Genomic DNA, 72,089 nt, shown 5'->3' with positions numbered 1-72,089 from the left:
CCTCTGGCGAACTCGAAGTTCTATGACTTCAGCTCGGGAGGCAGCCAGCTGTTGTTGTAGAGTCTCATTGGTTCTCCTGGTCCTTTCCATATCTTCTTCAAGACGGCGGATGCGGACTGTGTTGACACCAGAGTTGGCATCAATTTCCACGATTTGGTCGATGGCTGCTCAACCTTGCTCGATATTCCGAGCAATCCTACAGACCATGATAGGCAGCACTCGGTCAGCTGAGCCACCCTCATTTATGTTGTAAAAGCTTCGATCCCCGTTGTAGGGTAAAGGTTGACCCTATTCATCGCTTCAACGATTTAAGTTTGTTGCCCACAAGGGTGTGGGACCTTGAAACGCGGGTCGTGGTTTGACATTTGGGGCTTGACCCTCTTGGGGTAGGTTGTTGACTTCAGGATGGAGTCAGAACCATCCGAGAAGCCTTCTGCGAGGTGATCATCCAAAGGAATTGGATGCTCATCTTCGGGCTCTTCTTCAAGCCATCCAACATTGTCGTGGTGTGGGAAGTACGGGTCGCCATGATGATGGAATCCAGCCATGATATCTATGCGAGAAAAGGGGTATAAGAATCTTATATAAATAAACGTACTACCTAAGATAATTATAAGATGATCTTTATCAATTATGTCAATACTTGTGTAGTGTATACCAGTTATACGAAATGAAAGCAGGATAGACCTTCGAATAAGTGACCCTAACTCCAAATCCACAACCAAACAAGGACAGGAAGTAAAGCAAAGATCACAGATTCTGAGTCTATAACACCTAAATTTCATATAACCTTAGCGTATCCACTTAACGACTATTGACCTACTTGATAGAGACATTTTTAGTTCTCAGATAAGTAATTATAGTAACACAAAATACTCCTATAGTATTTTAAACTTATGTTCTGTTCTAGTGCATTCATTGTAGTAGTGTTGGTAAGTTTTTAGACTTGTTGCCATATCACAACCATTCTAGGGCATATGCTAATCACTCCTCGGACCAGCATAGTTGATCAGGCTATGCTACTCCCAGGACTGACCATACATCCCCGAGCTTACTTGTGATATTCAACAATCGTAATACTTTGTATTTGTCGTTGTGACACCGATTTTAATATGAATGCAGGCTTGTATACTTAGTTAAATATTTTATTATTTAAAAGTATAGACTCTTGGTCAGAGTGTTTTAATCTCATTGTGTTTATAGTTAGTATATCTTTTATGGGTTGATATACTAGATTCACTATAAATGATGCTCTGATACCAATCTGTCACACCCCAAAACCAAGAACGGCGGAAACGTTCTAGGGCGGAGGACGTCATGTATAATATCACAACACAGTATAATAGCAAACAAGTAAACAACATCATCCATTGCATTAAATATATAATTTTAATACAAGTGTGTTCTGTAGTATATAAGACACCAAAACATAAATCAAAATATAAGATGAGTCTTGTATGTGCTCCATCTTCCAAAAAGTTGACATCGGTACCTGACTACTGATGACCTGGGAATACAAGTTATTTTGAAAGAGTTTGTCAGCATTAAAGCGGGTGAATACATAAGTATTTAGTGTCTATGTTTGTATCAAAATTTTTGAAATGGTGTTTGAAGCACGAGTTTGTAAACGTTTGTAGTAAAAGTACTGTAATGTTGTATTATAGGAACTACTGCTCTACTAACTACCTTAAACTACATTTATATCAAGGTATTATGTGATTAATTGTACCATACTATCGACTGGGAAACACGACAATGTAAGTCGTCAAAAGGTATTATGTGACAATGTGACATTTGGCACCCGAAGACCTGCCGGTCCCACTGTAGCTAGCAGTAAGGTGTAGGATAGTCAATCCAGTATAGACCTATACGCAAACTCACGTTCTCCCTCCAGGAGATTCTGGTTACAACTCGGGCCATGACAATGAAGGCGTGCTCCGATACAGTGGATCACATTTATGTTATAGTATACTTGTATATGTAATGTATGTACTTGTGTAATGAATGTATTGTTTCTCATCATAGTATAGTTGTATATGTTCTCATCATAGTATAGTTGTATAAGTTCTCATCATAGTATAGTTGTGTAAGTTCTCATCATAGTATAGTTGTATAAGTTCTCATCATAGTATCGTTGTATATGTTCTCATAGTAGTAAGTAATGGCTTATGAATGAACTGACTCTTGTATGCTTCATTGGACTAGAAGTAGTAAGTAGTATAACCCTAAACTATACCTATTATAGTTTAGGGTTTAGGTCATTTTTGGTCACTTAACTTTTAGTTTTGTGCTCATTTGGTCACTTAACTCTTTTTAAATTTTAGAAAGGTCATCAAACTTTTGACTGTGTGCTCATTTAGTCACTTAACTTTTGGTTTGGTCACTTAACTTTTAGATTTGTGCTGATTTAGTCACCTAACTTTTAAAATTCTGCTCATTTAGTCACTAAACTTTTGAAAAAAATTAAAAGTTTAGTGACCAAATGAGCACAATTTTAAAAGTTAGGTGACTAAATGTGACCAAACCAAAAGCTAAGTGACCAAATGAGAACAAAGCCAAAAGTTTGATGACCTTTTAAAACTTAAAAAGAGTTAAGTGACCAAATGAGCTCGAAACCAAAAGTTAAGTGACCAAAAATGACCTAAACCCTATAGTTTATTAGAAGACTTGTTTGTATGACTGAATGTACTGAACTAAGATAAAAGTCTTTATAGCTATACATATATACATAATATATAAGTAAGGATTCAACGACACTCAGACAAACAACCGGGTACTTTAATTCCACAACCAAACAAGGATAGGAAGTAAAGTGGGTTATCAGTTCTAAGTCCTTCAAACCTTATTTATATAACTATATATGTAGTAGACATGGTTTTAACAATATATAAGTTTGAAAACTGTATAAGAAAGGTTTGGTATACAAAAGTGAATTTGATAAAGAGTTTGACATGTAAAATAGTTTGATAAGTAGTTTGAAGTCATTTATTGGTAAAACAATTTAAAGTATGGAAAATCCATTAGTATGCTAGTTATTAATCACATGTGATTGATCTAATAACTAACATGGTTCAACTTGTATTCCCCCCCCCCCCATAAAAGTATTTAAAAACATTTCAAAGGTTAAGTAAGGGCTATGAACTCACCTGCAGTGAGTGGTTTGTACGGAAGTGTTGGACAAGGTGCTAGGTGTCAAGTGAAGACTTGAACACACACAATGATCCTAGTTAACATATAATAAACATATATGTATCTAATTAGTCATTTAACAACTAATTAATCAAGTTAAGACAACCCTAGGACATGGAAACACTTTGATTCAAGTGTTATAGGTACCAAAGGGTTGCATATAAGGGTTGTGTGGTATGGCATTGGAGTTTATGGCCCAAGAACCACTCCTTATGGAGTTTACGGCCCATGGTCATTTCCCCATGAGTTTATGGTTGTAAACTCATGGTACTAAGTGCCATATTGTGTTTTGAGGTATTATAAGTAATGATGGAGCATCCATTGATCAAGTCCAAGCCTTAGGAAAGCATTAGGGGCACAATAAGACTACTTTGTAGAGTTTACGGCCTAAGGACCATATCCTTATGTGTTTACAGTCGTAAACTCTTATGGGGACTTGTTTTGATTGTTTTTAGGGTCTTCAAAACTTCTAGGAAGGATCAAGGTTAACATCCAAGGCTTAGGAAGGGACTAGGGTCCATTTAACCCCCCTTAAGAAGGGTTTACGGCCCAAGAACATCCTTGGCCGTAAACTCCTTTGATCTTATGATTCTTGATGATTTTCAAGTGTTATCAAGTTCATATTAAGCACCCAAGAAGCTCGGGCAAGTGTACTTAAAAGATAGAAGCTTGATTGGGTCTTTAAGGTCCAAGAACACTAGTGTGTTTTCTTGGTGTTCTTGGTGTTTTGAAGAACACTTGAAGATCTAGTTGAAAAGCAATAATGAATGGATGAAATGATGTATAACAACTAAATTTTAGGTTATAACAAAAAATCAAGTCGAGAAACACTTACGTTTTCGGAAGATCAGGATGATAGTTGAGAGAGAATGGAGAGTGTTCTTGAGGGTGGAAGTGAGAAATGAAGGGTTTGGGGAGTAAACTCATGCCTAAGGCATGAGTTCATGGCCACATGGGATTTTACGGCCCAAACTCTAAAAGTTTGGCCGTGAACTCCTTATTAGGGTGGTATGTGTGGGTTTGCAACTACAAGACCCGAGACGGTACTTCCTTTCATTCGTTCGTTTGAAGAATAAATACTAAAAACACTCAAACGAACTTTAAATTGGCTAACAATTATCAGAAATGTAATTGACTTTTAATTGAAGTCATTGACTTTAGAGTTTGTACGAATGAAAATTTTGGGTTGTCACAGTGCAGTGGTTACACTGCAAGGGGTCTGAGTGGACGTGGGAGCCTGAGGAGGAGATGAGGGAGCATTATCCCGAGTTATTCGAGACAACAGACTTCGAGGACGAAGTCTGATCCAAGTAGGGGAGAATTGTAACGTCCGATGGTTCCAAGGTATAATTTAATTATATAATCATTTGTTTATTTGTCTAATTATGCAAGTTGTGTGGGCTTAGTGTGGGCTTTGCTGAGGTCGTACGCTGAGTGTAAGCCTGGTGTTACCAAGGCGTAAGTGGAACATTAAGGAACGAGGAGGAATGCATGTACGCTTAGTGTACGAAGTGGTACACGTAGTGTACATGGTTAGGACCAAAAACCCTAACTTTTAGGGTGCAAGCCCTATATAATGTCATTAAGTCCCAAGTGGTGGCCTCCTTATCAGCCTCTTATGTCCATAAACCCTAAACCGAGTCATATCTTACATTGTTGAGTGTGTGAGCTTTTGGAAAGCTTTTGGTGTTCATCTTTGTGCATTTTTAAGGAGTTGAAGAAGCTAGAAGTTGCTTATCCCGAAGAGGAGGCCTTGGATCCCGAAACTTTACCTTATTAGCCAAGCTTTTGTGTAACGACCCAAAATACGACCCACAATTTTTTGTTTTAATATTACTAAAAATCAAATCCTCGAATGTCATATATAATAAAATCATGGAATGAGTAACTCAATGTCATCGCAACTGTATCAAAACAACACTGTATCAATCATGACAGTATCCGAAATAAACTCCCAGGATAAAACTGAATTTGTGGTGTGTGCGATGCCATCATCCTGAGCTCTCTTCCCTCCGCTAGCGGAAGTACCTGAAACCAAAACTAAAACTATAAGCACGAAGCTTAGTGAGCTCCCCCAAACTACCACATACCATACAATAACATATAAATCACATATTGGGCCTTGCCCACTGCATCGGACCGAAATCCGGACTAACTGGTGCCTTGCCCCCGGCATCGGACCGAAGTCCGGACTAACTGGGGCCTTCCCCCCTGCATCGGACCGAAGTCCGAAAACTGCATCGGACCAAAGTCCGGACTAACTGGGGTCTTGCCCCCTGCATCAGACTGAAGTCCGGAAACTGCATCGGACCAAAGTCCGGACTAACTGGGGCCTTGCCCCCTACATCAGACCGAAGTCCGGCTAACTGCATTGGACCGAAGTCCGGACTAACTGGCTGAACACGGCATAGCATAATCATAACTACTAGCATAAACACACATATACTACATACTGTATTGGACCGAAGTCCGGAACACATAACACAAAAACATGCTTGAATCACAAAGACATCAAGCACACTGAACTACTGCATCGGACCGAAGTCTGGAAACTACTGCTAACTAGACGGGTTGACATTGTGGCCGTAGACCCGTTCCTACTGGAGGGAAAACTCACCTGAACTGCTGAACTCGGCCGATAACCCACCGGCTGCTAACCGAAAACTCTCCGAAATGCTGCTCCTCTAGCTCCCTAAGCAACCAATACCAATAACGACACTTAGACTAAACTGTCTTCCTGGGGTCAATTAAGTCAACTTTGGTCAAAGTCCTGGTCAAAGTCAACCTTCCTGATTGACCCTACTCGCCGAGTCAACCCGTCGACTCATCGAGTTCTTATACTCAGAAAACTCCCATAACACAACTTAACTCGCCGAGTCGCCACAGGACTCGTCGAGTTGAACGATCTCAGAATTCCGTCTTGACCAACTCACTGAGTTGCCAACCGACTCACAGATCCGAAGTTTAACCAAAAGAGGCTGGGGTTCTGCGACCTGACTCGCCGAGTCCAAGGCAATCTTCAACAGACTTTCCTAGTTGTTCTTCCAACTCGTCGAGTTCCTGCCCATCTTCATACAACTCGCCGAGTCCACCCATGTGACTCGCCGAGTCGCTTCAGATCTTAATCCATATAGTGGCTTTTCGAGCCATGTAGGGGCTCCAAACTGTAGATCCACTCTTCTAAGGCCCACCCTTCACGTAAAGTTGCAAACTTTACGTGAAACCAAGGAGCTATAGGCTTAAAACACTCTAGGGCTAGGTTTTAAGACAAACATGCTTCACCAACACACCAAGGCTGATACTTTACGGGTTTTTTTGGACCAAGACAAGCCTAGATCTGAAGTAGCAACCTCAGATTTGGACTACTTCTAACTCGAAATGGCTCCTTAACAGGCCAAAATGGCCCCAAAACATCATCCAAAAAAAGATCTAGAAGCAACAAAGGCAAAGTGACAGATTGTTACCTTCAAACTGATGCTCACAACCAAAGAGTTGAATCCTCCAGCACCTTAGTGGTCAAATCCTCCAAATCTTTCTCTTGTAAAAGCCCCAAGCTCACTTTCCTCCTCCTCTTACTCGAATTAGGGTTTGGAATTGCTTAAAGAAGCTTCTGGCCGACAAGGGGACTGAGGAGAGGACATAAGGTCCTTTAAATAAGGTGCAAACCCTAAGATTAGAGCTTTTCTCATCCAGACCAGACTCGCCGAGTCCACTCGCCGATTCGGTTACTTATTCTATAACCCGGATCCAGCTCTGACTCTGCGAGTAAGTATACCTACTCGTCGAGTGTGACAACCTGAAATTTATTCCGTCACGATATTCCATTTCCGTTAGTAAAACCGTTCGTATTTCAATTTTCCCGTTAACTTTCGATTTAAATTAATTAAAGTGGGACTTTTATTATGACCTCGTGAGTATCCAAACCCGTTAGAAACACATGAAAACATCCCAAATTATTATTTAGAAAATTTTTAGTTTCGACTACGTCGGGTTACAACAACTAAATCGGGTACGACCAAAAGCCTCGTTTAACGACAGTATCGGGTAGATTTCCACCGGGCCATAAACTCAAACCCTATATAAGGGATTGAGTGACCGCATTTTGAAGCTTTTTCACTCTCTTAACACACTTTCTCTCACTACTCTCTCTCTAAAAACTCGACTTTGATCCAAAATCATCCATTTCAAGCTCCAATTTGGTAAGAAATCCATCCTAGCTCATAGTATAACATGTTTGGCTTTCAAATTCGTGTTTAAATCATGAAATAGGACCAAGAACTTGTGTTTACGGTCTAGGAACCTCCCCAAACCGTGAACACCTATAAATGGGGTTTTGGAGCCCCAAAACCCTTCCAAATCACTTCTAGTGCTTAGTTAAGACCTTTGGACTTGCAGGAATGGACTTAGAGTACCAAAATCTTACCATTTGAGGATTAAACATGATTTTACGGCCCAAGAACATGCTTGGACCATAAACCCTCATTCATAGACCATAAACACCTTTTAAGGTGTTAGATTGCCCCTTAAACACCTCCAAAAGCTTCTATGAGCCTCCATGAGTGCATAGAACCTTATATTCCTTCATGAGATGCACCAAAACATATACAAATGAGTCACACTTGAGTTTACGGCCCAAGAACATTCTTGGACCATAAACACCCCTTCTTAGACCATAAACTCTTCCAAAGGGTGTTAAAGTGCCCTTAACACCTTGTATGGCTTAGAATTGGACCTAGAACTTTGTATGCTTAACCTACAACCTCCAAAACACATGATTCATGGACAAACATGAGTTTACTGCCATAAACTCATGTGTTTAAGGTAGTAAAATCACCAAGAACATCTTCATAAACCGTAAACTCCTTTCCAAGGTCAATTCAAGTTCCGATCACTTCCTAAGCCATGGAGTCAACCCTAGAACCTTCACTTGTGCATTCTAAGACCATTTAGCATCAAAAAACACACCACCCATGAGTTTACGGCTGTAAACTCATGGGGATATGGTCATTGGACCGTAAACTCCCCTAAGGGCTTACTCTTGAAGAGTAAACTCCTTATCTAGGCCCTACACACCCTTAGATGCAACCCGGATCATTCTAAGCACTTGATATAAAGTGTTTTCGCACCTCGGAGTGTATATTCTTAATTAATTAGTATTTCAAGGTCTAACTAGATACAAATGTGTATCTCTTCATATTACATAGGAACCCCGCGTGTTTTCAAGCCCCGAACTGACGTTTAGCACCCAAACCGACACATTCCTCGACTGGTGAGTTCATACCCCTACGCCTTTTTCCAAGTTTTTCAATGTTTTTAGGGGGGAATACAAGCAAATTATAAATGTTTTTGATAAACATAAAACTGATGTAATTCTAGAAATATCTGACAAACTTTTGGATATCTTTACCCATTTTGTGTTATGAGGAGCATAAGGGATGTTTTCTGAATATAACTACATAGATTTCAATTACAGTGTAGGAAACAATCAAAACAATCAAATTATTATGGGAATAATTTGGGATCTTCACTTCTTGTTTTACGAGTTCGGATGTCATGTAGAGTCAATAGATAAACTATGTCTGATTCAGTTTATCTAAGTTTAATTTAGAATATCATGCCAGATAAGTTTTTTGTATTCAATTGTTTATACTCTATTATGTTTCAAAACGATTACGATATTTGATAACGACCGAGTACACCGTGAATAATGTAATACTAGCTTGTGAGATTCGTCTTCATTAAACCCTTCGGGTTATCAGTAAATCCTCCCCGGAAGTATAACCAGAGTCTCCTGGAGGGAAAGCGTGGAATTTGTGAATAGATCTATTCGGGACTGACAATCCCACACCTTAACTGCTAGCTACAGTTAGGCGGGCACACCTGGGATGACAAATTCTGGATATCGTTCGATGCCTGAAGAACGTCAAGGAGGTCTCGGGTCAAATTAGCATGGTTATACGACTCACAATACGTATTAACTATAAATTTTGCTTACGGATTTTATTTCTCTAATCTATAGTGTTATGTATTAAAACTACCTACTAGTGTACTGGATGGTATTCCAGGGTTTTCAATCTATAGTTTCACGTATTAAACTACTTACTATGATACCGAACGGAATTCAGTAAATTTTAACTTATGTTTTATTAACATACTAGTAATAATCATGACTTATTTTATAGAAATCGACAAACGTGATAGAAAATATGGGATTTTCTTGGTTAACAATCTTTTTCAGAAAAGCAAAGGAAACTTGTTCTTTTTCATAAACAAACTGCTTATGAACTTACCAGCTTTATGTTGATTTTTAAAACTGCTTGTATTCTCAGGTTCTCCTTAGACAAGTATCCCGCGTTCTTTTGCAGAAGACGGAGCATATGGAATTCACGTCTTTACTTTTGTTTAAACTAATGTATCTATAAAACATGTATTACCTTACTTTCAAACAAATGTAATGATCCTATGTAATGTATTGTTTTGTGTTTACTATGCTTACTATGTACATTGGTTGTGATATTACATGACGTCCTCCGCCCCGGAACGTTTCCGCCATCGGTTTCGAGGTGTGACATCGAGTCCCTTCTTCAATCTACACTTTAAGCTCTTAACTCAAACTTCTGAAATTTGGGATGTTACATTTTGAGGTATCAAGTTATCATCTTGCTTGCTAGATGCTTAGATCTCTTTTTCAGTTAGATTGCATGTTTTTAGCCATGTTTTGGATGGATTTTGGGATTAGGATGTCCCAAATGCTTATTCCTTCGGATCTAAGGTCTTCATGGACTCCTTTGGCATAAAGGTGCCAACTTTATGGAGTTTAAGGGCTTCTTGGATTCATTAAGTCCTTCATTAAGTCCTTTTTTAGCTTTAGAGATTCTTAACGTCATGCATGGACGTAAATTTAGCAACTTTACGTGGTATTTCAGCTTAAAGGGGTCAGATCTGCATTCTGGAGCAAAGTCTTAACGGATTAGGAGCTTAATCCCGAAGTTGGCTGAATGGATTGAGTACGTTGGGCATACAAGCCTGTACACGCAACGTACAAGCCTTCGATGCAGTATGCTTAGCGTACCAGCTAAGTATGCCCAACGTACTCAATCTAATGGCATTTCGATTATGGACTTTCGGTTTGGGCCTTCTTTGGGCTTGGAAGGTTGGGGTTTAGTTGGGCCATCTGTTTTTGGTAGTTTTCGGGCCAAATATGTTATTAGGCCTTGGGCTAGGGCCCATATGGAAGGATTGGGTAGTAAGATGACGATGAAGGTAGTAGTTGGTGGTGAGGTTTAGAGTGGAGAGAATAGGGGGTGTGCGAGATATAGTGAGAAAAAAGAAACTTTATTAGGTTTAAAGTGAAGCGTAGGTTAGTTGGGGTGGTGAGAGCTTTTTTTTTTCAAGTTATAAATAATAATAAGTAATATTAATTTAAACAAAAAAATAAATATCCAAAGGCAATATGGTCATTTTAGATATAACACAGACTAAAAACGTAACCAAATCGTTTTTCAGGATGGAACGTGTAAGTTTAAAACAAATGGGAAATAGGGATGGTCCAAATTAATTTCTAAAAAAATAAACCATACATGCAATTTGACACTTGAATGAGTTGAAGTGTTGAACCATTAACCACTCATGTAATTATTTCTAAAAAAATATATTTAGGATGGTTAAACCATAAAATATGAACATACATTAATTTTTATATAATTCCAAATTTTGTAATTAAGCAAGTGAAATGTTGTATATCTCGTTAAGGTGACCATCGTTAAGGTGACAGTCTTTAAATAAAGACAAAACTTTCAAAATGGTCTTTGTGGTAGGGATGAGAATTTGGCGTGAAAATCCTAAGCGAACCGAAAACCAAACTAAACCGAACCGAACCGAATTAGGCCCGAATAAACAATTTGATTCAGTTTTCGGGAATCTATATTATGCTTATTTGGTTCTTGGGTTATTCAGTTTGGTTTACTCGAATAAGAGCTTATTCAGTTCTAAATACCCGACCCGAATAAGCATTCATCGTCCCCTTTTATTGATCGACAAAAATCAAAATCACGCTCATTCATAACAGAAAAAAAAACCCTACGCTCGTCCTCGTCATTTCAAAATCGACCAATCTTCTCATTTATTTCCAAACTCGAAATCACTTCTGTCGATCCTTCCTCTTGTTTCAGGCCTTCAAAAATCGACCCTTCCTATTACCTTTAAGGATTCACGAATTTCTACTTTTTCTAGTCATGGAAAATTGGTCTCAAACTCAAGAAACTCAAGTAAGCAATTAATTCTTATTATGTTAATCTATTGTGTAAATGTTATTCTTTCGATGTGCTACTGTGTTATGTTAGTATTTGTATGTTTTATGTTGATGTATAAAATTACATTGTTATTCTATTATTCAGGTTATAGAATCCTAATACGGTTTATTCGGTCTCTAATAATCTTGTACATGTTATTTGGGTAATAAACGAACCGAACCCATTAATGATGTTATTCGGGTTGGAACTAGATCGACCCGACCTGAACCCGAATAATCCGAAAACTGAAAAAGAGTAATTACATGAACCGAACCGAGCCCATATTGGTAAATCGGTTCGGTTTTCGGTTCATGCAATTACTCTTTTTCGATTTTCGGGTAATTCGGATTCAGTTCGGTTCGGTTCCGACTCGAAGAACATCCCTACTATATCTCTACCTGAAGGAACAGAAGACTTCGTTGTATATTGTGATGCATCCAATCAAGGACTGGGATGTGTACTTATGCAACGAGGAAAAGTTATCGCCTATGCTTCACGACAACTAAAAATGCACGAGGTCAACTACACTACTCATGACCTTGAGTTGGGAGCAGTAGTATTTTCTCTAAAGATCTGGAGACACTACCTTTACGACACAAAGTGCACCATCTTTACAGACGATAAAAGTCTTCAGCACATATTCGATCAGAAGGAGCTAAACATGAGACAACGACGATGGGTTGAACTACTTAATGATTACGAATGTGAAATTCGTTATCATCCAGGCAAAAGCCAGTGTGGTAGCAGATGCCCTTAGTCGGAAAGAATACTCGGGTTGTCGAGTAAAGTCTCTGACCATGACCATCCATTATCACTTATCCACACAAATCAAAGAGGCTCAACTGGATGCTTTGAAACCGGAGAACATAACAAATGAAACCTTAAGGGGAATGGAAAAGAAGTTAGAAATCAAGGATGACGGAGTTCATTATTTCATGGATCGAATCTGGACACCAAAGTTTGGTGGATTCAGAGAAGTTGTCATGAAAGAAGCATACAAGACTCGATACTTTGTTCATCCAGGTTCAGACAAGATGTATCTGGACCTTAAGAAATTATATTGGTGGCTGAACATGAAAGCTGAAATTGCTACCTACGTGGGCAAGTGCCTAACTTGCGCTAAGGTGAAGTGGAATATCAGAAGCCCTCATGTTTACTTTAACAGCCAGAAATACCTGAGTGGAAGTGGGATCGAATTGCGATGGACTTCATCACCAAATTATCCAAAACCCCGAGTGGCCATGACACTATTTGGATGATCATTGACAGATTGACCAAGTCCGCCCACTTCCTGCCAATCAAAGAAACATACAAGATGGAGAGACTGAATAGAATCTACATTTAGGAGATAATATGATTGCACGGTGCGCCTATATCCATCATCTCAGATAGAGATAGTAGGTTTACCTCTCGATTCTGGCAGACACTTCAGAAGGCTCTTGGAACTAAGCTAGACGTGAGTACAACTTATCATCCACAAACCAACGAGGCAGAGTGAGAGAACCATTCAAACACTAGAAGACATGCTGCAAGCATGTGTTATCGACTTCGGCAAGTCCTGGGATACTCATTTGCCACTAGTCGAGTTCTCTTACAACAACAGCTATCATACTAGCATCAAGGCTGCTCTATTCGAAGCTCTCTATGGCCGTAAGTGCAGATCCCCTCTGTGTTGGGTTGAGATGGGTGACACGCAGCTAGCTAGAGGTCATGTTCAAGATAGCACTCTCACCGGTCCAGAAATCATCAGAGAAACTACCAAAAAGATTGTTCAACTTCGTGAACGTCTAAAATCCTCTCGAGATCGACAAAAGAGCTACGCAGACAAAAGACGAAAACCCTTGGAATTTCAGGTTGGTGATCGTTTTCTATTAAAGGTCTTACCCTGGAAGGGCACGATACACTTTGGAAAGCGTGGTAAATTAAATCCAAGGTACATTGGACCATTTGAACTTCTCGCAAGGATTGGTCTTGTAGCTTACAAATTACAACTACCTCGAGAACTTAATAACATACATCCTATCTTCCACATATCTAATTTAAAGAAATGCCTATCTGATGAGACTCTTGTGATTCCACTCGATGAAACTGAATTGAACGAGAGTCTACACTTCGTGGCAGAACCAGTAGAAATCATGGATACGGAAGTCAAACGAACAAAACAAAGCTGTATACCAATAGTGAAGGTTCGCTGGAATCTTAAGCGGGGGCCTAAATTCACTTAGGAACGGGAAGATTAGATGAAACAAAAGTACCCACATCTTTTCCCTAGTCCATGAGTATTACCTTAGAAATAATTTTGGGACGAAATTCCCTCTAACGGGGGGATAATGTAACAACCCGATATTACAGGTCAATGTAATAGTCTAAGTCAAACTGTAACTTATTTTGAAATAATAAGAATAGATATTAATTGAGATGAAAATTAGCGAGAAAATTAAGTATAAATAATCTTGATTAGGATGAATGAAGTGGTAGATATTGTAACAAAGTTTCCAAAAATATAAAGAACACTGAAATCCGAGTTATAACGATGAAGTTATGATCAATCGAAAATCCACGACAAAACCGGCAAAACACTATTAAGCATAAAAGGAGAGATTTCAATAAATTGATTTTTAGCCATAAGTGTCTAAATGAAAGTTGTAGTATACATTAAACCGAGAGTGTGCATAAAAAGAATGCCAAAATCTGACTTCATATCAAGAAGTTATGATTTTTTTAAGATTCGACATAGCAGTACACAACTAAAAACTTGAAATAAAGATCGAGTGATTTTTAGCCGACACAACCTAAACGAGAATCGAAGGTCTCGTCAATAGTAGTACAACGGTAAAAAGATAGAAGAAAACGGACGTCGGATGAAGAAGTTATGAATTTTTAACGGATTTTCCTGTCCCGGTCTGTTAAAAATAATAATATTAAAAATAAAGTCAAAGTTAGCCGAATGAATCTAAATGAAAGTTGTAGAGTATAATCTCACCTACGCGTGTATATAAAGAACGTCAAAAACGGAGTTCGTATGCAAAAGTTATGAATTTTGGAAGTTTTGGGCCCAAAAACCGAAAAATCATGAAAACCGGGAAATTTCTCATGGTTGGGAACCGACCACGTCACCTTGCATGCGAGTCCGCCTCGTGTCCACCCCGTGTTCGCCTGCTGATTCGACCGAAGGTGCGGCCCACTGAAGATCCGACGCGTGTTGCGTCCGTGGAAGCGTCCGAGATGCGACGCGTGTTCAGCCCTCCGTTCGACGCCTGGCCTCCCCTCGTTGCCGCGTGTCCTTATCCCCTCGGATCCGAACCCTCACAGGGTATAAAAGGGGGTGCGAACCCTCCCGGTTCCTACACCACTTTTACACCATTTTTCACCCTTTTTCACATATTTCACCCCCATAAACCTCCTTACAACCCCCCGAAGCCCTGATATCATATCCAACACCCGAAGAACATCTCGAGGCGCCAGAAGTCTGCAAGGAAAGAGTCTTTCGGTTTCTAAACCTAACCCTCGCAAAGCCCGGTTTTCAACAATAAAGCCTTTTTCTAGCAATGAAGTGCTACACAATTCACCACTTATCAAGTGAGTTCATACTCCTACACTTTTTATAACTTTTTATAAGTTTTAAAGGGGGAAAATACAAGTAAAACACTAGAATACTAGTGTTTAAATATAAATCGTGGTTATGTTTTCTTTCAATTTATATAACTTTCATATGAAAACATATACATATGGAACATCTTATGACACAACAATTATCAATTTAATTGAAATATATATTTTAAACTATATTAGATATAGTTTGGGTTACATTCTCAATATATTTTACTCTTTCAGGACAAATAATACAGTTATATAAAAATATGATTATTTTTATATGTTATAAACATTATGAAAAGAGTAACAATTTCTTATATGAAAATTATCATATATAAGTATATATATTTCATTGGGAAATTGTGAGTCATTCGTCTTCATGGTACCTACACTACAAGAAAAATACCCTTTAATGACGCGCGAACAATGACACTCGCTGATTAACGATACGCATTTTTGTGTGCCCCTAAAAATAATGTCAGCCTTCCAAAATTTGAAGGATAGAGGACGCGTATTTTTGCGCGCCTTAAAATTAATGTCCAATAAAAAAATACAAACACGGACGACACTTGTTTTAAATGGGTGTCCTCTAAAAATGTCGCTTTATATTTTTTTATCAAACGCGCGTTTTTAAAGGGCAAAAATTTTGAAGTGCCCGCTTCTTCGATCTCTCCTTTGTATCTCCCTTCATTCACACCTAGGGCTTTTTCAAGAAAATTCAAAACGCTCTCCAATTCTCGATCGGTTCTCCCAGGCCTCTGCAACAATCGAAACTAGTTTGATTTCTACCCTAAAACCTGGTACGACTTCTCTTAATCCTTTCTCCCAGGCCTCTTCGTAAATGTTTTTAATTTTCTTCGAATTATTGACGTTATTGTTTTTGTGTAATCTGAATGTTGAAGTTTCATGTTCACGTGTTGAATTTCTTATTTTAGGTATACGATACTGACAATGCCAATCAAAAGGAGAAGTTTGAGTCCGACTTGAAGAAATAGATTAAGAAACTTCACGGTACAAAAAACGCTTTCTCTCTACCCTTTCTCTCTCTATAATTCTCTCTACCCTTTCTCTCTCTACCCTAAAACCTGGTACAACTTCTCTCTACCCTTTTTTCATCTCTTTGCTGAAGGATGTAAAGGTTAAGCCTCCTGATAAAGGAGCGGTGGGTCGATTTGTGCGGACTGAGGTCGATTTAAGCGATGTTATTCCTCATGGGGTTGTCGATCAGTCTTCGTCTACTATCTACCGTGCCCGACGAAACCCAAGTGCTACTGGAGCTGTTGTGTTGGGAATCGGGAAAGCGGAGTGGAAATTGGAGGGTTTGCATAAAGCTAGGAAACCTAATCGGGGCGATTCTCTTCTCAGAACTCCTATGGATGCTGAGGATTACCTTGTGATTGGTAGTTCCATAGTTGTATGTAGATAATTCTCAATCGATTTCAAGTAGGCCATCTTGATCATGGCAACAAAGAAAAGCAATGTATTTCTCCATGACACGATGACACTCAGGGCACCACATCCCATCAGGGACTCTACCTGCTGCTACTGGAAACTCAAATCTATAACAATTATTCGCTGCAACATGAAGCTTATCATGGTACTCCATAAACGACAAATCAAACCACTTTGTTTCAATATCTTTCTTCCACATATCAAAGTCAGATGGTGTTTGCATCATTGTGGTTCCATGTCCATTAATCAGAATCTTTGACCCTCTACACAACAAAGCCCATGATCCATCTTTGTCATAGCTTAGAAGTTTCTTGATTTGTTGCATCATCGGGTCTTGATCATCAGCCTTTTTTAATTAAATCTCGGAGTACAACATGCTTTCTAAACATGTCCAGAAGAACCACATTAGGGTTGGTTCTTTCCAGTTGTGGCTAAGCTTCTCCACATTAATGTTAGTAACAGCCCTACGTACACTTTCCTTTTTCTTGCTTTTTCTTGCTTTTTCCAACATACGTATGTCCATCTGTAACCATTAAGCACTTGAACGCTATCTGTAAAAAAGTTACATTTGGATCATTAAAAAAAAACTCAATAAGCTTGTCAAGCTTCGATCAAGGGTTCTAGTTCCAATGTTATCCATTGGAATCATCAAAAGAACCAGGAGTTTGTTGCTGCAAATAATAAATCTTTCATTATGGATAAGCAGGGGCATAATGGGAAAGAAAGTGTGGATTCTGGGAAAAAAGAGGAAAAAGTGAAGAAGGGTAGCCAAAAGGAGAACAGTTTTGGTAATATAGTGAATTGGTTTGCTGAAAGATTCTGCAGGTCCATGGTTTTGTGAGTTATGTGAAGATTCATCATCTTCTAGAAACAGGGGGTCCTATCTTTCAGTTAGTCAGAGAAGGCGTCTCGTGTAGCGGAATGTTGCTTATGTGGTGGCAATATTGGTGCTTTTAGGAAGTCAACTAATGGTCAATGGGTCCATGCCTTCTGTGCTGAGGTAATATTCTTTGATTGTGATTCTTACTTATGAGGTGATATACTATTATTATTATTTACCATAATATTCCTGTCAACCTTCTTGTTTTTCTGTTTCTAGTTTTTATCAAATATGATACTAGTTTCTTACAATACTTTATTTATTGTTTATTCTAGGTCGAGACTCAAAAACATGGAGTTGAAGAATGGAATTCTCTGAAGAAAGTCAGGGTAAGTTATATTGTTGTTTATAAAAACAATTATTTGAATCCAAAATCTTAATTTTTTTTCTTAAAATAGTCATGCAAGTTGAATTGGAAAGATTACTCCTCATCTGTGAAAGAATTATCAGACATGAGATATTGAAGGTAAGCCACATATTTGATTATACATACATATATAGACTAACTGATGATTGATGATTGTAGCGTGAATTGGTGATTTGTTCACATGATATGATTTTTATGTGCTTACTTTTCAGGTAATGATTAAAATTTGGGTGAATGGTGTTGAAGGCCAAAAATTAGAGGGTCAAAGTGCAACATTTAGTACAAAACTTGCAGAAACAACGGATGGAGGTGCTAAACAGTCTGTTGTAGTACCAAATCCCTCAAATTGTTGTTCTAATCTGTCCTCACAGGTCTAATCCTCTATCTCTATTGGTTGCAGTTGATATGAGTTAATCCAGCTACAACTCTTGGCTTGGCTGCACAAACAGCCGTATCTAAGGGTTCAAGAACTAATACTCCAGACTTCACAAACGAATTTCAAGATGTTAGGGTTCAAGAACAAATTGAGTCGGGTGAATCCACCAAAAAATTTTCATAAAACCTCGTTATTTTCTCTCCATTTTTTAGACCTTGTAGAAATCAATCGGGATTTTGGTAAGTTTAGCATATATGTTAGAATGAAGCCTACAAAGCTTACATTTTTTACCCCTTTTATTTCTAATATATTCATCTTCTATGCAAATTATCATATTTCTTAGATAGACTTAACAAGGGTAAATTCGGTAAAATACAGAGTAATTAGTAAAATATAATTTAGGTATTATCAAATACAAGGTAAATTCGGTAAAATATATTCATCTTCTATGCAAATTATCATCTTTTTATGTGATAGTTTAACTTTTCATAATTCACTAATTTCTTTCATTCATCATTAACAATATAACAATTTTGCATTCTCTCTTAGAAGATACTCAGTAAACAGAAGTAATTAGTAAAATATAATTTAGGTATTATCAAAAAATTGACCAAAATGGATGATTCCAATTAACAAATTGACCAATTTTCATAACCTTTTAACAACCTAACCACCTATTTCGTAGTGGGTCTGATGCAGAATTTAAAAAAAAAATAAATATGAAATACTTTTAACTGACAAAATGCTATAAAATAACTTAAACTTTAACCTTCAATGCATGAAAATTTGAAGTCATTAGGTTGGAACTTAAAGGAGGAGTACTTGCCTCCTGGTTGGATTTTCCTGGTATTCTTTCTCTCTTTTTCCATATCTACCGTTTTGTATCCAATGTAAAAAAAAATTGTGCAAAAAGTTCTATGGCTCAGGTTTGTGGAGCACATGACAATCAGCAGGAGCTTCCTCATAATTTTAAGAAGATGGCAAAAGATGTGTATACCCCTGATGTCATGGAAGCATCTGACTGCATGCTTGGTTAGTGATATATATATATATATATATATATATATATATATATATATATATATATATATATAAACTAAAAAAAAGCTTTCTTTTCTTTTGCATTCCAGACTCATTTGACATAAACTGTTTTAGGAAAAATTGGATATGAAACTGCTTTCTGGGGCTATTTTTGAAGAGGGCATTTATGTCTTTTACACATACGAAAGATCGAGAGCCGGTCTAGATTCTCATGTCACACTATGACTAGATTTCCTTAATGTTTTCTAACGCAAAATCAATCATGCAACTTATTTTAGATCAGATGAAAGTTGTTCTTGTTTCCTTTTTTAAGAAAATTCCAATCTTCTTGTTGCATTGTTTACTTATACAGGAAGAGATATATGTAGCAAGGGCACCTGGAAGATTGGATGTGGTTGGAGGAATTGTAGACTACTTCGGAAGCCTTGTTTTGCAGGTAATTTTTTTTCTTTTTTTAAAAAAAAAAATGAAACAGACTATATATATAGGCTCATATGCTTTACGTATCATTTCTTTGGAAAATCAATTGGCAAAGATATTGGGAGGCACAAAACACCCTAACAACAGACAAACAAGAGGAGCTTCGCTCCCTTGGAGCATGTAAGTCTTGACAACATCCTACTTACATGTTATTTCTTATTTCTTATTAATGCATTGGGTTTTTATAAAATTTTCATATTTGAACATTGTACTTTGAAAAGCTATTATATATAGTATTGAAAATGGTTTTGTATTTGGATGACACTGCTATAAATATAATTCAATAGACATTTTAAAGTACAATGTTGTTATATAATTTTTGACCATGAAACAAAGTTTGTTAACCATTAGAAACATTGTTTTTCTAAAAGGGAAAAAAATATTAATTAACTTTTTCAGATAAATTAAATGGTTGAAAATGTATTGGTTTTCCTGAAAATTTTGCTAGTGATAATAGAGATAACTTACACTGAAAGGAATATAAGTATGTTGACCATGTACAAGCCCATTAAGGTGAACCTTAGAAATTGGAAGCTACTTGTTACTTGGTCTTTGTGAGTTTTCTTCCAACATAACACACATTCATTTTAGATGCATTTTTCTACCAAAAATGACCCTGTGATAATATATGCAGCGAACTAGGGAACCATAAACAAGCCTAGTATTGTCTTGACCGAGCAATAAGGGCAGATCCGGAAGATGTGAGTCTTAGACATTCCCGTGCCTTGATTTATGTTGAGCCTGGAAACTATCACAAAGCTGCTGAATCATATGAGCAAATCAGGCAACTTCGTCCTAAAAATCTTGAAGCATTGAGGACGGCAACAATGGTTTCGACTTTGTACATGTTTTGTATTCTATAATAAATATTATGCAATATTAGCAATGTGTTACATTTACTTACTATTGGAATTAATGATTCTCTGTATTTGACATATTAATGTAATGAATTATCTTTATTGTTTATGTTATTTTATTTTGTATTATGAGACCTTTAATGTGCTATTTAATTTGAAAATTAGTAAATCTATCAAAAATATATAATTTTAAAAGCATTTAAAATTATGACACGCAAAAATGCGTGTCGTCTTCCTTTATGACAGGGGCTTCCTTGATACGCATTGCGTGTCATAAACACGCGCGTCGTAAGGTTACGACACGCGAATGCGTGTCGTCTTCCTTTATGACAGGGCCTTCCTTGATACGCATTGCGTGTCGTAAACGCGCGTCGTAATTGCGTGTCGTAAATGAGCGTCGTAAATGCGCGTCGTCTCTCTTTATGACAGGGCCTTCATTGACGCGCATTTGCGCGTCGTCTGAGCCTTTTATGACGCGCAATGAGCGTCGTAAAAGGTTGTTTTTCCAGTAGTGTCTATCAAGGTATAACAGCAAGTCCTGTTTTATAACTCGAGTCTCCTCCCAGAGAGCGTGATACTTGTGTATAGATCTATACGGGATTGATGACCCCGCACCCTAACTGTTAGCTACAGTCCCTGGAGTGACAAATATCAGAAAGTACGACGCCTGAAGAACGCTGAGGCAGGCAAATCATTTGTTAGTACGGTTATAAAAACTCACATAGGGAAAACGAATATACATATAAACACATCTCTTCAAATAGTTTTATTTTCGAATAAATCTATATATCATTAATTCAAGTATGGTGAATTACTTGTACATGTTTTAGTCTTGGATAAAATTAAGACTACTATTTACAACTCAATTTTTATGTAAAATATATGATTTTCCTGGATAAATACGATTTCTTACAAACAAACAGCTTACAACTCAATTTTATAGAAAATATCGGATTTTCTGGAAACAAATGTGAATTCATATCTTTAAATAGTATTTTTAATTTCATAAAAATACTTATGAACTCACCAATTTAATTTTTGACACTTTTTCTCAAATAACTTGTAATCTCAGGAAACCGGTAATCAAGTACACCTCAAGTTTTTGAGAAGATGGAGCATTGAGACTCTTAACTTTTGTATATATATATATATATATATATATATATATATATATATATATATATATATATATATATATTGGTGTCAATATACAACAGTTTGAACACATATGTAAAATTTTTACTTTATCAAATACATGGTTGTTGTACTTCGATTACTATTATGCAATTGTTGTGATATTATACATGACGTCCTCCACCCCCGAATGTTTCCATCGTTTAGGTTTGGGGGTGTGACATAGCTCGCCACCTCAGATCTGAAAAAACGAAGAAGAAAAAGCGACGATCGTTTGGGAGGGAGGTTTCAGATATGAATAACCACAGAGCCGTCCTTGTCCAACTCGATCTGTTAAAGCTTGGTCGGATAAAGAAGAAGTACGACGACATTTTTTTCGGAGAGACGAAGGACAACCGTTGGTTGCGACTAAAGACAACGTCGATCCTTCGATCCTCTGTTCGTCGTGAGGATCTGGACCTGCAAGACTAACGACAATGATGATGTTTCTAAGGTTTTGACGTTACGGGGGTGGCTATACGACAAAGGTGGTCCAACCTGGTGATGATAGAGCTCTACGGTGGCGGAGCTTTACGTTTGCAAATCTTTGGCCATAGTGGTGGTCCGACAAACTTGACAAACGTTGTCGTGCTTAAAGCTTTTATGGTTAGGTTTTCACTGCCCCTATGATTAGGTTTTTGTTGTCGGAGTTCGCTAGAGAAGATGAAGGGTTTGACGGTAAATCCAACACCGACGGTGAAATTCAATGTTATTAGCAGCGCTGATGGCTGTTTCCAGCAAAACTAAAAAGAAAGAAAGATAAAGTCTTGGGGGTTTGGGTGGGTAGGTAGGTTTATATTTTATTTATATTTTCTTTTAATGAAATAAATAAATGGTAAAGTAAATGTGAAATGGTAAATTCATCATTTTTAGAATATTAAAAAACAATTAGATTAACAATGCAAAAGAATAAAATTTTTTAACTGATAGTGATAGTTCAAACATTTTTAGACCAAATTAACAATTTTCGACATATTACATGGACCATTTTTTCAGTTTAGTTTTAGATAAAATTAAAAGTTTTATTGCTAAATCGTAAAAACTACACAAAAGGGCTTCTAACCCAGTAGTATCCGGTGTTGCCCTCTCTCCTTGAGGTTGAGGGTTCAAGTCTTGTCGTGGACATATGTGGATTTAAGGTATAGTTTTAGGAATAAGTTAAATTTGTTGTCTAAAAAAAATCATAAAAATTACAAAAATATAGACGGTCCGTTAAACCAAAAAAATATGAAAAGCTATGTTTTTTTTTTTGTTGGATTTTTCCTAAATAAATATGATGAATTTGACATATTTCACAATAGGATGAGTAAAGAGTCACCTCATCAATACTTCAAGGACTAAAAACATATTTTCTTTACCAAAAGGAGATGATTACGTTTATCAAATTGCAATAAAACCCCTCCACAACTTGTGACCACATTCTATCCACCCACCCAAAAAATAAATAAATAAATAAATAAAAGAAGAAAAAGGGGGTCTTTTTTCACATTCTCCTTCTCTCTCCCCTAAACTGTTCAGCTGGTTTAAAAACCTGTTGACTTCTTCCCAGGAAAGTGCCAATCATGGTGGGTAAACCAAGATAAGGAAACATGAAGAAGGTGGTAAATTACCAAAATACCCCTGACTGTTGCTTGATGGAAATGGCTGTTCGGTGAAAAAAGATTCTCTTTTTCACTTTTCTTTGCCACCTTCCCAGTACCAGAAGGTTAATGGACCTGTATCTTCCATGATTGAGAACAAAATTACGTTTTTGCCCCTGGAAGACTAACATAAAGGCTATATAGTAGTGGGCACACCCAGATCAGAAGACCCTCATGACTCCATGCCCATCGGGTCTTCTGCAATATAATAAATACCACAACACCAAATGGAGGAATCTTTTTTTATAAACGATCAAAAGTGTTGGATTTATAGATTAAGCAAAAGGAGTAAAGAGTAATTTTAAAAAGGGTTACCATCACAATCACATCTCAATCAAACTTAAAAAAAAGAAAAGAACCAGTCATCAAGGAAACCGATGCCTAAAAACAAGGTACTACCAACAACTGCACCACATCAGAACACACAGCACTCATCTTTCTCTTTCTCTTTCTCTTTCTCTCTCTAAAGAAAAAAAAAACTATTTTCTTTAATTAATTGATTTCTTTTTCTTCTTCTTTCTATCTTGCAAAATATATACAATACAAACACACCACCCACAAAGAAGAAAGAAAAAATGGCACACACAACTCATCATCATCAGAAAAACAAAGAAAGAGTCCACACACACCACCCATCCTCTCTGTCTCTTCAATGGCCCAGTTGGACCAAAATTTATGTAAAAAAGAGAGTCTTGAAAGATAGAGAGAGAAAGAGAAAGAGAAATCATCAGTGAGATAGATAGAGAGAGAAAGAGAGGGGAGATGTCTTCAAACTCCAACCAAACCCACCTCACACATACACATACACACACACGCACAAAAACAAAATTCACATACAGACCAATTAATTATGGTTGTTCCACAAATACCCTTCTGCAACCCCCCAAAAATCTCCATCTTCATCACTCCATTGTCTACCAAACGAACCGATATATGTGGGCTTTTTGGGGCTTTGTCTTTGGTCAGAGTTTCATCACCAACAACAGAGAAAACAGGAAAAGCAAGAACCTTCTCACCCCCACACCCACACACACCCATTCATCTTTCTTTCTTTCTTTAAACTCTTTCTTCCCCACACCTCGCTTTCTATCTCTCTCTCATCTTCATATTTCCTTCTTCACTTTCTCTCTCTCTTCTTTTATCGAATTACAATTTTTTTTTTCAACAAAGTTGAGATCTGATGAGTAAGAAGATGAAAGGGGTTGCTTTTGATTCATCTCCTCATGTGTCTTATGAGGACGCTCGAGCAAGATTTAAGCATCAAACCCTCCTCCAAGATTACCGGGAGTTGGAACAGGTAAAGTTTGTTCTCTATTTTGTTTTTGATCTTCAAGATTCGTTAGGGTTCTTGTTGTTTTGATCATATGTTGATGACGATTCTTGATATTTCTTCTTCTTTATGCCGTTGATTTCGTATATGATCTCTTCGTGTATTCCCTAAATAGATCTATTGTTTCTTTTAAGATTATTGGGAAAAAAAATCATGTCTTTTTTCTTTAATAATCGAATTTGAACTCTCTGATCTACGTTTCCCCTTGATTTTCTTGATAAATTCTCATCACAAAATTTGTGGGGTTAGGGTTATAATTAATTTTGTTATCTTGGAAGATTTCAATCAACTACAAAAGGGTATTTGTGTCATAAATATATTGTGATCTTTGAAGATCGCCGGTGACTCTTGGAGCCACCGACAGCTGTTAACAAGCCGGCGAGCTTTGTTGAACCGGGCTGAGTTAACTCGGTTATGAAATTTACAGGAAACAGAGGCTGCAAGAAACAAATTGGAGGCCATGAAGCAAAAGAAGCAAACTTTAGAAGCTGAAGTTAGGTACGATATCACCTTTCTAATCACTTTTACCTACTAAATTCATTACAACATACTTTCATTTACATGTTTATTAGAGCATCCTACTTTCATTGTTATTATTTTAAAAATACAAAGCACAATACTTTAATAAGAAAAAAATATATGAAACTACATTGTTATTTATTGTGATAATAAGATAATTTATAACTTTATCATGAACTGAAATTGAGTTCTTGTGAATACAGATTCTTGAGGAGAAGACACAAATTTCTATTGAAATCGAAGTCTACTACAACTTCACAACAAGTGAAATCACATAATTTAGAAACAACCCAATTCAGAAAAAGCAAGAAGGAAAACGTCCACCCCAAAAAGGCGAAAACTTTACACAATTTGCCCCCGATTCACAACCTAAATCAAAGGGGAAGAGTGTATACAGAGAAGAAAAACGTTAATCCAAGTCGACCAACTCATGGGGATAAAAATGTAAATTTGCGTAGTGTCAACATGTCGCCGGTGACTGAATTCAATCGGAAAGAAAACGGTTTTGGTGGTAAAGAAGCTCGGGTTCCTATATTTGACTTGAACCAAATATCCGTAAGTCAAAAAGTCAAATGGGTGTATATGAATTTTTTTCTTTTTCTTAATGTAGAAAGAACACAAGATACTTTTTACAAATTTGTTTACTTTTTCCTTTTTGTTTGTCGAGACAACATTTTATCCACAAAGTAAAAAAAAAAAAGCTCTTTGATAGTTACTTGTTGTAACGTTTTATTGCTTCTTGATATTTAGATTGAAGAAGAAGAAGAAGAAGAAGAACACAATGATTTAAAGCTATCGATTTGTAGAAATGTTGGGGATGCTTCATCAAATAGAGCAGGGAAGAGGAAGATCTCATGGCAAGATCCTGTGGCTTTAAGAGTATGACTAAAGGTTAATTATAGATTGGGTTAGGGGTAATCTTTATAAGGCCAAGACTTTGATTTTGACTTGGTATTCGATTGTGGTTTCTGTTTTTTTTTTTTTTTTTTTTTTTTTTTTTTTTTTTTAAAAAAAGAACATTATGTAAAGAAAAGGTTTGTGGGATTAGTGGGTTTTCTTTTTTAATTTTTAATTTTGAGATGGAAAACAATATGAAGGATGAAGAAATCATTGTTAATGTATATCTTGATAAATGATAAATCCTGTGTTTGTTGACACAATGACACCTCTTTGGCTGAGTAAACAAGGTATATAATCTTTTGGAAGATTTTGATGTTAGGTTAAGGTTTTGTTTGTTTATGGTGTTTTTTTATACTTTTTGGATTGTAAATTTGGTTATATGGTTTGTTTCTGTTATTAACGTGTAAGAAAGCAACCCACAAGGCAACAACCATGTTATTTCATCTTGGTGGAACACGTCGATTTGTAGGATAGCAATTTGTTGGGTATTATTCTAAATTTGTTTTGTTTGTAGACATACGCAATGTGGTTGTCTTTATATCAATAGAAAAAAGTACGTGGTTTTCCGATGAATTTAAAACATGAAACAATCTTTGAAATTTCAGTTACATTGAATAATACGAATAAGTTCAAAATAATTAATAGATTCTTCGTCACCAAAATATATTGCAACTATTGGAAGATCTCATTCCGATTCCAAAATATCACACTAAACTATAAATTACATAAAGAGCTTGAGTTTCTTTTTAATCACCACCAAAATCATTTCTTCAAGATATCGGGTATTTATTTTCAAAAGTCAAGTTTTAATAAGAACTAGCAAGAAGCTATAAAAGAATTACATATCTAAAAAAACCAAAAAACCAATGATTGGATACTTCTTCCATCATAACTCTTTCATCTGTCTTTAGTCTTAACCACTAGATTTTCTTTTACGAATATTAAACAAAATGTCCTTTCTTGGTTTCTTAGTAGAAAATAGTAAAACTTTTCCATTTGTCCATCACGTTGATGAATTAAAGGAGTAGAGTTGCTAAGGAAAATAAAATTACACTAAAAGGAAGAGATGGGAAATGTAACACCTGTCTTTTATGACTATGAGTAACCTTTATTTTATTGAAATTAAAAATAATAAATAATAAAATGTATATTTGATGAATTAAATATATAAATAAAGTCAAATGTTAGAAAATTGGAAGTTGACTCGAGTATTATTACATGTTTGACCTTTACTTAACCTAATTAACCTCTTGCAGGAGTAATTTTGTTAGGAAATTAGTTGGTTAAGGTCTAAATGGTAATTTCAAAATCTAGTTAAGTGTTTTGGGGCCAAATAAGAAAAATTAGGAAGTCGTAGGACCTAAAGTGTCAAGTTCGCAAACTTATGAACATAAGCCTCGACACTCATTTCTCTTTCTCGTTTGAATGAATTGGAAGGATTGAAAGAGCTTAAAGATGATTGTGAAAGTAATTAAGGAGATTTGAAATATATTATAGTTTAATGGGAGGTTTGGAGCTTGAATTCACTGTTTGGGAAGAACGAATATATCTCCTCCATTCTCTACAAATCTCATATAAAGCCTTCACAAATATGAATCTATGATGGATTGGTGTTGAGGAATGTAGGTTAGAGGATGATTATAATCTTAAGATACAGTTCTAGCTTCAATTTCTCATTTGCAAGTTAGAATTGGAATCAAATCATGTTTTAGAGGTTTTCAAATCCTAGAATTGGAGGAATTCATTTTTAGTTATGATGAACAAAATTAATGTTTGATTTGGTTAGGAATCAAGTTTCCTGCTCTCATATTGAGCTGATGAATCCAAAACATGTTACTATCAAATTTTGTTGAGCTAATTGATGATTTCAAGTCTCTATGGAGAGCTTCAATGGAGTTCTAAGCCTTGAATGTGATAGTTCTAAGCATTGAGTGTGATATGACTTGCTTCTAAACATATTGAAATTTCAAGTTATATCATGAACCTAGTTTATATGATCAGTTTGAATCATATTTGATGGCATTTAATCATCAATTGAAGCTAATGTCTCATTTGGAAGCTTATGTGACTTCTAATAGATTTAATCAAAGTTTTATTACATCTTCAACTTAGGATTGTAAATCATTGTGTTAATGATGATGTGAGATGCTAATCAAGGTTTAAAAACATATAACCGAGTGTTAAATAATCATACTAAGTCGTTAGTAGTGAATAGAAGGAAGTTATAATAAGAAGGTATTCATTCGATAAGGGCGTGTTCTGCAAAATTAACGGGTAGCTGGTAGTTGATAGGATTTTGTTGAACACTACGTGAGGTAGATAGCTCCATACCCTATCGATTCGTTAACTCCCCAAGTGAGTTACCAAAAATCGACTCCTGCTAGTTAAATTAGTGTTTTTTGAACAACTATTTTCATTTTAATGATAACTTGTATACAAGAATATAACTAAATATATACACAAAATATAGTTGTTGACCTATCAAGCCATTAACCCTGTAAGGTAAGCAAACTTACAAACACAAGCACCAAATGATGGTATGGAGTTCAAGAACAAAAAACAAAATTCATAAAATTTCCAATTTGCAATATGTTTCTTTCTTCAAATATGCTTTTATATTACGGAAAATTGCAAGAAATAGCAACATGTTTTGTTATTTTTACAAAAATGGTAATGTACTTCAATTTTTACCCATAATAACAACATAAATTCTAACTTTGTACAAATCATAACATAGTTTTACCTAGAGAAAAGATAACCGGTTACCCTTTTAGTGATTAACCAGAGGTGCACATTTCAAACCGTTTTTTTGAGAACCGATTAGGTTAAAACCAAACCATCGGTTACGAGAATGTTATACTATATAACAGATACCGGTTTTTCTAGAATAACATAACAGAACAGGTTTATAAACCAAAAGAATCAGTTTTTAATGCAATTTTACTTCTAAAAAAAACATATTGTAACCGATACCCCTCTAAAAAAACCGAAACCAGTTGCACCTCTATGCATAACACGCTACTAAATGGTTTTACCTTTACTTTGTTCCTGTAATAAAGTCTACACCATAATGATATATCAACCAATTGGGACGATAAAAAGGGCCGGAACTCGGACGACCCAGATCGGGCCGGGTTTTGGGCCAAAATCGAATATCAGAGTACAAACAACAATGTAAACCAGTCCAGTACAGTTTGTCCGCTCGAGAATTTGGGATTTCGCTCACGTCGGCTTCTCTCTCCTCCTCTCAGGCCATTGCAGCTTCTTGAATGTGTGTATTCTTGTTTTCCACGTTCTGAAACTCACATCTGTAGTCACATATAAGAGGGTGCCAATAGCTGGTTGTGCACTCTAGATGCTTGATGATATGTCTAACTGAAGTTCGGCATCAATATTAGAAGTTTGCGTCAGGTATGAAGAAAAAATACGACTTCATTTCCTTTAGGTTGTAATGCATGTGTAACAAACGACATTTGCACTCACATTCTTGCGATTTGTCTTATGAATAAAATATTGCTCTTATTTCAATTCAAATGCTTAGTCACTAGCCAATGATATGGATTCACAGGATTTTTCTACTGCTTATCTAGAATGCCGAATACATACTGTTTGCAATTACTTAAAGAAGTTCTCTTTTCCCTTTTTTCCATGCCTGTTTATTTCATTTCAGTCCATATCAAGATGGGAGAAGAAATGCCTGAAGTTTTTGCATTTATGAAGCTGGCGTTAGAACAGGCTAAAATTGCATTCGACAGTCTTGAGGTGCCTGTGGGGTATGTCTTATCAAATTCTTTGGTACTTTGACTCTCATTTGACATACATATAAACGAATTTCTTTTTCATGGAACAGATGTGTTATTGTTATGGATGGGAAGGTCATATCATGTGGAAGAAATCGGACTAATGAAACAAGAAATGTATATACTTTTATAACAATTTTATATTTTATGTTTGTAACTCTGTTTAACTCACCATTAATGTTAATACTAACACTAACAAATTGGCCTCTAAAATACAGGCTACAAGACACGCTGAAATGGAAGCTATTGATTTTCTGCTTAAGGAGTGGAAAGAAAGGGAACTTACAAAACATGAAATTGCTGAGATGTTCTCAAAATGCTCTCTTTATGTTACATGTGAACCATGTATAATGTGTGCATCTGCCTTATCATTTATTGGTACTCTTATTCAAACTAACACAACATAGGCTGCATTTGTTACACATGACAACTGTATTTGGCATACATTGGACTAAGACTGTAATCAGACAAAAAAAAACAACTTTTTTTTTCTCTCTCCCAAAAAGGTGGAAAAGGTGTGACCGATGTCGATAGGGCAAAAATTGCAACTGACAAGGACCGAAACTGGTGTCAATCAAAAACAGTAATAGAAAACTTGTCCAGTCCAATCAAGTTCCGTGTAACAAACATAGTTTTAATGAGACTTTTAATTTGATATATAAATATGGTGCCCTCTTTTTCACTACACATGGATGTAGGTATAAAAGAGGTGTACTGTGGTTGTGGGAATGATAAATTTGGAGGGTGTGGATCAATATTATCCTTGCATACAAATACATCGGATGGTGGTGAAGATGTTGGGAGGAAAAGTTACAAATGCACGGGTGGGATAATGGGTGAAGAAGCAGTTTCTCTTTTTAGAAACTTTTATGAGCTTGGAAACCCTAATGGTATGTACGTATATATGTATTCTTAATTAACTATTTATCCTTTGACCCATGTTGTTCTTTTAGCAAATAAGGTTTCCCCTTTTGTTTGGTGCAGCTCCAAAACCTCATCGCCAACCGATTCAACAACCATGACATTTGAATGGTGTTTAAGTTTTGACAAATGTATTTTTCTTGCATCTTGTAACTACTATTTGGTTATTGTTTAATCGAGTTGTTACAATAGTTTGTGCCTTTGTGGCATCATCAACAAGTCATTATTTAATTTAAAATTGTGAAATTTCATAAAGATTGAATAAAAAGATAAGAGGAACAAATTGAAAGCCGAGTGGTTAAGGCCTTAAGGGTGATTGGTATTTGGTCATCCATTGCATGGAGGATCCTGTGTGGCACAAGCTTAACGGCGTTAAGGCCAACATAACACCACCCTAACCTCAAGTTATGTAAAGAGATGTTGCCCTCTCAATGCAAGACAACAACGCCGTTCCTATTGATTCAAGAGTTGTATTTCACAAATGAATAATTGTCCTCATATTGAAAAATTTAAAACTATTATAACATAGGAAATTATTTTGGTGTGGTAACCATTTCCTAGCTAAAATTGTATGGTGTTGAAAGTGACATAACATTTGAGGTGGCAAAAAAATGGTGTAAGGTGAGGACTCATACCCACTCGCCTAAGCTAACAAAAGTTTGAGATTAAACTAGGATTTTTCCGTTGAGAGTTGCAGTGTTAATAAATGATTTAAAAGAAAAACTCTTGCTGTAACAATAGAAACTTAGGAGGACTTCAGTTGCCAAACCAAAAAAGTCAAAGGACCAAAGCCATGCATAGATCAAAACACAAAAGTCACGGACCAAAGCCAATGTAATTTACATTGAAATGTTGACAAACTCCAAACACAAAAAAATATAAAAAATTAAGTGGAAACGTATACACACTCAAATTTATACCAACATGTATATATAAAAAAAACAAGTATTTAAAAAAAAATTAACGAACATGATTTTCAAATTTACATCGAAACGTTGATCACCTTAAACTTACATTGACAAATACATAAAAATAAATACATAATAAATTAGTTTTTTTTTTTTTTTTTATAACTTAACAAATTTTACAAAGTTCAAAGTAGAAAGAGTCCAAGTGATACTTTACAAATTGATGTGTGGTAACTATAGAAGAATCAAATTATGTATATTATGGGGTAAAGACAAAATTCTGAAAAATGGAGAGGATAAAAGTGACATTTTAGAAAGTTTAAAATTTTAGGGTAAAAACAACATTTTAAAAACAGAGGTTGGAAAATGGAGACATTTTAAATAGTTCAAATTTGAGAGGGTATAAACCACTTTTAAAAAATAAAGGGATGAAAAGTGTCATTTTCCAAAGTAAAAAAAGGTAAAAATGTAAATGGATGCAAAGTAAAGGAGTGAACCAAAGCCAGCTCCACGACTTTGGTTTTTAGAATAGATATATATATATATTTTTAACTTATGTGGGATTAAAGTATATACCTCATTTAGATCACAATTAGACTTAAATTAACACAACATAATCAAATTCTGCATATGATCATGTCATTTGGTGTCAAATTAAAGTATACCTCATTTTTGCAGATAAAAGATATTTAAGATGGTTTAAAAACATTTAAATAATTTTTTTAAATTATATGTCAAGCTAAACATCATGTTGATTGTTGAATTCTACAAATAGAGCAATAACATTATTACCACTCATTACCCATAAAACAATAAGAACAATAAACAATAAAACCCATACAAGTCAACATATGACATTCATGACACAAAGTCAAACCACATCTATCATAAATTCATACCAATAATTGACCAGTCAACATATAACCTTCTTGAAACAAAGTCAAAGCACTAAATTTGTGACATCAATCATATTATTTGTTGATACAAGTTCAACTTCAAAAAAAAAGGCACAAACCAAAACTCTAGTTTAAAAGATTAACCATGGTTTATATGGCCATTTCATAACAAAAATACTAAGTAATAACTTCAAGTATGATATATTACCTTTTTACCCTTTCGGATTTCTCTTCAAACTGGAACAAGAGAGTTATAATGCTCACCAAGCCCAAATGCATGCTTATGATACGACAAAACAATACTTGAATCCAAAAAATCACCAGATTTATACTCTTTTCCCATTTCCACATCAGGAAAAGACCCTGAAAATATCATAATATGTTTCTTTAAACAATGAGTCAAAGCCCCAAGCTCAAGTTGACCACCCCAAGCAGCTGTTGACTCCACTTCATTACAATAACTCTCAAATCTTTCATGATAATCTCCATCTTCTTCTGTTTCTGATAGAAAAAACGGAAGAAAATCTGATGAATTCTTCCTCATATAATCTGCCACCATTTTTCTAAGTTCTTGAAACGTGTAAAAAGATGAACTTTTGCTTTTTATTTTCAACTGATCTTCAACAGCTCTGTATAAACAATGCCCATCTGGTTTTATTTCATTGACTATAAGACCGAGTGGTTTGACTTTTTTCTCCAATTTTTCATTTTCAACCATTTTGTCACTCACAATATTGCTTTGTTCTTCTTGTATTCTTTGCTCTCTTGCTGCTTCTTCTTGGGCTCTTTTTTCTTTTCTTTTTGCACTTTTTGTGGGTTTTGAATGTTCGGGTTGTGTTACAGAGACCCCAGCTATGGCTTTTGCTAAAATGTCGATATTGTCCTCCTTGATTGTGGTGCTACTAGTATAACCTACAGTTGCAAGTTCACCTAAATGTTTTTGTTTTAGGTCACTTGTGAGTTGAGAGATTTGTTCTTCCACTTGTTTCTTTTTAGCTTTTTGCTCAGCTTTACTGCCTTTAGCTGCTGCTTTTTTTAGTGCGATTTCCTTGTTTTGTAATTGGGTGATTTCTTTTCTGTAATTATTGTATCAAAGTCATCATTTTCGTACTTATAAATGCAGAAATTACTTAATTGAAAGAAGGGTACCTGTGTCTTGAAAGCATCTCCTCACGGGTTTCTGTTTCTTGAATCTCTTTAGTCTCACTTTCCTCTGGTTCTTGGGTATTTTCCATTCTCAAAACTCTGAAATCGAAAGCTTTATGAGTTTGTAAGATTAGATTTAAACTTCTAAATAGTTATGATATTTGAAACTGGCAATAGATTAGACTATATTGGGGGTTAAATTTGTAAGAGAACTATATATATTTTTGTATTTAGTAGATAAATAGTTGGAAGTAATTCCTAATTATATAGGCAAATAATTAAGCTATGAAGATGATAAGAAAAAGGGGGTTACAAAGAACAAGTTTTTCTCGGAAAGTAATAGATTTGATTTCAAAAGCCAATTTGCAACTCTTATTTATTGGAGCAGTGGGAGCACCAATTGTTTAATGAATCCGAGTACTAAATTACAACCATCTTATAAAAAAAATATCCCTAATTTGATACTGAAAATCAAAGCCTTCACATTTTTGTATTGCGAATTCGATTCACTCGGGAATAACAACAAATTTAGGTTTTAAATTCGCAGATTAAGAGAAAAGAAGCCTATAGCTGTTAAATTAATCAATCGAGTGACGAAGAAGATGAAGCATTACCGGAGGTTTCTTCAATGGCGAAGTGAACAGCAGGAGGCAGCAAGCGACACTGCGGAGAAATGGCACGAATTAAGCACGATGATCAGGATTTTTATTAAGCGATCCCTACATATTTGCATCTAACCTCCAGCATTTTTCAGTTATTTTTTAAATACCCCTTGAGTTATCAAAAAGATAATAGTTACCTCTTAACAATTTTTGGAATACAAAATAACTAAAGTGAAATGTGTATTTTCCATTTAAAAATGAAAAATACCACAGCATAATGATCAAGAGGATAAAAGGAAGTTGCAAATCCTCTAATCTAATAAATAAGTATCTCCTATTAATTCGACTTCCTCTCTTTTGAAATTCAAATTGTCTGGGAATCATTAATTCTGAAAACTCAACATTCCAAAGAATCAACAATTACATAAAAACAAATAAGGAAACAATATCATCTCCAAATCAACAATTAAATCGCATTAATCGGTGAGGCTTCTCTCTTTATCTATGTTCCATTTCTTTAACAAGCAGAAGCTTCCGAGGGAATTGGAGAGCTAAAATAAGGGAACCCATTTGTAGATCGTCATCATTCCAAGTTTAGGTAAACTCTTTTGGTCTAGGGTTTGTTTACCTTGATGATTTCTTGTTATCCACTTATGCATTTTGGTTATTATGTTTATTTATGTGTCCTTTTAATACATGAAGTCACAGGTGAATAGTAGGTTTCATTATGGGTTCGGGTCAAGTGCCAAGTTGTTGGAGATGTGTGTGTGGTTTTAGAGAATAGAGAATGGGTTTCGATGAATATAGGTCAATTTTGTCGAGTTCAGGACCGAATGTTTGGGGGGTTATTCGATGACAATTGTCGTTTCATCCTTTACCTCTGCAGTCCGATTCCTCAAGATGATGAAGAGGTAGATCCATACGAAGGGTTATTCGTCTATGAGCATACCAAAATTCTCAGGATCAAAGAACAGCCGGAAGATCCACACCAGGTTTATGTGACAACTAGAAGATTTTGGGTCAAACCAAGTCTAAGAGGTCTTGTGTATAAGGGTACCCACAATATATATATATATATATATATATATATATATATATATATATATATATATATATATAATGCAATAATATAAATTGAAAGTCAAGAGGGCACCATTTGTATGATTAAAGATAATATACACTTGGAAATTCATGTTGATTTAAGACTTGAAACGTTCATGCACATCAAACAAGAATCAAATAGTTGTAACATAACAACATGTATTTATGCAATGACCTTGAATTATTGAGTTTTAAGGCCATCATTCTTGTGATCTAAACCACTCAAAACCGAAATCATAATACTTAGGAACCATCAAAACCGAAAACTACTATAATGGATCATTGTTTGGCCGAAAATACACCTTAATGACCCACTAAGGCCGAAATCTCCATGGGAAAAGACTTAGGAACGAAAACTAAAAGTGAAATCCATCCTAGAACCGAAATCACATGTGATTTCGGTCATACTAGGATATTTTGATGGGGTTTGCGGTCTAGGATGTGAATAAGACAAGAAAAGTTGACTTTAGGAGTTGAATGCTTACCCATTTCCAATGCAATCACAGTAAACCACGTAATAACCATCAAATAACAATGCATTACCCTCCAGTAATCCAAGTAAGTATCATGTTAATCTCCTTTCTTTTATTATGGACGAAAACCCTTCCTCACATACCACAATTCCATTTTCACTTACTGTGAAATTCCAAATACTCTAAAGAGTTCAAGCTTCAAGCTTTAAGAAGGCTTATTTCTTCAAGCATTCCCAATATCCTTGTAAGTATTTCGAGTCTGGCTAGTGATCCTACACATTATCTTGTTGATTTCATCCTATTTACACATAATATTATGTGTTGACAACCTTAGGGTATCATAACCTTCAAGAGTTCATCAAACAATCCAAGTGTTTTAGGCTCAAAACCTTCATCTCATCACTTCAACTACACACATCAACCACTCAAGGTGAGCTTTATACCCCCATTTTTCGAGTTTTTCATGCCTTTAGGGGGGGGGGGACACAAGTCAAAACATGTTTATCTTATGAATATTTGCTAGTTTTATCATTATTATTTGAATGTGAAATAATACTTGCATAAGATATGGTTAACACTACTTTATCTACACAAAAATCATGTATATAAGTTGATGTACCCAAATAAAACTCATCATGTGATACAAGTACCAACAAGAAAATATGAGTTGTAAAACTACAAGTTTTGGTAACTCTTTTGCTAAAAATAGCTTTTCAAGTAAAAATGGTCATGTTTTTAGTCATCACCGTTTTGGTGAGTCAAAACCCAAAAATATTTTGTTTTAACAACATATATTACTACTAGACAAGATTTCAACTTAATATTTATATAAAAGTTTATATAAATAGTTTTACACAAAAACATACAAGACAAATTATTGATAGTATAATTTGTGTGTCATAAAACTCATGTCATAAGTTTTTCAAATAGTGCAATTACTTTATGACACAAAAAAGGGAGTCGTAGTTCACGTAAATCCGTTAATGCTCTAGTGAGACATACTATTCATTGTACCTACCTAGCATACTCTTTAAGTCTTGCATTATAACCAGAGTCTCCTGGAGGGAGAGCGAGATAGTTGTGTATAGATCTATACGAGATTGACAACCCCACACCTGAGATGTTCGCTACAGCTAGACGGGCCGGTCTAGGGTGAGAAATATCTACCAATTCCAACGCCTGAAGAACGTCGTTCAGGCATAACAGTCACATTAAGCATGGTTATAATAACTCACATAGGGATTAACAATACTATCTTGGTTTACAGGAAGCTTATACTTCGCTGGTTTCATTAAAATATAAAACTACATATCCTTTTCAGTACATAATTGCTTACATTTCTGGTCTGAAGGGTTAAGACTACAATTTACTTATAAGAAAATATTGGATTTTCTTGGAACATACATACACTATCATTTTACAAGGAAGGATACAAGAGTCATACACACATTTTTCTTAGTTTTGGATATAAAACTAACGACACAGTTTATAGAAATTATCGGATTTTCTGAAAGTATACGAAAATCATTTTTAAACAGTTACAAATCCATTTTCATACAAAAATGCTTATGAACTCACCAAGTTTATAGTTGACGCTTTTCAAAATGACTTGTATTCTCAGGGAACCAGTAACAAGTAATCAACTATGTTTTGAGATCAAGTGATACAGCAGTATGGAATTTTACTTTTTGTCACTTTTGTGTAATTTATGAACAAGTACAATATGTAAACTATGTAATTTGGTATTCTCAATGTATTCCGTTTTGGTTGCTATGTTTCAATTATATACAATTGTTATGATACTATATAATGACATCATCCGCCCCCGGACGTTTCCGTCGTCCTGGTTTGGGGGTGTGACAGATTGGTATCAGAGCATTATTTATAGTGAACTAGTATATCTAATCATACAAGATATACAACTATAAATACAATGAGACTAAAACACTCTGACTAAAAGTATACTTTAAAAATTTAAGTATTTTATAAAGTTTACATACAAACATGTATAATAGAAAATAATGTTATAACAAGAAGTATTTAGAAGAGTTGGACATCGCGATTAAACTTAGACAGTTATGTAATCATATCTAAGGTAAATATAGCCTGATCAATTATATTTATTCGAGATATGACCAACATGTGTTTAGGAGTGGTCGAGGTGGACAACAATCTAAAACTTACCAACTTTAAACCAAAAGGATCTAAGAACAAAACATAAAGACATAAAATACTATAAGAGTATTTTAACATTTTATGAATCTTTTATATACTTTCTCGTACTTATATTCTCGTACAGACATTATGGGGGGTTTTTGACATCACTAAGTATGGATGGTTGGTGAACAAAGGTTGTTGAATTGGGGATGTTAACATGTGCATGTATCCACCCATATGTGAGTACATATCATTTGGGGTGTTTCAAGTGGTTGAAATATTTTGATTTTGATTAACAACAAGTTTGATGAAAATTTGAGAGTATAGAAAAAAAATAGACGTGTTTGTAGTGTGAAATATGTATAAAAGTGTTAGTATTTAAAGCTAAATATGGTTTGGTTTAATTTTAAAATTTCATAATTTTTTTTGGTTTTTATGCCCAACGGATACAAATCAACGGTCAAATTATTGACTAGTTCCTCCCAACCAATCAATGTGTGTATTCCTCCGTAAAGAACACTCCAAAAGACACCTACGCATGGGAGGCACTCTTGTCGCGTAGAAGAAAGGTGACACGTCCGCTTCTACCGTTTCCTCCCAACCAATCAACGCGTTCGCATTCCAATAGTACCTTATGTGCGACCAAATATATGTCTCTTTACTATGTGTTTCATATGGGTATGTTTAACAACAAATTTTGGATAGTTTTTGGGAAAAAAAATTCTTTTGGATGTACAAGCTTGAAGTTTAAAAAAAAATCATCTAATCTATAAAGCTACTTCAGAAGTTTTTAGTTTTTAAGATTTATGTTATTTTATATCTTTTAAAAACTCACAACTACTTTTCAAAGCCCTTTTACACAAATATAATATATATAACTTCTAATCCATAGCTTCCCGCTAACAATCACTTAGAAAGTGGAATTCAGTCAAAGAAATGAGAACCAATCACATCTCTCTCTCTCTCTCTCTCTCTCTCTCTCTCTCTCTCTCTCTCTCTCTCTCTCTCAAAAGATGTTCTTAGTGAGGCTCTTAGCAATAGCATAACTTTGGGGGTGGTGTAGCCGGTTGCTAGCGAAGGTCCCATTCCCTTAAGCCTTAGTTTTGTCAAAAATACTTTAATTAAACTTTGCTTAAATGTGAATGTGCCTTGACACCCACCACTCTTGAGCTCAACAAGAGTTGTAATACTATGGGGAGTTTCAATATATTTTTACAATATTAAAGTAGTTCAATCTATCAAGCCTACAACATTAGCCCATGAAAAAGAAAAAAACTTGTTTGCAAACAATAAAAAGAACCAAAACTCAAATCAAACTTATAGTCAACAAATATTTTTTAAATGTTTTTTCCTTTTCCTAAAGTAACCACCTTAGCCTTATGTTTCCTTCCCGCGATATGCTTCTGTAAATCAATCTCACTTGTTGCAATCACCTCACAGATCCGACATCTCCACTCCATTTCCTTCTTTGTATCTTCTTTCAAACCATTTGAAACATATCCTAAAAAGTTCTTAATCACAAATGGCTCATGTGTCTCAACAGACTTGTTACTTTTACCATTGTTGTCACCTCTCAAAGACTCCATAATGGCTTTATGTTTTTTTCCTCTAAGGTGATCTAGTAAACCACTCTCACACGTTGTACTAACCTCACAGATTGGACATATCCATTTGGATGAGTAATTGATAGTTGTCACTTTGGCCATGTGTTTTTTTCCTGCAAGATGTTGCAGGAAACCATTCTCACATGGTGCACTAACCTTACAGATCGGACATTTCCACTCTATAGTCTTCTTTTGACTGTAGGAATTAAGCTGGGTTGAATGTAATGATTGTGGTGGGTTATGTCCAGCTCCAGACGTGGTTGGCTGTAATAAGAAACTCAGTATGAAATTATATAAAAACCCTAAAACTGAAAATCTCTGAAAAGGTAAATTAAAGCCCCCAAAAAGTTACTTGAATTAGAATCTTGGATGGAATTCTGTTCATTGATGCATAAGCTGAACTATGAATAACAGTACATTAATGGAAGAAAACTATTCTATGTAGAAGATTTTAACCAGGATAAAGTACTGATTCGTGAATGAGAGAACGAGGATTACGTACTCACCATAAACGATGATGGAAATCCCTTTCGGTTATTCATTGCCATTATCTCTCGTCCAATCATCAATTCTTTCCTCACTTCTGCTTCCAAAACGTGAAGACGCTCAACTTCCTCTGCTATAATCATCCCCCGTATCATCTCTTTCTCAAGTTCACGCTGAATCGCCTCTCGCGTACACATCGGTCCTCCTGGAAAATCGTAAACATCGCGATTTATGTTCAAGTAAAACATCGCACATGTAATTTTCAACTACACTCGATGAAATCGTAAAAAAATCTACAAATCGAATAATGATCTTTGGTTTGCGGAACTTATTGAACAGTTAATCGAATGAATATGATCGATGAGTGCGTACCTTCCATTGCAAGTTAGTATGGTTAGAAGAAGCTGATGAAGAAAATGTAGGCTAGACTTGATTGTGCTGCATTTTATTAAATCCTGGCACTCTGATTTCCATTATTGCTATAGAGATGTAAGAATTTAGGGTTTTGCAGTATTACGTATCAGGGTGATTTCTTGTTTAGGAAAAAGACGAAGATACATTGTTGGTAAATTCTTGTTTAGGAAAAGGAAGCCGAGTATATATAGTCGTTTGATTCATCCAATATGAAATTGAGATACCATTTAGGAGTATGAATGGTTGATGATCATATTAGTCGTTTGATTCCTTCTATAAATGTTTACAATCTTTAAGTCTGATATTAAAATATGTAAATTTGAATTTGGTTAGAGATCATATTATAATAAAAGTACGGTGTAAGTTATATTTAGGGGTGTTTGTGATTCAAAATCAAACAAACCGAGTTTCAAAAAGTTTGAAAAAAGTGACTTCTTCAAAACTTGTGTGGAAAAAGCTTAAAGCCATTTTGAATTTCCAAATACTTTTCTAGTTGAATGGCTTCTTGGTAAACTAATAAGTAATAAGCATATGACAATGCACACTCCCAAACACCTCATAGACGATCAAGATACAAAGAATTATAAATTTGGTATGGATGTTTGGCATCGAACTTTTGGAAGTTTTTAGTAATTTTTAACTTTTAACTTGTAAGTATAGGCTTTTACTTTTATTTTAAACAAAAATCTTCTAATAGCTTTTATATTTTAGTAACTTTTAGCCTTTTGATTTTATGTGATTTTACACATTTTAAAAGCTTACGGTCATTTTTTCGGACACTTCTAAACAAATAAAAACTACAACTACTAACTTTCTGTTTCCAACTAGTTTTGTCAAACATATACATTAACGGCTTTGGGAAGCCATGAGAAAGCTTGATGGCAATTTTGGAGCTATGGGGAGAATTAGAGGTGGATTTGAAGTGTAGTTGAAGAACAAAAGCTTGAATTGCATCCTTGAGACACTAGTTCTACTCTTGGATTTTGGATTTCCCCAAATACGTATCTGTGATGTCTAGGAGGATAGGATTGAGTCCATAGCTTTGTTTTGTTTGAACTATTTGTTTATGAATCTAAAGTCAGAATGAGTCATTACTCATTCATGGCTTGATTAGCTTGAATGTCATTTTGGGTTTTGAAACCTTAACAATGGTGGATTTGAATATTGACCTTTATATGTGCGTTTGATCCATGATCTAACCTTGTTTGAACTTTTTAAACGGATTTGGAACAAATGAATGCACCATATGTTGATAATTGCACATGTTGATCAATATAGTTTTTTGAGTTAGTTAATAGCTTCAATGACGATTTGAGTTGCAATTGTGACATTATGTAACTTTGGAATAGTTTAAACTTCAACCATTGTCATCAATCTAACTCATAATGTCTACCATATTTAAGTTTGAAGATGATCCAATGACGATTTGCAAATTACAATTCATTTTGAAGTACATATGATTCACATAAAGCCTTAGTGTTTCATGTCATAAACCACATATGATCATATTTGAATCTTTAAACTACGTGAAAATATTGTTTTCTAATGGATTTGTAAGTATTATGTGTTTAAAAATGTTGTTAAATGATATCTGACCATTTTAAGTCATTGGGATCGGTTATGGAGGCATTTAAGTCGTATCATCAATACATAATGTTGATTTTAGATGAAAAAACACATTTTTGATGACCTGTACACTTACATAGCCGTTAAATTTATAGGAATAACTAGGCGAATGTCCGCGCGTTGCGCATAAACACGTATATAGTTAAATCTTTACAAATATATATATATATATATATATATATATATATATATATATATAACAATAACGTTGTTGTTAAATTTGAAATAATAATTGGTATACTAAATTGATATTATATATTGATTATTTTGAATTATATGATAATACATACATCTATTATAACTATATAATCTCAACCGTTTGAATGACTTCTACCTGCGAGTTACTCATGAATAAAATTAAATATAATATATGGATTAATGTTATTTATAGTTTTTGTCAAGGTTGTAGAACTCGTTACTCGGTACCTGTTCGGCCGACTATCGAGTAGCGACTACTCGGGAGTACTCGAGAGTACTCAGGGAGTACTCGGATTTGGAAATTTGTGTAGAAATATTTTTAGGGAAATTATATATGTCAAAATCATAAGATAAAATCATAAGTTGATTGAAACTATATAACAAAATTGGATACATGTGAATACACAAGAAATGAAAAACATATAATCGTCTTACTTTGTAAATAAATACTGAAAATTTAAGATATATATATATATATATATATATATATATATATATATATATATATATATATATATATATAGTAAAAGTTGCATGTGTGTGTGTTAAATAATAAATCATTAAGTATATTATATATATTAATCATCGACGTGACCGAATTTCACAACACTACTCAGTTCAGTAAGGAGCCGATCGGGGAGTACTCGTGATTATGTAACTCGCCTCGGCAAGGGGGGGGGGGGGAGTAGCGAGTACTCGGAGGAGTAATCGGCCAACTCGGCGAGTTTTACAACACTGGTTTTTGTTATTGTTAATTAATTTTTTAAAATTTATTTTCTTAACTTTTTAATTTCTATCATTATAATTATTTAAAACACCAGACATTGTTTTTTTTTTATTTTAAAGGTAACAATATAATCAGTTATATAGAGTTATTTTTAACTATTGTTATTGTAAGTTATTTTAAGCTATTTATTTGAAATTTTTTAACGATTATACAAATATCTTTAGGAAATATTTTTGTTAAATTAATATTATAATTTAGTTTTTGCATTTAGCACTACAATTTATCACTTTTAACTATTCACAGAATATTCATTGTGTTTTTTAAGTGGAACTAAAATGTATATTTAAGTTGACACTGTAATGTTATATTTAAATTAACAGTTTAAGTATTTTGTCCAAACTGTTTCAAAGTTGTAGCTTTAAATTGATAATGGTTACATACAACAACATATCAAATCTAATAAATTAAGTATAATATGTTAAAAGTTAAAGACATAACTTTATAAGTAGAAGTAAAGATATTTATTTAACCTTATTAACCAAATTATAATCATTATTAGAAAGACACTACAATTTATCACTTTTAACTATTTACAAAATATTATTTGGGTTGTTTAAGTTAAACTAAAATTTATATTTAAGTTGGTCATGTAATGTTATATTTAAGTTTATAATTTAAATATTTTATACAAATTGTTCAAAAGTTGTAGCTTTAAAATGATAATAGTTTACATCCAACAATATATTAAAACTAATAAATTAAGTATAATATATAAAAAGTTAAAAAAAAAACATAACTTTATAAGTAGCAGTACTTTTAATATTGAAATTTAGTTTATATATGATTACACTTTATGTTTGATATTTATTTAGTATTATTAACCAACTTATAATCATTATTAGAAGGAAATTGAAAAGTCATGGGAGTTTCAAATGAATGTGGTGAAAGGAAAAATGCATTGGAGTTTCAAATGAATGTAGTGATAGAAAAAATGTTTCCTTTATAATATAGTATGATATGATATGATGACACATCTCGTATAATTAGTTGAAACAAAACTAAAAATTTCATAAATGTTGATCTCTTGATCCTTATGATGTCAAACCACTTCTAATGCCTTTTTAATCACTTAAGGAACATATTTTGGAAATAAAATATACTGAAAACACTAATTATAATTAGGTGTTTAAAATAAAATATACTAAAAACACTAATTATAATTAGGAGTTTGATTAGTGGTTATTACTTATTCAATCATTGGGTTAAACTGTAACGACATGTTACCATTAATCAACTACCCTTGAAAATAAGTTTTTTTTTCTAGTACTTAAGGTGAGTTTATACCAGGATTAAATATCCCTCAACCAGGGGCGGATCCAATATAGAGTCCGGGGTAGTCTGGGATGCACCTTAATTTTTTTTTTCAGTAGTGTAATTCTTTTAGGAAAATTTCATTTTATGTAGTGTATATATACATAATATAAATATGTTTAGCGAAATAATAACAAAAGTTGTAGTTTCTATATGGGTGAATGTGATATAAGGGAAACTTTATGATTTTCAAATCATGGAACATTTGGATTAAAAAAACAATTCGTTTGACTACAAAATTCTACTGATTGAATTATTCGTATGGTATGACATCATATTTTTATTTATTTTTTAAAATCTTTTTTTCGATAGGACGTGGCCAAAAGATTAATGATGTTTTGAAACCATTTTACATATTAATTAAAAATAACGATGATGGTCTTACGAATAAAACATCCAATGATGCTGTATAAATATAATTGTTTTAAAACTATGATTAATTAAATTTGTAGTCTATGTTATTTTACTTTTGTCAACCGTATGGTACACAGGTTATAACCTAGTTACATTGTAATGTTTACTACCTTTGTGAAACTGAGGTTGAGATCGTGATCATCTTTTTGTTGGTTGTTCGGTTGCTATTGGACGAGGTCGAAGCATTTTTGGAGCGGGCTATAGATGGTACCACCAGTACTGCCTATTGTAGTTATTTTATTTCTTGGATAGCAAGTAGAAGAAAAAACTTTAAGGTCAGTGGTTAGATTAGATTGGGCTAAAAACCCACATTTAGTTTCTTGTAATTATCTAAGTTTCCAAGTCCAAGAGTAGCTATTTATTAGTTTTGCTAGAAAAAATCTCCCGTATATTCTAAAATTAATAAATCAAGTTAAGTTAAGTTAAAAAATAAAAAATAATATCCAAAATAAAGTTGAATAAATGGGGATCTTAAATGAACCCTCGTTGAAAGGACATATGTGTGTATATGAGGAGTTCATAAGAGTATAAGACCACCATAACCTCGTTGAAAGGACATATACCTATATAGGGATGTCAATTGTGTCATGATCGAGTTGACGGGTCGCGGGTCAAAAATATACCAATCCGAATATGACCCATTTAACTATACATGTCACGGGTTGGCAGGTTTGGAACATAAACTCATATATGATCCGTCAACTCATTTATTTATACGGGTTCACAGGTTGGCATGTTTGTAGCTTCGTGGGTCGGATTTTCGTGTATTCGTGGGTTAGATTCCATAAATAAAATTGATAATTAAACAAGAATAAATTCTTGATAGAAACATATCCGAATTTTAGAAACTTAAGTCTTAAACATCCAAATGAAAATTAAAAACATTAATGAAAATATGTTCAAACTAAAACATTAATATAAACATAGATAAATTCAAGTGATAATGTAATAGCCATAATTCTCATTTTTTTTTCTTCCAAAAAACAAAGTCAATTCTCCAATACCATTTTCTTCTTTACGATGAACTTCAACCTTTAAGTAGAAACAATATGCAAAGTTAAAACACATATAAGTAAATTTGTAAAAATGTATAATACTGTATAATACTTAATACATTTAAAATATATATAATTTTTTTTTATTAAAATTCCAAACGGGTTGGCAGGTCAACCCGTATATTTTTTGAGAAACTCATATATGACCTGTTTAATAAACGAGTTGATGGGTTGGCCGGTTGACGAGTTGAAATATTCAACCCAAACCTATTTATTTCGTATCGTGTTGCGGGTTGTGTTAAGAATTGTCAGACCTATACATATATGTGTGTTGGCCAATCTAATTTATGTTAACCCACTTAAATATATCAATAGTATGAGAACAAATGGCTAATCAATATGAGTATATAACCAAACCAAACAAAATTTTGACTTCTTATCTATTAGATCATCATATGTGTGTGCATTCTCCCAAATTTGAATTCAGATTTCGGTTTTGTTTCTGACCAAAATGGATTACAAATTTGATTTATTGTTTAAATTATGATCTAGTGGAGTCCGAACCAAAGGAAACAGAATTAACAACTTTAATTAATTTATCAATTAAATATAATTAGTTTTTATAGTTTAAAAATTAAAAGCATTGAATCATATTTTGACATTTTATATTTTTTTAGATACAATGACTTCACAATACTAAATTCTTTAAAATTTCCTTCATCCAATCCATTCTTCTTATCTTCCATTATATTCATTTTAAACTTTAGAACCATCTTCAGGACTGTGTTCTGGGATCAAGCTCCGATATTCAAGTTATGAGGAGATCGCTTATCCTGGACGGAGAACCATTTCGGTGAGAAGAGTGTATGTATAAAGAACCCAAAGACCCGGTAGCCCAATTCCATGTCACATATCACACTTAGCATAAAGAATCCAATATTAACAGAACGGGTAAGGAACTTTGGTTTTTGTCCATATTTAGGTAAACATGTTTTTTTCGTACATATTTGACCAATAAACTTGTTTGATCTATTCATAATAAGGTAATATTACCGCTAATTACCAGTCATATTACCCTATTTTGAATAGGTCAAACAAATTCAATGGTCAAATGCGTACGAAAAAACATGATTACCTAAATGTGGACAAAGACCAAAGTTCATTACCTTTCTAGATCATTAACTCTTTTTGGTTTGGTTAACTTAAATTTGGTTAGGTTTGGACTTGGGAAATTTTCAAACACAGAAAAATCAAACTGAATAAACCTAAGAAATCATTAATTGTATCGATTTTCACCTCTATTTGACTTTTAAGAAAACATATCTAAAAGTTTTTAGGTTTTGGGTTTTAAGAAAAAAAAAAAAGAGTTTTATGCTTTTATTTTAAACAAAAAAGTTATTACTCTAAAAGACAACTCAAGTAGATTTTAAGAGTTTTAGATTCTCATTTTTATGTAACTTTACACTTTTAAAAGCTAACATTTATTTTTCCTTAATATTTTCGTATACATAAAAAAAGTACATGTAACCAACAACTTTCAACTATCACTTAATTTAACTACCCATGAAAATAGTATATGACTAGACCCCATCTGCTATTTGCTATCCTCCCAATGCAAGTTATCTTTTTGGACTGCGAATCGACCCAATTTTCGTTCCATGGCCCGACAAAAATGAGTGTCTATAAAATGTTTTTTTTCTAATAGATTTTTCTAAACAAATCGCAAGTGTGAGTGCTCCACCTGCAATTTTCTCTACTCCCATTTACGATTTACCCTAAAATAATTTTGATTTTTTTTTTTAATTTTCCAAAAATTTACTTAAGTTTGACTATGAAAGTACAAGTCCTTGATGCACAACTTGTACATCATTAGCTTCTACGTTCTCATCTACACATATATGTGAATGTACAGATAATGATGCATCAGATACTTATACATTACACTCCAATGCAAAATGATCTCAAAACCAAACATATATCTGCTGTTTGCTATCCTTCATATGCGATTTGCTCTCTCATACCCTTTAGATGAGATTTCTCATTAGATTTCATATATTTTTGTTTTGTTTTTTGCAAATAAATCATAAATAAACATATCCTAGATGTATAAAATTTAATAAAACATGATTCAAACACTAAATAAGTAGAAATCTTATAGAGTTTTCGAAAAATGCATATCTTCAGCCGTTATAGAGGTTGAGAGAATTTTTTGTAAGCTGAAATTAGAAAATGAGAGTATTCCTAAAAAAATTAATGTATTTATACTTCAGGCCCCTGGGCTGGCTGTTATTGGACATAATTCGCAGCTCAACATACTTAAAGGTAAGATTCCGCATGTGTGACCAATCACGGTGAAATGAGTGGCTATTTTTAAAAGTAATAAATAACATGAGATGTGGGGTTAGCGGCAAGGTCAAAGCTAAGCTATAATAAGCCTTGACGAGTAATGACGTTTTTCGAGACGTGAGTATAAAATATATATATTAAAAAATATAAATCATATTATTAGTGAATTTTATCAAATATATCAAGTTTTTAAAAGTGTTATATTAATATCATATTATTACTAAATTTTATCAAAGATTCAATTATTTTAGGCCCGTTGAGAAACAAACCTGCCTTAGACATTTTCCGAAAATTACTAATTTTTAGTTATTTTTTTAAAATTAATTAACATTTTTGGCTAAATTTGTAAATTTCTCAAAATATATTTATTGTACTTAAATTGTGTATGGAAATTAGTTGTCATTAGTAATTACAATTCGTCCATCACTATGACATGTGAAGTTTTACAATTAGTCCATTACTTATATTTTACATATAAAGATAAGTTTTGAATAATATGAATATCAAATACCTAAGTTTTTTATTTTATTGAGAAGGATGATCAATTATTGCCCGCTTCATCCAGCCAAGATACAATCTAGTAATCTACAATATGGATCAAGAAAGTATGGGAACCGGATTTGATTTCATCTTACAAGAATAGTCAACTAATGAAAGAAGCTATTTTTATTTGATAGAAGTTACATTTTAGATTAACCTCATTGCCTTGATAAATACTAAACATAACTGATTATTATTAACTGCAAAGTGCAAACAAACATAAGATGTATTTCATCATTAAGTAGACTTGCTTTGCTTAAATATGAAGTTTTTGATAGAACACCATTGAAGTTTTCAAATGTGTTTCAACACCCACCGCTCATTTTGAGATTATACTATGTTTTAACGACAATATAATAGTTCAATCTATACTATAGAGTATGAAATGACTAGTTTCCAAACAATGATAAGATCCAAAATTGAAATCAAGAAGAGGTTTTTCAAATTGTTTTTCCTTTTCCTTTTCTTACCTCAATCTTCGTTTCTGAAACTGGTCAGAAGCTGGTAATGATGGTGGTGGAGTGGTGGTGATGGTGGTGGTGGTGGTGGTTTCCAGTAAGTTCCAGGCTGCAATAAGAAATTCAGATAAACTTTATTACTTCACAAAGAAAACAATAGCTAGGGTTCATAACAGCCATCAATGGTGTTAAACATTTTAAATACAATCAAAATGAGACCCTACCATAAACGACGATGGAAATCCATTATCGCCCTTCATTGCCATCAGCTCTCCACCTCCCATCATCAACTCTCTCCTCCTCACTTCTGCTTGCAAAACGCGAAAACGCTCCACTTCCTCCGCTATTATCTTCTCCCGTATCATCTCCTTCTCAAGTTCACGCTGAATTGCCTCTCTCTGAATATCCACTGGTCCTCCTGGAAAAATCAAACAACTCACGGATTTAGGTAGAAGGTAAAGCAACATAAAATCAATAGATCATGCCATATTGCAACTAGAATAAGCTGAAATCATTAAAAACATCACCATAAATGGTCAATCGAAAGAATATGATCAGTAATCGGGTACCTTTCATAGCATTGTTGGAGAAGCTAGTGTAGCTTGACGACGGCATGGAATGGACTTGATTTTGCTGCAGCTGCGCATTGAATCCTGGCAATCTGAACTCCATTAGTACAGCGATGGAGAATTTTAGGGTTTTCAGTGACGGCTATGTAGCAGGTGTGGGCTCCGGTGGGTGATTTGAGAGGACGAACAGAGGTGCGTGGTTGCACCGGGTATATTCAGTAATTCAGAAGCAAAAAAAGGACGCTGATGTTTTGTGTAGGATTGTGAATGGTTGAAACGATAGAGAAAAAATTTGTTTTTTTTTTATTGGTAGAGATGTTAAAAGCAAAAATAACCCAAATAACAAAAATTTAAAAAATAACCCAATGTTTGTTTAAGAAAAATAATTTTTTTTTTAAAAAGTAACCAAATAACCAATGAAATCATACGATATCTTCTAGTATGCCATTTCGGTAGTTTTACAATTATTTATTTAATTTTTGCCATTTGCACTAACCAAAATCGTAAGAGGGCATTTAGCCATTTGCTGTTTCTTCTTTCGAAAAATTATGATTTCTCATACAGAAAACTAAGAATTGGATTTTTTTTCTTTAAAAACCTGATATTTTGATTGTTATTTCTGAAATTTTAACTATGATTGTTTACATTTTGATTAAAAAAAGTGCATACAGTTTTTATAAAAAATGTTTTTATCTACATTAGGAAAGTGGGAGCTGTAGTCGGTATTTCAATCTTATTTTTACTATAAAAAAACTATATGTTATAGTTAGTTTTTTTGTTGGCGCTTGTACCTGTGGAAAGTGGGAGAATGTTGATGATCACCAAGATATGTTAGATCTTTAGTTAAGAAATACGAAGCAAATTTTTAAGAAATTTAATTTTGTGAACAAAAAACGGATTTATAGAATATCAGTTTGTCTTTTCAACATCATAAAACCTTGTGCATGTGTATTTGATTATTTAAATTTTGTGAAAAGTTCTATTCTATAGTGATGTTTGTCACTTGATCACTACAATTAAAAGTGTTAGAAGCATGATATATGCATGTGTATGTAGTTGAAGGTGACAGTGATGCAATCAACAATTCAATGTGGGTATACTGAAAATTATAATTTTTATCTCTTCCAATCTACCTTAGCATCATGATCTCAGTGAACCTCAATATCATGGTATCATATTATATTTGCATTAGAACACATCAACCATGTCGATGACTAAAATTCTTAGAATGAAAATCACCTAAGGAATTGAAACCAACAAAGCAATCCAACGAGATGCAAACTTGTAACAGATTCAAGACCAAAATCACCAAAGCAAGTGAAACCAACAAAGCTATCAAATGGGAAAAAACTGAAACGGGTCCATGAGAAAATAACACATTAATAAAAACACATTGAAATTTATAGTAACATGTCCAATAACAAAGTTGTAAACTGTAACAGGTTTAGGAATCTAAGCATTACACGTAATACATCAACAAACACATATTCAAACATAAAATACTTAAAAAAAACATTATAGAATCTAAGCCCTAAACAAACTAAACACACATGTCCAAGAATTTAAGGTACCCTATTTTTTGCATACACCCATACACCATCAACCCAATCTTGAGTCTCGAGGAACCTTTAACTGTTTTAAATGGGAAAAATAATTCTTCCTTTGGATACCAAAAAGAACAATGCATAATTGATTTTTTTTTTCTTAAGCATCTTCCTCACCCACAACCTATCCACTTGGTAGGCATCAACAATGTTGGAATTTGAATATTCATCTACCACAATCTAAGGAGGAACAATTTGGATGTGCACGACGGAGACAACCTCTTAGATGGGCGCAAAATCATCGTCCATGATAAGGGTTCGGTACTAGATAATGTGTTATGCATCCAATATACCGACCCTGATGTTTTCCATGGGCGACAACGATTTGATGAAGAACATGCAACAAAAGTCTGATAAAGAATAAAGGCGTGGTATTGATTTAACAGGGACGAAGAACAATGGTTTGGGCCACGATAAGGTGAGATATTCATAGGGTTATATTTGTTATTTCAATAGAAAGGGTTCACACTTTATAGAACTTAACCAAGAGAGTTAGACATAAGGACTTTTCTTACAAGGTTTTTCAAACTTAAGATATATTTAACAAAAATAAGCTAGTTTATCAACGAACCTATATGATAGCTTATTGTAATTTAACATTTGGTAAACTCATAAAAGCAGCTTATCTTATTTTATAAAGCAGATTAGAAGTTAATTTATTTATAAACTATTTTGAGATAATTTATTGATAAGTTAGCTTATAAGCCAGTTCCTCCAACATAATATTAGAAACCATCCTTGCAATAAATTACTTATAAAAAAAATTGAAGTTTTGAATTTTATATACTTTATTATATTTATTTTATTTTTTAAGTGAAATCTTAAGTTAATACTTAATAAAAGGACATGATCCCTACGTATAACGACCATTTTTAATTACAGGCTTTTAACATTATAATCCTTAAGATTGGTAAATTTTTTTGCCGGTTTTATCTATGTGACAACTTCATGTTCGTTAATACTATAAGTTTGCCAAGTTATTTTATTTTATTTATTTTTCATTTTTTCTCATGTTACATGTAATAACAAGTTTCCAAATTACCATGAAATCAAATTTGCAAAATAGAAAAACCATTGAGTTTACAAATAATTTATATTTTACCCTAATTATGTTTTTCTTAATATATATATATATATATATATATATATATATATATATATATATATATATATATATATATATTCATGCAGAATGAACGTAATTATATAAAAAAAAAAGTTTAACTAAACATTATATAAATACGTTTTTATAAACATAAATATGTTTTTTATGTTGCTAGCTAGGTTTACATGGCTTTCAATTGTAGAGAACACGGGATACATAGTAGGAAATTTCTAATAAATCATGAGACATAACAACAATTTTTTTTAACAGAAATAGATGGACCAAATTTGCAGATTTCTCTATAAGAATATATTGTACCTTTATCTAGTCTCATATTTTTAGTCTTTATTCTATGGTTGAGTCTTTAGTCTTCTAAGCCCTAAAAAATTGTCATTTCCGCTAAAAAGTTCAATGAATAGTCTACAAAATTCGACTTGAACTCGAGCCCAAAAAACCTGACAATTCAGTTCGAAATTAGCATTGCACTTCATAGGAAGCCTCATAGAACATCACAAATTTATCTATTCATCTCGAATTAAATAGGACATCGTGACACGTAGTTAGTCCCTTTGTGATATGTTGCATATAAGTTGCACATAATCATGATAATCATGATGATCTTGTTTTTTTCCAGCTTAAGATGGTTTCATCTTAATTGTTAAGATTTGCATTTACAAATATTATGATTAATTATTAAGAAGTTAAAGTAGATTATATTATTGTTAAGATTTGCATTTCCAGCTTAAGATGGTATGCACCACACAAACAAGACCTTGCAAACAAATTTAGAGACTAATACATTTTGTTATCATCTTTCGATTCCAATTCCGATCCAATCTTATAATCATATTTTTGCAAAACATAAAACGATTATAGGAAAAATCCCCGTTCTTAACAACCACTTTGGATCTAAATGCATGAATACCCCTTTTTATTAACAATTTATTAAGATGGTTGATCAATTTCGGGAACCGGATTTCATGCATCTTTATGAAATAGTCAACTACCAAAAGAAAATATTCTTATTTGATTGGCGTTATATAGTAGATTTACCTCGTCTTATTAAATATAACTGACTTTTAAAAATGAATTAACTGCCAACAAGAATTATATTTACTTAAATGTGAAGTTGATAGAACACCATTCACGTCTTCAAAATGTGTAAATACTGATCCTATAACTATACTGATTTTGAGATTATATGTTTTTAAGATAATATAGTAGTTCAATCTACACCATTTTAAAGACTTGTTTCCACTCCATTTTCGTCTTCGAAAACCTGGATTGAGCTATTAAAAAAGGTTATCTTAAACTTAATTTTGATGTTGATTCTTGAACATAATTAGACAAAAAGCTCAAAACTTCTAGGTTATCTTAACAAGTTTAAGCATTTGTGCAGATCTTAAAGAGCCTATAACATGGTTAACTATGGAATTTAGTTCGTTAATGCATAAACGAAACTATGAATATGAATACATATTAGTACCTTATATGGAAGTAAACTAATCTGTTTAAAACTATTTAACAGGATAAAGAATTACAGCAAACTGGTTCAAAATCAGTAAATTGACAATAGAAATGGAATATACTTATATACAGTACAGATTCATCAAAGAATAAGGATACTCACCTTAGCAACTTTTGGGAGTGAGGTAGTGATCTCCTTAACTTCACCAGGCTGATCAGACCTTAGCATAAACGACGATGATGGATATCCACTGCGGCGCTTCATTGCCATCATCTCTCGTCCAATCATCAATTCTCTCCTCACTTCTGCTTCCAAAACGTGAAAACGCTCCACTTCCTCCGCTATTATCTTCTCGCGTATCATCTCCTTCTCAAGTTCGCGCTGAATCGTTTCTCTTATATCCACCGGTCCTGGAAAATCATACGAATCAGGATTTATGTAAGAAGTGAACAACACATGAAAAAACACCATGCAAACTTCCGCTACAATCGCTGAAATCATAAATAGAGAAACCAAATTGAATAAGCCTCTTTGTTTTGCAGGGTTATGTAGTCAATCGAAAGAATATGATCAGTAATCGCGTACCTTCAATAGCGTTGTTGGAGAAATTGGTTTAGTTTGACGAAGGCATAGAATAGACTTGATTGTGCTGCAGCTGCGCATTGAATCCTGGCAATCTGAACTCCATTAGTACAGCGATGGAGAAATTTAGGGTATTGCAGTGACGGCTATGTAGCAGGTAGGGGTTCCGGCGGGTGATTTGAGAGAACGAACAGAGTTGTGCTTGAAAAAGGACCCTGATGACTGATGTTAGCGTTTTCATCCAATGCAGTCGCCACTGTAAAAGAAAGTAACGTGTAGGATTGGGAATGGTTGAAACCATAAAGAAAAAAATTGTTCGAGCGATTTACAAGAATGTTTATGGGTTTGATTGTTTACTTATTTATTTAGCCAAAACTGCAAAAATTGTACTGCGGTATGTTTTTTTTTTTTTTTTTTTTTTTTTTTTTTTTTTGAGTTTTTAGTTTAAACCACGATCTTTTTGGATTGGTGGTTCTTTTGGTCATGTTTGTACGTAGATTTGGTCCCTCGTAAAATTAAAATGACTATAATGTCATTCTGATATTTTTTTTTAATTTTTTTCTATTTAATTTAAATGAAAAAGAAAATAAATAATTAATTTGGACCCACCTCTCTCTCTCTCTCTCTATTTTTCTTTCTTCCATTCACAGTACCTTCAACCCAAAATTAAAAAGGAAAATACGATTGTTGTTGAACCACCGAAGGACCTCCGATTGCCGCCCAACCCTGTGCCATCACCATCTTTTCCACTGCCGCCATTGGCGCTATTGCAGGCCATGACAGATTGGTAGGCACGACGATGGCTTCGTGTTCTTCTTTCTCTAGAGGTCTCTCTCTTTCTCCTTCGTTCATACCCTCTTTCTTCCTCTCGATCTCTTCTAGCTCTCTCAGATTAAGCTTTCTTGTTGATTAAACTCACCTCTACAGATGTAATAATAACACAGAGATCAATTTACAAGAGATGAAACAAAAGAAGCTGATGGATCGTGCATTAAAAACCCTTGATTCCATTACTCTGACGAATGAAGAATACAGTGGGTTTAGGGGGTTGAGGACGATAACAGAGAAGAGAGAAGAAGTGGGTTATCTGGTTCGAGAGATCAACAAAAGTCATGTGATCCTTAACCTAAAATACCTTTTACCTTGGCCTTAAATCTCTATAGTAATGAAGAGCTGGAGAAGGGGATTCGAGGAGAAAGAAAGAACTGAGAAATAGAGGATTTGATAGGTAGATTTGAAAGAGAAACTCAAAGATTTCCAGTCACCATCTCCGGTGACCGAAGGTATCGAGCAAACACTCGAGAGATACAGAGACCAACGTTATGGAGAAGACCGAGAAAAAAGGAGAAGAAATCGATGGGAAGGAAGTTGACATTGTCATTTTGGGTCGTTGATCAGAGCTCTCATCGAAATCTATGGAAGAGAGAAAGAGGTAGGAAGACCATTTGGTGGGTTTTGTCCTTCTGACCCCAATTCGAGAGAGAGAGAGAGAGAGAGAGAGGTGGGGTGGATCAATAGGCCCACTTTTATATTTAATAATAATATTATTAAAAAGTGAAAGAAAAATGAAAAATAAAATCATTAAGGGTATAATAGTCTTTTTAGTTTGGGCAGGGACCAAAAATGCAAACAAACTAGCTCAAAAGGACTACCAATAAAAAAAAGTCGAGGTTTGGCCTAAAACCCCAAAAAATTGCATACCACAGGGACCATTTTTGCAATTTTGTCATTTATTTATTCCTAGTTTATTTATAATCGTCGAAAGATATAAAATATTTAAATTTTCATAGTAAAAATTTAAAATTATTAACTAATTATTTCAAATACATTATTTTAAATAAATTATTAACTAAAAGATATTTTTTAGTTATCTAAAATTATAATCATTGATTTAAATAAATATATAAAATTATATCACTTTATAATATATAATTATTTTATTTTATTTTTTATTATAATATTATTAGTTTAATATAATTAGAATGTAAAATTTAAAAATTGAAATTAAAATGAAGAATCAATTATTAATTTAATATAACTAGAGGGGAAAATTTTAAATTTTAAATTGAGAATTAATAGGTTAATGTGGCATGATAGGCGACATATAATATTAATGAAAATTTCTAATATTGTGACATTTGTCAATAGAAGAATAAACTTATTCATTTATTAGATTAGAATAGGAAGATTGATTCGGATGGTTATTTATAATTTAATATGTTACGACTTACGTGCTTTGTTTCAAACATACATAAACAAAATTATCTTATCTTTCATTATTCTGCTTTTAACTATTTATTTATATAATTTAGACAGAATTACATAAATTATAGGTTGAGCAAAACGGAAACCGAAATCCAAAATACTGATAAAATCGAAACCGAACCCAAGTCGTCAGTTTTGGGTTTAGATATTTCAAAATTAAAATTTTTACTTTAGATTCGGTTTACACATTAAAAACCGACCCAATAGGTTTAAAACTGTAAGGAACCGACTCAGACCCAAGAACCAACCTGGTATTATATTATTAATTATTTAATATATTACTAATAAATATTAGGGAAAATTTCACATACGTCCTTACAAACATTAAGAATTACGTTTATATCCTTTCAAAATTCATAATTACATATATATCCTTGTTAACCTAGTAAACTCACGTTTATATCCATTTTTATAATTTAAAGAGATATAAATTAATTTAATATCAACAAATATATTTAGAAGTAAAAAATACATATAGATTTACCAAAATACCCTTTACACATTATATCTAAAAATAAATCGTATTCCTTTTTATTGCTAGAAATTGTTAATTAGGTTTTGAGGGGAAAATAGAATCCTCAGTCGTCGTGATCGATCAGCCAACCAAGCACCTTTCTCCATCGCCAAAAATCGAGTTCCATCTCTCCCTCCCATCTTCCGGTCTCCATCACCTTCTTCCCTCTTAGTTGTTGTTCTTTTCTTCTATTCTTCTATTATTCCCTAATTTCTACCAAATTTGTTTCACAATCGAAGCTTTTTGATTTGTCGGGTGTAATCGAATCGGGTTTTTGATCATTGGGTACAACCTGTCAAAGATTTTTCAAATAATCAAAGTATTTGATCTTTGTGGATTTTGTTTCGAGTTTGATGGAGTCGAGGTGGTTACAATGGCAGCTTCGAAATCTGCTGCACAGACGTACTACTGGAGGGAGTATTTTAAGAGCTCAAATCGAGTTCATGGGTTTGTAATTTATGCTCATTGTCTGTCGTTTTTCTTTGCTAGTCTGAATCGGTGTTGTAAGGCCATAGTTATCGAGAGACTGCCATCTGGAGTATTTGCTGACCCATTTGAGCTACAACATCTTACTCAACTTGATTGTAAATTACAGTGATACCCTTCAAGTAATTTGTGTAGCATGTTTACCTCAAAAAGTTATATTACGTGTTTTTTTTTTTTTTTTTTTTTTTTTTTTTTTTTTTTGCAGTGTTTACTGATGCTTTGGGACACTGATTTAGAGTTGTCAATGTTAATTCTTGTGCTTCATTGAACAAATTAATGGAAAATTGAGAGAAATTACCACTCCTTATTGATTTATTAGCTCTACTATTTCTGTGAATGAAATCCTATACACTACAATATTTTTACTAGCTTTTATTTTCTGTCTTCCTCATTTTCTTACCAGGTTATTCTCATATATTTTTAGAGTGTGAAATACATGACAGAGGATGAAGGTGATGATGTTGAAAGCAGTGAAGATGAAGATGAAACCTGTTTGACTGGTCAAAGCAAAAACTCATCTCAAAAGATCAAAAGTTATGATAGAGTTAGCACTTGTCCTTATCCCTATGTAAATGAGGAGAAGACACGAATTGGAATCACAATTGAGAAGGAAGAGAAACCTAATGAAGACTTGTCCTTATGTTTAATGTATTTTAAACAATTTAGAAAAAAAAAATCAAGTTTTTTCTTATTATAGGATCATACTTTCAATTTATTTGGGTTATAGTAATGTACATCCATTTTAAGTTTGAGTTTATAATAAAAGTTCTTTTGTTCTTGGTCAATGAGTGAGCAATGTACTTTCAACTATTTGCTTATAATAGCATCCTACTTGTAGAAATGGTGCATATGCAGAAAAACATTATATAACTGGTCCATAGGCAGGAAAACATTCCAAAATTGGTCCTTGCGACTGAAAAGTATTACAGAAATGGTTCCTGTGCAGGGAAACATTGCAGAATATGTCCTTATAATACAAATACATTTCGTAAATGGTCCCTGTCCAAAAATACGTTATATAATTGGTCCCATATGTAGGAAAACATTACAGAATAGGTCCTTGTGACAGAATAACATTACAGAAATGGTACCTATTTAGAAATACATTGCAAAATTAGTCCCCCGTGATAGACAATTATTGGAAAAATGGTCTCTATGTAGGAGAACATTATAGAATAAGTCCCTACGACAGAAACTTATTACAGAATAGGTACCTGTGACAAAAAACATTACCAAAATGGTCCACTCCAGAAATACATTACATAATTGGTCCTCTGTGAAAGAATATTATTATAGAAATGGACTTTGTGCATGTGAACATTACAGAATAGGCCCATGTGACAGAAAATTATTACAGAAATAGTCCATTTGGAAAAAAAACAATCATAAAAATGGTTCCAAATTAAATACATACGTCTGATCAAATTTTTAACAGTCTTTCCCATGATAAATCCTACTGAACAAGATTAAAAAAAAATAACAATCTATGCAGAAAGAATTAAATACTAAAATGCAATCAAACTCATAACAAAAACTCATGATCTTTTGTGTTCTTTCTTCTTGCTAGTGGATGTTTCATCAAAACCTTGATGGGCGGGATTTTTGCAAGTCCTTTGATGGTGTCCATACATACCACAACGTGGACATCTGTGTCGTTTCTTGGGCTCGTCACGTGGTACAATTCTATTCTTTTTAGGTCGTCCAGGCGGCCGTTTTATAATAGGTGGGTATATCTTATCGACTGTCTCTATATGCACCCATTGATCTTTTCCGGGCATCGGACCAATTTCTAAAGCATATGCTTCTTTAAATTTGTCGACTGTGAAATATGTATCAACATATTTGTCCCAACTAGGCTCCCTTGTGAAAGCAATAAAAGCAGCTGCATGTACACACGGAAGGCCTGTAACTTGCCATTTTTTACAACTACATTTTTTCTCATCCAATATAACATCCCACCGACTTCCTTTGTAGTTCACTTCTGCTTTATTATCACTGCTTCTACAAACTTGAAATTCACCCAAGTTCTACATGAGAAAATAGACAAGAAGAAACTAATATTAGGAAAAATAAATATGTTTAATGCAAAAAAAAAGTGTATATATACAGTTCCTTAACTTACCTTAGTGATTGTTTTGAGATAGTTCTTTGCTTTTGGAACTAGTGGTCCTTTCCATTTTTTCACCTTACTCCTTTTCTTGTCAAATCGTTCCATAAGCTTTTCCCTAATTGCATCAAGGAGATCAAGCACTGGTTTATAACGTATGTCACCTACCCAAGAGTTAAAAGTTTCTGAAATATTGTTGGTGATGTAATCACACTTGACAAGTGTGCCAAACTTACTTCTACTCCATATCTTTTTATGGTTCTCATTCAAATATAAAATTGCATCTTTACTTACAGTAGCAATTTCATTTAACAATCTGTCATGCTTACTAACAGAGTAGGTATTTGCAGCCTCCCATAGCTTGCTCATGAAAAAGTCACCTCGATAATGTTTCTTGAAGTTGCTACATAAATGTCTTAAGCATTCTCGATGCTCGATATCAGGATAAACCTGTGTAATAGCTACTTCTAACCCTTTTTGCATGTCAGAGGAGATAACAAGACCATTAGGTGTACCAATCGCTTTTTCTAGTGACTTGAGAAACCAAGTCCATGATTTTGTATTCTCCGACTCAAGCACACCATAGGCTACTGGAAACATACCATTGTTACCATCTATACTTGTGGCAGCGGCTAACACACCATTAAATTTCCCTTTCAAATGACAAGCATCAAGCCCAATGTAAGGACGACAACCAGCAAGAAAACCCTTGTAACATGCTGTTAAAGATATAAAAAAGCGTAGGAAATGTTTTTTGTCACCCACTGTCTGTAAATCAATCTCCACGATACTTCCTGGGTTTCTCTTTTCAATTTCCTGTTTGAAATCATATATATTTAGATAAGAGTCATCCCACTTGCCATACATATCGGTATAAGCTTGCTCCCTTCCTCTAAAGACTCTCATATATGGTACTTCAACATTGTAGCTATGCATAAGCCACTTTTTCAGGTCGGCAGGAGAGACATCGCCTTCAGATTTCAACTTGTCGGTTACAACATCAGCAATCCACCCTTGAGTGGCATGTTTGTTACCACACTTGTTGCTTCGAGTACAAGAATGAGTATCTACAAATTTCTTAACCTACAAAATTTCATAAAAAAACATATAATTATGTTAACTTAATAACAATGTCGAAAAGTGTAGTATTTCTTAAATTTCATACTTACTTCAAACGTAACCCCATCTTGTGTAAGAGAAGCATGAATTCTCCATTTGCACTTTTTATCGTCACAACATGCTGTAAGTCTTGTCAAATCACTTTTCTCAATGACATACTCAAATTCATTTGTTAGTGCATAATGGTTTAATGCTCTTCTAAAAGAAACTGCACTTGGGAATTTAGAATTCACTTTCATAAATGGATTTATCTTACTATATGCATAAGTTTCACCATAATTTAGAAGCTCATATTCATTATCAGAACTATGAAGACTATGATAACTTTCTTGACTTAGGCAAATTGAGTCTGTCTCATTTTCATCATCAGATTCATCAATAACTTGATCTTGACAACTAAACAATTTACAGTTATACCTTAATTTTTCGGTTGTCACATAAATTGTTACTTCTTTCTCCTCATTATACATGCTAAGCATCACCATGAACCTCTCATCATTATCAAGTTCAATAAAGCATTGCTCTTTTGCATGTTTGTCAACAAATACTATTGACAAAACAATATCGCTTTGTGATGGATAATGTTTTTTCACCTCTTCAAGTAGATGATTTAAGCCGTACGAACATGTGTCTATATAGAGAGATTTTGTAGATCCAAAACAATATACTTGCCTACATGAGTTCCTAGCTAACCGAAAGAAGCCTCCATATTTCAGTTTAAGCTTGTATTTCGATATGACTTGCCTGACAACCATAATGAAAAAAAAATTAATGCAATTGAAGGGCCACATAAAATATCATTCATCTTATTTGTAAGAACTTACTCAATTATCGGGGAGTGAACACTTATTTCCCATGTTGGTGTATCAATCTCATCACCCATCAAAATTAATTGAATAAAAAGAGATTACCTGTTGCGATTATAAGACGATGAGATGAAAAATTAATCAAATGTAGAACCACAGTTAATAGAATGTATTCTTTGACAAGTCTATTGACCAAACCGGATGTTTTTGACCTATCAATGTTCATTATGTTTGGTATTTCGCAATATGTATTCTAATTTGTCGTTATTTCTAACCATACCAAATAATTAGTAGATAACTTGGAATTTACAGTTTAATACATGATCTTAAAAAAACACTATGATCGGAGAGACTAAAAATATATATGTGATTAAAATGCGCCTTCTGATTTCTATTCATAATCAAATATGCAATCAAAATTAATCAAATGAGGGAAAAAATATACCTGTGAAGAAAAAGACGGACTTTATTAGTCCACTGTGATGAAGAAGCACAGAATGCAAGTCGAATGATAAAGAACCACAAACTGCAAGTCGACCTATTGGAGGGTTTTTCTGTTTCACGTGGTGGACTTTTCCCACATTTAATTAGGTTTAATCCTAATTAATTAGGTTTAATCATAATTAAATGCATTTAGTTGTAATCTTTAATAATGTTTAAAGGGTATTTTGGTAAATCTATATGTATTTTTTATTTCTAAATATATTTGTTGATATTAAATTAATTTATATCTCTTTAAATTATAACATTGGATATAAATGTGAGTTTACTAGGTTAATAAGGATATATATGTAATTATGAATTTTGAAAGGATATAAACGTAATTCTTAATGTTTGTAAGGACGAATGTGAAATTTTCCCTAAATATTATATGTTTTATTAAAAAATAGATATATAAAAGTTTCAAAACCTTAACCTTTCGTTTACTAATGCTCCTCTCACAGTTCTCACTTCTCGCTTTCTCAACCTTCTCTTAACCTCTCGACTTCTCTCTAGAATCCCTGATATCTTATTTAATTTCACATAACCTTTTGAGTTGTTTTCATGATTTAACTTATGAAACCCTTGAATTCCTTTATTTTCTTGGATTGGTTGTGTTGAGATTGTCATTAGGTTGTGTTTGATTTTATTTAAAATTATCGGAGAATATATTAAAATCCAAAACCCATAGGTTTAAATCCGAACCCCATCAACCCATAAGTTGAACTCGAAAAACCAAAAAACAACCCTTCAATATATTTATAATTGCTGGAGAATAGGTTAAAACCCAAAACCCATGGGTTTAAATCCCAAACCCATCAACCCATAGGTTGACCCAAAAACCAAAAAACCAATCTACGAACCTGAATGACCGAACCCATTAAAAAATTAAAAAACTGAACCCAATGAGTTTCAATACCCAAAAACCAAACGTATCGGTTTGGATTCGCTTTTACCCTGAAACCAACTCATACTCAAGCCTAATAAATGGTCCTTGTGGTTTTTTAGATTCGTATTTTTCGTCCCTAAATTTAGCTTGTTACATGGATGGTCCCTAAAATGACTATTATACCATTTTTATTTTCTTTTATATTTTCCTTTAACTAATTTTAACTAGTAGGTAAGTCCAAGATTCGCCCCGAGACGAATTTTTATTCTTATTAAGACAATGTATTTTGAAAGTAAAATGATCATTTACTCTTCAGACTGATTCTAGAGTTCTAGAATCATATGCTACTTATAAGCAAAGGCAAAATGTTGTTCTTTCCATAAAATATTAAGTTTATAAATTATATTCAGGTTTAAAAATCAACAAATGAAATGTTGGTGCACAAAGCACATAAGTTTTGGTTAATAAATCATCAAAAATATTTAATATTCACTTTATCTCATTAGTGTAGGTAAAATAATCAAATAATGGAGACTATTCATGGATGTGTGCCTCCACCTTGAAACATTTAACACCTCGTTTCCTTTTGTTGTTTACCTTCCTGAATAGCCATTATCTATCTCCTGCTTACCAGTAGAATCCGTCACAAGGGTATTCGAACTATCCAATAACGTTGTTCCTAGCAGGTAAAACATTTTTGTAGACTCTTAGTCTTCAATTTAAGAGAATAAATAAAAAAAACAATGCTAATGTAGAAATAAACAATAACCTTCACATGATTTCGTCTGGTAATGTAGTTAGGAGATTACAATAATGAGTTGTACTACCGAAAGAATTCAATAAGAAAAAGTGTAATTAAGAAATTATGCAACAGTTGACTTATTCCTTACCAATATCTCATGAAATAAGGAAAAAAAACTTCATCATTTTATCAGTAGCCAATACATACCATAAAAATTTCACACTCGTAGATTAAGCTAACATATTGATACAATTTTCAAACTTGAACCTTAAATGTCCTTTGACTCCAAGATATATCTGTAAAAACAACAGTCATATTTCAGAAACATAACTTTTGGTTCAAAAAGTAAACCTTGATTCACTAGCCTGTATTTTGCTTCATAAAAGGTGGATTACCATTACAATTTTCTGTATGTCCCCCTTGTCTCTCCTTAACCTTAAAATGCTAACCTGCAATCAAACACAATGAAGTAATTAAATTCTAATAAAAGGCACAAATACACAGATACAAACACCTACACATAAAGATACACACAACAATATTTTCATCAAGCTTTTTCCCATAATAATGTGTAGTAAATGAGGCTCAGGAGTTGAAAGACCCAAAAAGATCATGATCATCTCCACTATTACACCAAAATCCAAAATCACAAATTCATTTGGTATCAAATCCAACAAATGTTAGAGCATCAATATGTAAACATATTTTAATACTTTTATATACTACAATTAAGAATGCAAGTGAAACTCAAAACAACTTATATGCCTTGTAAGATTTTTTAGATATTACACTCTAATCAACATAGATTATAGGTTATCTTCACATTGTATATAGTGTTTGGCAGCCTACAACTAGGGAGATGAATAACAGTTTTGTAGATAGTGATTTAAATATGAAACAGATATCAGTGCTCAAATTCTATCTTCAAAACATTTGCAACATACATCACTTCAACATGTAAACCAAAGTTACTTATAAGCACAAAAGTCAAAAGCCCTTCAAGTTACAACTCACAAGAACAAATGAAACAATGAGCAGAGAATTTAGTTTCATCCAAAAAAAGGTTTTAAATATCAAACAGATGATAAATGATCACTTTTTTTTTATAAATAAGGCAACAATTTTAAATATTAAATCAATAAATCCAGTAATAGGGATGTTCCAAAATCTAAATCATGTTCCTAAATCCCATTGTAACACCCTATTTTTAGGTATGAATTTTATACTTCAATCTTGTGAAATGTTGGTGGACACGATGTGGTGGGGAGGACTGCCACGACATGGCAATTCCTTTTAGGGCCGAAATTATTTTAAGAGGTCATGATGTGGTCATGTATTGGCCATGACGTGGTGACGTATTGGGCTCAAACCCTAATTTTTAGGCCTAAGGCCGTATTCAAGGAATTTGAGGGCTAAGGTTTCTCCTTTCAAACTTTTAAGCTCATTTTTATGATTTGGTGACCTTTGAAGGAAGAAGAAGAAGTGTTCTAATGCAATGATCCATTAAGAAAATCTTCTCTACCTTTATGATCGTTTTCTGGACCATTGTAAGTCTTCAAGACTTAATCTTTATGGTTCATTTCTAGTAGATCTATGAAAGCTAGGATATTATGGTCCATTGTGGAAGTTGGAATGAATGAGTGTGTTAAAGTTAACAACTTTAGCACTCACGAAGTCCCCTAGTGTACTATATCTTCTAGATCTGGAAGTTGAGAGTGTTTTGAAAGCCATACATGAGATTTATGATACTTCCTTACTTTTTCACCTAGTTTGAGTGAAGGACATGCATGGGTCATGCATGTTTGTAAAGTTTGGATTTTTATGAGTCTTTAGGATCCCAAGAAGCCTTATTGAAAGCTTGAGCAAAGGGCTTAATGGATTTAGGGATTAACCCATTAAGCTCTCCAAGTGCATAAACCAAGAAGTGGCAAGATACTTGCCACAACATGGTGAAGGAGGATTTCACGATTGTTTTGTCGTGTTGCTGCAATGGAGTGGTGGCATATTTTACACGACGTGGTGACGAAGCTGGCCGCGATTGTTTTAGTAGCCACAATTTGGCCAGTAGTTGGCCATAGCGTGGTGACCATTGACTGTTGACTTTTTGACTTGGTTGACTTTTGGTTAAATTGCTAGTTTTAGAGGGTAGACTAAGATTTTAACCTTGGGTGTTTTGTTAAGTGGGGTCTAGCACCAGTTTTGCGATTGTACGAGCTTTGATGTTTTTGAATTTAAGTGTGAGGTCAGTCTTCTCACTATATTACTTAAAATGCTAAATTGTCTTTAAGACTCTTGCTTGTATGTTGGGCATGGCCCGTTATGTATGTGGGCGGGGCCTATTATACGTGTAATGTCCCAAAAATTAAGACCAAGTTTTTTTTATTTTTATATTAATAAAACCATTCCCATAACAATGTCATAAAACCTTAGTGAAATAAGAGTATATCAAATAACATCCAAGTACAATTAGGGTCATATAAAATGTGGAACAACGTGGTGTGTGCACTACAAAGCTTAGTGAGTTCCCCACAATACCACATACCATACATATCAAGCATATAGTGGGCCCCACCCGACGTCGAGCCCCGCTCGGAATAGATTTGTCAGTCATCAGGCCCTACCTGGCATCGAGCCCTGACTGGTATACATACAAACACATAAACACATGCAAGAATCATAAAGATAAATAGTACACAATATAATCATCAGGCCATGCTTGGCATCGGGTCCTGCCCGATAAGAATATCCGAAAACATACATGCAGAGTAACACGTACAACTAGCATCCTAATCATAATAAACCATGAGCCGGCATTGGTGTCTTCAGCCTGTTAAACACAGTGAGGAAACTCACCTCAAGCTGTTGAATCTCTAAAATAAAATCTCGATCTGCTGATCCGGGAAATCCTCGTGCTAACACCATCAAATAATATCCAATTAATAATTGGACCTCAATCCATAATCAAGAATCTAAATTACTTGTCCATCATCTTGTAACGTCCCAAAATAATACCTGAAATTTTTTCATTTTTAAGTTTATAAAATAGTAAACCATATCGTTGTCATAAAACCAAGGCAATCAAATTTTATCAATACATCATAATAATCAGAGTGAATCCCAAAATGTGGAATCGACTGGTGTGTGCTCTGTAATCATCTTGGACTCTTCCCTTTGAAAACAGAAGTACCTAAAACATAAACTGAAAACCATAAGCACAAAGCTTAGTGAGTTCTCCAAAATACCACATACCATACATATCAACATATATTGGGCCTAACCCTCGGGTATATTTCAACCCAATAAGCAAGTATCAGCCCCACCCTGGGGTATATTTCAATCTGATCGTACTATAGTGAGCCCCGCCTTGGGGCATATTTCAACCCAAACATGCCATAATGGGCCCCAACCTAGGGTATATTTCAACCCGAACATGACATGATGGCCCCCTCCCTGGGGTATATTTCAACCCGACATGCCATATTAGGCCCCACCCTGGGGTATATTTCAACCCGATCATACAAACACAAATATATATATACCACATAACAGCTAGCATTATACATAACCGAATAATGGGTCAGCATTGGTGCCTTCGACCCATGGATACATGGAAGAGACTCACCTCAGTCCACTAATAAACAATTAAATGAATCTCTGACTGCTGGTTCGGAAAATCCTTGTGGTATCAATATCAATTAACATCCAATTAATATTTGAATTTTGACCTATAACTAACAGTTTAAGCTACATAGCCCAAAACCAGGGTGAAAGACCATTCTACCCTTTGACTCGCTTGGCCTAAAGACAAGGCCCAACTCAGCTACTTCCAAGGCCTAAATCCTAAATGATGCTCCAAATCCCAATATGGCCTAATCTTCCAAATTAGGCCCCCAAAACCCATCATGGGCCTAAATCCAAAGGAGCTTAAAAGTTACAAACCAGAAGCGCAACATAGAAGTCTAATGGACCAACAAGGCCCAACTAAGAAAACCTAACAATGGACCAAACCTCAAAAAGCCCAAAATGACACATAGGGAGTATGCCCAACGTACCCGAATGGTAAGCCTCGCGTACTCGCCCTTGAAGCATACTGTACAAGTCCATTATGCACAAGCTCAGCATCACATTGGGCATACTCTTAAGTACGCCCCGCGTACTCCTCAAACCACCTTTTCACTCCAATAATTCCTTAATCGGTTAAGACAAAGTGTCAAACTCTCAGATCTGATTCCATAAGACTACTTATCACGTAAAGTTGGCAACTTTACGTGCTTGCATGGAAAAAAGGGATTTAAAGCTCAATAAGGACTTAACAAAGGTCTTAATGCTTGCATGGACTAAAATACACCACAAAGCTTGCATTTTTATGAACCTTGGGACTAAATGGAGCTTAGACCTAGCATCCATTGCTTCTGGAGTAGATCAAAAACCGTCTTTAAGACAAAGACTCCAAAACACATAAAATACTCCATGAACTAGATCTAACATATAAGATCATCAAGATTGAAACTAAATACCTCCAAAATCTAGATCACGATGCAACAACCCTAGATCCAAAAGCTTTAAGCAATCCCACACTTCTCCATGAAGTTCTTTCTTCTTCTATGAACACCAAAAGCATGAAATACCACAAAAACCTCAAAAACCACTCAAATGGGGGCTCGGGTTTCGATTCTAGGGTTTAGAGGGATGTAGGCAGAAGATATTAGGATTAGGTGATGAAATAAGGAGCTTAAATAGGGTCTAAGACCCTAAAATAGGGTTTGGGTCAGATTGGAGTACGCCATGCGTACTCCAAAGAACATTCGTGACCACTTTGCTTAGTACACCCATCGTACACCAATGTACGCCCCGTGTACTGTCCTTCACCCTAGTATGCCATACGTACACTTTTGTACGCCCCACGTACTTGGGTAAAACCTAAATTCACCAAACTTTCGAAGGCCATAATTTCTTTGTTATTATTCCGTTTCCAACGATCCTTATAATCACAAAAATGTAACGAGAATATCTATGCTTCTATTAACTCATACTTAACTTAACACCTCCCGAAGTAAAATCAAATTTTCATAAAAGATCAAACTGACACTTTACCGATATACCCCTTGGCTCAAAAACACAACCTGAACTCTTAGATCATCTAAGTTACATCACCCACACACTCTTTTCCTCAAAGGCCCTAAGCCTAATGATACCCGATCTTCAGTCACCACCCTGCATTAGGAAACGACTCAGAACATGGCGTTACATATCTAGGGTAAAATACCATTTTACACTTTTCTTACTTGGCCCAAAACCAAGATCCAACCCATTTGCTCAAAAGGCCTAAATTCCTAAATGACATCCTGAGGCCTAAAATGGCCCAACTTCCAGAAGTCCTATGACCCAACAAGGCCCAAACCCTAAAAGTCCAAAAAATGGCCCAAACCCATAAAGTCAACCCAAAAGTCAAACAATTGGGTACGCTGGGCGTACTCAGATTTAAACTTAGCATACTCCTTTCGGGGCCATTACGAGCTAAGTACGCCTCGCGTACTCCGCAGACAACCAATCTAACCCATTAAGCACTTAATCCGTTAAGTTATCATGCCAAAATCCCAGATCTGATCCTAAATGGTGACTTAACACGTAAAGTTAGCAACTTTACTCTCATGCATGTCTTAATATGACCCAAAACTCAAAGAGAACCTTACAAAGGAACCTAACATATGCATGAACCAAAATAACTCATAAAGGTTGCATTTTTATGGATAAGGGACCTCAAATGTGCTAAGATATAACATCCATGGCTACTAGAGTAGACCATAATCTCAAATATTGATTAAAGACCCAAAAATTCATAAATAAGACCCTAAGTTGGATCTATCATAAAGAACCATCAAGATGAGAGCCTTTTTCTCAAATGGCTTGCTATGATGAAGATGACTTTGGATCTACAAGCTTAAGCCACTCCCAAGTAACCTCCAAGTGTTATTCTTCTTCTACTTCACCAAAAACACAACCAAAACTAACTTTCAAGCTCAAAACTCACAAATGAATTCTAGGGTTTCGATCTTAGGGTATAGAGAGATGGAGGCTGATCAATAGAAGGTCCAAGGGTGTCTTAAGTTGTTTAAATAGGGCACAAACCCTAAAAATTAGGGTTTTCTCCTGCATTATGTATGCCATGCGTACTCCCACATACGCCCCGCGTACGTGGGTGAACCCGCGATCCATCGATGAGCTACTACGCTAGGCATACTCATAGAGTACGCCCAATGTACTAGCTAGGGACTTAAATGATAGAAAATTTTGCATTAAGGGTTAAAAAGGAAACATACCGAATCTCGAATGTTACAATGCGAGTTGGGTGGGGCTCGTTATGTGAGTTGAACGGGGCCCATTATACTCTTGGACAGGGACCATTATGTATGTTGGGCTAGGTCCATACGATTATGTGGTGTTTTGGGGAACTCATTATGCTTTGTGCTTACAGTTTCATGTTTAAATGTTTCAAGTACTCCTGGAGTTTTATTCTGCACTATCAATTTTATATCTTTACTTTGATGTTTTGAGAATACATTATACTTTGATTGCCTTTTGAACAAATGAATGAATGGTTTTGGTGGTTGAAAAATGAAAATTTTCCTTAATATTTTTTTTTGGTCGTTACACATACTCTCCTATTTGTATATAAGTTAAGTATATCAATAGACAAAATCGATTGAGCCTTGCAATTAAGGAATGAAGAAGCTTTGAAATTCATCTTATGAAAGGCAAAATCGGTTGAGCCTTGCAACTAATGAAGTACTAACCTTGAATCGATTAAGCCCTGCAACGAAATCAACTTCAAATTAAAACACTTCCTTTTATTATGAAGAATTAGAGTTTTGATAAGTTAAAAAATCTCCATTTTTAAACTTTAAAATTCAATACTTTAAAACTTGCCGTAATTAAGGTTTTTACATAAAAAAATGTTTTATTTTAAAACCATAATTTTATACATCTTATGTTTACAAGTTATATATTAAAAACTAAACTCCTTGTGATGTTTATTATATCCAAAATATTATTTAAGCATGTGAAAACTAATTTGTCAACTACACATAATACCAACATAAATTAAACAATACAAGCATACATTAAGACATAAAACAAGTCATGTTCTAATGACACTTTTGTGAGCCATCATAAAAGCGTCAAGTCCTTTCTTAAAGAGATATATGGACTAAAATCATCATGTTGTCTTATACGCTCCCACGTGCTTTGACCATCTTCTTTGTAGCAATTTTACGTGACTTCTATAAAAGTTATAAAATTTTATCAAAATCTTATAACACCATCGGTGTCTTGGGTTGCTACAAAATGGCCATCATCTCCATCTTGTTACATTTTATGAAAAATAAACTAGTCTAAACTAATCTATTGCTTTCAAAATAACAAAGATGAAAAGCTAGATATTTATTATTACATACCATATGAATAAAAGAATATTACAAACCATTTTTAAGGTCAACACTAAATAACAACTCAAATGGTCCATGACTAGTTTATGCACTCTAAAATACATATAATATACAAAACAACATTTTTTCTAAGACAACTTTAATGAAAAAATATACATGAAAAAATTTGTCACATAAAATAACAATTATAAAGTTGTCATAAAATATATGTATGAACTTGTTTTTAACAAAACCAAGCAATACATTTTTTCCAAAAACCAAGATTATCTAAATAATCAAATATTGTAAATAAGCTTGCAAGATGGCTCTGATACCAATTGTTGGGTTTTTATTCAAAATATTGTTTCTAAAATACAAGATTAGCAACAAAAGAATTTAAAATTTGAACAACATAAACTAGTTTATACCCACCAAATGATATTCTTGCAAATGTTGGAAAGAAAACAATAACCATAGATGGGGTAAAAGATTAACAACCTTTGTATTCCTTTGAGTCATCAAGGGGAGGCTTGATAGTTGATGAAGAATGCAAAGATCCAAAGAAGAATCTCTCTATATGTATCCACCAAACAAGTCACCAAGCCACTAAAGGATGTTATTCCTTCACTTCTATATTGTTTTTCTTAAGAACCAAAG

At 34.0% G+C, this 72,089-nt stretch overlaps 6 protein-coding genes across 7 annotated transcripts; 2 read left to right on the top strand and 4 right to left on the bottom strand.

The window, feature by feature from the left end:
* The first annotated feature begins 23,765 nt into the window (after positions 1-23,765).
* On the top strand, positions 23,766-26,190 carry LOC111878176 (uncharacterized). Its single transcript, XM_023874689.2, has 4 exons — positions 23,766-24,637; positions 25,098-25,168; positions 25,393-25,744; positions 25,940-26,190. The coding sequence occupies exons 1-4, from the start codon at positions 24,521-24,523 to the stop codon at positions 26,072-26,074; spliced, it is 675 nt and encodes a 224-aa protein (XP_023730457.1). The 5' UTR covers positions 23,766-24,520; the 3' UTR covers positions 26,075-26,190.
* A 2,994-nt stretch (positions 26,191-29,184) lies between these two features.
* LOC111878166 (tRNA-specific adenosine deaminase TAD2) lies at positions 29,185-30,999 on the top strand. The gene is made up of 6 exons (XM_023874676.3): positions 29,185-29,500; positions 29,760-29,862; positions 29,940-30,006; positions 30,108-30,267; positions 30,588-30,779; positions 30,874-30,999. Exons 2-6 carry the CDS (start codon positions 29,771-29,773, stop codon positions 30,909-30,911), a joined length of 549 nt encoding a protein of 182 aa, XP_023730444.1. The 5' UTR covers positions 29,185-29,500; positions 29,760-29,770; the 3' UTR covers positions 30,912-30,999.
* A 1,580-nt stretch (positions 31,000-32,579) lies between these two features.
* Positions 32,580-34,531, bottom strand: LOC111878175 (OVARIAN TUMOR DOMAIN-containing deubiquitinating enzyme 5). 2 transcript variants are annotated; one of them, XM_023874687.2, is made up of 3 exons: positions 34,375-34,531; positions 33,764-33,859; positions 32,580-33,690 (listed from the first exon to the last, which is right to left on the bottom strand). In XM_023874687.2, the coding sequence occupies exons 2-3, from the start codon at positions 33,847-33,849 to the stop codon at positions 32,847-32,849; spliced, it is 930 nt and encodes a 309-aa protein (XP_023730455.1). In that variant the 5' UTR covers positions 33,850-33,859; positions 34,375-34,531; the 3' UTR covers positions 32,580-32,846. The 2 variants fall into 2 exon arrangements, with proteins under 2 accessions (XP_023730455.1, XP_023730456.1); XM_023874688.2 differs by having other exon boundaries at positions 33,764-33,872; positions 34,375-34,498.
* Positions 34,532-39,274: 4,743 nt separating this feature from the next.
* Positions 39,275-40,966, bottom strand: LOC111878183 (UBP1-associated proteins 1C). Its single transcript, XM_023874695.3, has 3 exons — positions 40,556-40,966; positions 40,204-40,388; positions 39,275-39,961 (listed from the first exon to the last, which is right to left on the bottom strand). Exons 1-3 carry the CDS (start codon positions 40,560-40,562, stop codon positions 39,431-39,433), a joined length of 723 nt encoding a protein of 240 aa, XP_023730463.1. The 5' UTR covers positions 40,563-40,966; the 3' UTR covers positions 39,275-39,430.
* An 8,056-nt stretch (positions 40,967-49,022) lies between these two features.
* Positions 49,023-50,110, bottom strand: LOC111878165 (uncharacterized). Its single transcript, XM_023874674.3, has 3 exons — positions 49,842-50,110; positions 49,497-49,690; positions 49,023-49,381 (listed from the first exon to the last, which is right to left on the bottom strand). Exons 1-3 carry the CDS (start codon positions 49,942-49,944, stop codon positions 49,286-49,288), a joined length of 393 nt encoding a protein of 130 aa, XP_023730442.1. The 5' UTR covers positions 49,945-50,110; the 3' UTR covers positions 49,023-49,285.
* A 9,290-nt stretch (positions 50,111-59,400) lies between these two features.
* On the bottom strand, positions 59,401-63,879 carry LOC111878161 (uncharacterized). The gene is made up of 5 exons (XM_042902065.2): positions 63,864-63,879; positions 62,343-62,496; positions 61,142-61,835; positions 59,988-61,055; positions 59,401-59,892 (listed from the first exon to the last, which is right to left on the bottom strand). Exons 1-5 carry the CDS (start codon positions 63,877-63,879, stop codon positions 59,401-59,403), a joined length of 2,424 nt encoding a protein of 807 aa, XP_042757999.1.
* Between the last annotated feature and the right edge of the window lie 8,210 nt (positions 63,880-72,089).

The sequence above is a fragment of the Lactuca sativa genome, chromosome 5 (assembly GCF_002870075.4).
Source record: "Lactuca sativa cultivar Salinas chromosome 5, Lsat_Salinas_v11, whole genome shotgun sequence".
NCBI classification, from domain to species: Eukaryota; Viridiplantae; Streptophyta; class Magnoliopsida; order Asterales; family Asteraceae; genus Lactuca; species Lactuca sativa.
Note: the sequence above shows the minus strand (reverse complement) of the source record. Positions and strands in the feature narration are given on the sequence as shown.

Excerpts from the sequence above, each read along its gene's own strand:
- LOC111878176 (XM_023874689.2), top strand. The coding sequence starts at position 24,521 with ATGAGTAAGAAGATGAAAGGGGTTGCTTTTGATTCATCTCCTCATGTG. Across the intron at positions 25,169-25,392 it reads ACTTTAGAAGCTGAAGTTAG|ATTCTTGAGGAGAAGACACA; the intron begins GTACGATATCAC and ends TTGTGAATACAG. Across the intron at positions 25,745-25,939 it reads TTGACTTGAACCAAATATCC|ATTGAAGAAGAAGAAGAAGA; the intron begins GTAAGTCAAAAA and ends CTTGATATTTAG.
- LOC111878166 (XM_023874676.3), top strand. The coding sequence starts at position 29,771 with ATGGGAGAAGAAATGCCTGAAGTTTTTGCATTTATGAAGCTGGCGTTA. Across the intron at positions 30,007-30,107 it reads GGACTAATGAAACAAGAAAT|GCTACAAGACACGCTGAAAT; the intron begins GTATATACTTTT and ends TCTAAAATACAG. Across the intron at positions 30,268-30,587 it reads ATCTGCCTTATCATTTATTG|GTATAAAAGAGGTGTACTGT; the intron begins GTACTCTTATTC and ends ACATGGATGTAG.
- LOC111878175 (XM_023874687.2), bottom strand. The coding sequence starts at position 33,849 with ATGGAAAATACCCAAGAACCAGAGGAAAGTGAGACTAAAGAGATTCAA. Across the intron at positions 33,691-33,763 it reads GAGATGCTTTCAAGACACAG|AAAAGAAATCACCCAATTAC; the intron begins GTACCCTTCTTT and ends CAATAATTACAG.
- LOC111878183 (XM_023874695.3), bottom strand. Across the intron at positions 39,962-40,203 it reads GATTTCCATCATCGTTTATG|CCAACCACGTCTGGAGCTGG; the intron begins GTGAGTACGTAA and ends TTCTTATTACAG.
- LOC111878165 (XM_023874674.3), bottom strand. The coding sequence starts at position 49,944 with ATGGAGTTCAGATTGCCAGGATTCAATGCGCAGCTGCAGCAAAATCAA. Across the intron at positions 49,691-49,841 it reads CTCCAACAATGCTATGAAAG|GAGGACCAGTGGATATTCAG; the intron begins GTACCCGATTAC and ends TGATTTTTCCAG. Across the intron at positions 49,382-49,496 it reads GATTTCCATCGTCGTTTATG|CCTGGAACTTACTGGAAACC; the intron begins GTAGGGTCTCAT and ends TTCTTATTGCAG.
- LOC111878161 (XM_042902065.2), bottom strand. Across the intron at positions 61,836-62,342 it reads GTCCGTCTTTTTCTTCACAG|GCAAGTCATATCGAAATACA; the intron begins GTATATTTTTTC and ends TATGGTTGTCAG. Across the intron at positions 61,056-61,141 it reads AAGATGGGGTTACGTTTGAA|GTTAAGAAATTTGTAGATAC; the intron begins GTAAGTATGAAA and ends GAAATTTTGTAG.